At 43.1% G+C, this 72,089-nt stretch overlaps 1 protein-coding gene across 1 annotated transcript; it reads left to right on the top strand.

Moving 5' to 3' along the window:
- Nucleotides 1-33,819: 33,819 nt before the first annotated feature.
- Nucleotides 33,820-71,852, top strand: LOC120993456. Its single transcript, XM_040421959.1, has 11 exons — nucleotides 33,820-33,935; nucleotides 36,471-36,656; nucleotides 39,132-39,219; nucleotides 43,495-43,670; nucleotides 59,719-59,929; nucleotides 61,776-61,860; nucleotides 62,708-62,799; nucleotides 66,468-66,590; nucleotides 67,973-68,105; nucleotides 70,742-70,972; nucleotides 71,655-71,852. The coding sequence occupies exons 1-11, from the start codon at nucleotides 33,930-33,932 to the stop codon at nucleotides 71,710-71,712; spliced, it is 1,389 nt and encodes a 462-aa protein (XP_040277893.1). The 5' UTR covers nucleotides 33,820-33,929; the 3' UTR covers nucleotides 71,713-71,852.
- Nucleotides 71,853-72,089: the final 237 nt, after the last annotated feature.

Below are 72,089 nucleotides of genomic sequence, written 5' to 3'. Positions count from 1 at the left end.
CCAGAGAGGGCCATCAAGTATTTGGGCTTCAGGTAGAGGGGTTGTATTTTAGAACAAAAATGACTGTTACAGCAAGTAATCAAGCCTTAAAGGGTTGTACAGGATTTCAAAAACATGGCTGCTCGCTTCCAAAACAGCACTACCTTGGTCCATGGGTTGTGTCTGGTATTGCAGTTCAGTCAATGGTGCAGAGCGTCAATACTGCTTACAACATAAGCGTAGGGGCATGTAATGGGCAGTGGGTGTGGTCCCTCTATGCCAACTAACCGGTTTTGCTTTGGGCTATCCATAAGGCTACTTTCACACTAGCGTTCGGAGCGGATCCGTCTGATGTTTCATCAGACGGATCCGCTTCGATAATGCAGACGTTCGCATCCGTTCAGAACGGATCCGTCTGCATTAAAACTTCTAAATTTTCTAAGTATGAAAGTAGCCTGAGCGGATCCGTTCAGACTTTACATTGAAAGTCAATGGGGGCGGATCCGCTTGAAGATTGAGCCATATGGTGTCATCTTCAAGCGGATCCGTCCCCATTGACTTACATTGTAAGTCTGGACGGATCCGCTCGCCTCCGCACGGCCAGGCGGACACCCGAACGCTGCAAGCAGCGTTCAGGTGTCCGCTCACTGAGCTGAGCGGAGGCTGAGCGCTGGCAGGCGGATGCATTCTCAGTGGATCCGCCTCCACTGAGAATGCATTGGGGCCAGACGGATGCGTTCGGGGCCGCTCGTGAGCCCCTTCAAACGGAGCGCGCGAGCGGACACCCGAACGCTCGTGTGAAAGTAGCCTAAGGGTGTTGTCCTGGTAGTTCCCTGGTATTCACTCTTTAACCCTTGTACATGGATCTGGACTTCGCTGCAGGGAAGCATCCAGGCTGCTACCTGGAATAGTCCCTGTGTAGTTGACAAGGGTCAGAGACACCGGTGCAAAGAACTAAAGGGACAGGCAATAATGGTAATCAGGAAACAGACCAACGTCAGGGCAGGCAGAGTTTGTGCATGTATGTGAAACAGAACAGAGGTCTGGGCAGGCAGCTGAGAATCAACACAGTAAACATGCAGAGGTTCAGTACATAGGTACACATAAAAGTATGGGTCCGCGCTAAATGTCTCTTAGGTAGAGGATTGTTCACAAGCAGTTACTCTTCCAGAGGCTGTTCCTTTTTAATCCCTGGCTTCCAACTTCTTCAGTCACTGAACCAACCAGCAGCAGAAACCTTTTTTTGTCCCTTCAAAAGGAAACCGATATAGTGCAGACCTGCAAGTATAAAACTTCTCTGTATTTATTGTACTTACAAAATCATTTCTTGCAACATCGCATATACAATTAGCATCTCTGCCCGACCCAGGTTTCGCTACCCACTTCGTCTGGGGCGTCATCATTTTACCTTCATTGGGGCGGTATTTATTATCCCACCCCCTACATACATGTTCCACTTTAGTTATCCACCCCTTTCTAGCTCCGGAGTTGGACTATTGTACATTCACATTTTTTAAAATACCTTGTATATTATTCATTAATACCAACAAAATCCACATATATTTAAATCATGAATAAATATAAAACATCACAAAACATACATCCTGTTTCTCTAAAACTCATATATCAACATCACTAGTTTATTAACTATCTATCCATAAAACACCATTAAAATCTTCTACGTTATCTGGATTCAAACTTCTACACAGAACTAATTTATTCTTTTCCCTCTCCAGATTTTTATTTGCTATTTCATTAAAGGGATAGCGCTTAATCACGGAGGTTTACCGTGTTCTCCCTAATGGGGAATTACTTCGTAAAGACATACCGCATTTCCTCTAATAGGAGATCTCTTATTGGTATACAGTATATTCAGCACAAAGGAACTACGGGATACACAGAGATAATACCAGCTAAAATCAGTTCTCCCATTTACTACAGCAACTTGCGTGAAGACCTGGATACCTGAAATCTTTTTCTCCTACAGACCCCCTTCTATCTCTTGATATACCATTCTTACTGCCCTATACCACTCCAAAACCGGCCGGCTGCACTCCCTCCACCTTCCATGTCGCTCAAGAATAGATCAAATCATGCCGCTGCAGCGGTATCCAAAAGCACATCCTCTCTAGATATAATTTATTATACTATCTTTGATGTATTTCTACAGGACCAAGGTAAATCCGTTCATTTCTCATAAAATACACTCTGCAATATTCTGATATCATATCATGCAGACCGATTTAATGTCCCACTCAATATTCAAGCCAGTAGGCTGTAATGTATTCATGTTATATATCTATTTTTGGTAAAAAATTTTTCACTGGGTTCCCTCCCCTCCATTTTTTATGTTCCAGTTCTACTCCCATAAACTCCAGACCAGACTGATTTTTTTGGTGTACTTTCTTAAAATGCGCAGATACGCTATGAGTCTCTAACCCTTTTTTTATATTCCTAATATGTTCGCCTATCCTCACTTTTAGTTTTCTAAGTGTTGTACCCACGTACTGAAGTTAACATGGGCACTCTAAAACATATATCACCCCTGTGCTCTCACATGATATACTTCCTTTTACTTTTAAATCTCTTTGGTTTGATGTCACCACCACCATATTTCTGTTCCTGTTTTTTTTTTCCTCCCCAGACCTACACTCACCTAAAGAATTATAACGGATGCAGATGGTTGCATTATCAGTAACGGAAGTGTTTTTGCTGAGCCCGGATCCAGTAAATACGCTAGTGTGAAAGTAGCCTTACTCAGAATGCTGTATATTTCATAGAGGCTGAGTATTGCAGCCTTGCTCCAATAAGGCGTTCTTAGTATAAAAATCATACAAAGCATTGTGGCCGCTTCAAACAACTACACTCACCTAAACAATTATTAGGAACACCATACTAATACGGTGTTGGACCCCCTTTTGCCTTCAGAACTGCCTTAATTCTACGTGGCATTGATTCAACAAGGTTCTGATAGCATTCTTTAGAAATGTTGGCCCATATTGATAGGATAGCATCTTGCAGTTGATGGAGATTTGAGGGATGCACATCCAGGGCACAAAGCTCCCGTTCCACCACATCCCAAAGATGCTCTATTGGGTTGAGATCTGGTGACTGTGGGGGCCATTTTAGTACAGTGAACTCATTGTCATGTTCGAGAAACCAATTTGAAATGATTCGAGCTTTGTGACATGGTGCATTATCCTGCTGGAAGTAGCCATCAGAGGATGGGTACATGGTGGTCATGAAGGGATGGACATGGTCAGAAACAATGCTCAGGTAGCCCATGGCATTTAAACGATGCCCAATTGGCACTTAGGGGCCTAAAGTGTGCCCAGAAAACATCCGCCACACCCTTTACACCAGCACCACCAGCCTGCACAGTGGTAACAAGGCATGATGGATACATGTTCTCATTCTGTTTACGCCAAATTCGGACTCTACCATTTGAATGTCTCAACAGAAATCGAGACTCATCAGACCAGGCAACATTTTTCCAGTCTTCAACAGTCCAATTTTGGTGAGCTCGTGCAAATTGTAGCCTCTTTTTCCTATTTGTAGTGGAGATGAGTGGTACCCGGTGGGGTCTTCTGCTGTTGTAGCCCATCCGCCTCAAGGTTGTGCGTGTTGTGGCTTCACAAATGCTTTGCTGCATACCTCGGTTGTAACGAGTGGTTATTTCAGTCAACGTTGCTCTTCTATCAGCTTGAATCAGTCGGCCCATTCTCCTCTGACCTCTAGCATCCACAAGGCATTTTCGCCCACAGAACTGTCGCATACTGGATGTTTTTCCCTTTTCACACCATTCTTTGTAAACCCTAGAAATAGTTGTGCGTGAAAATCCTAGTAACTGAGCAGATTGTGAAATACTCAGACTGGCCCATCTGGCACCAACAACCATGCCACGCTCAAAATTGCTTAAATCACCTTTCTTTCCCATTCTGACATTCACTTTGGAGTTCAGGAGATTGTCTTGACCAGGACCACACCCCTAAATGCATTGAAGCAACTGCCATGTGATTGGTTGACTAGATAATTGCATTAATGAGAAATAGAACAGGTGTTCCTAATAATTCTTTAGGTGAGTGTATTTCTGAATCCAATACAGAAACTGCACCATGTGAATATGTGAATGAGCTCTTTCCTGTCTGGTCTCTTATTTTCTTTAAGCAGCTGTGAACAACCTTGTTTCTAACTGTGGGTGCTTTCTTAAAAATGAAGGGGGGCTTATATGGAATTAGGGAGCCTATTACGTCATCATATTTTAGTATTCTCCAATTTTTCTGAATCACATGTTTGATTTGGGGGACATACTTTAGAATATGTAGTGGAGAAAGCAAACTTGTATCTGTTTTCATCTTCCTTTGTTTTATTCTCTTCCTTCACCTTTCCCTGTCGTATTTGCTCCCTATGTGTCGACAACATCTTTACCTTATAACCCTTTTCTTTGAACCTATTCAGAACAATTTCACTTTGGGCGTCGTAATCTTTTACTTGAGAACAATTTATCTTTATTCTTTGAAATTGACCCCTTGGTATATTCTTTATCCAAGGGCTGTAGTGAGAGCTCTTTACATATATATACTTATTTCTATCTGTGGGTTTGAAAAAGGTTTTTATTTGGATTATGCCTTCTACTACTGTAATCTCCAAATGTAAAAAATTCACAGAATTTTTACTGATATTTTCCGTGAATTTGATGTTCCAGGTATTGCTGTTGATATAATGGATAAACTGCTTTAGAGAAGTCTCCTCCCCCCGCCAGATAAACAAGCAGTCGTCTATGTACCTTTTCATGACCCAATTTACCTTTTTCTCTCTCCATTCAGTAAGGGGTTAATATATGTGTGCTCCCAATAGGCCATAAATATATATTAGCAAAACCTGGTGAGAATTTCGCACCCATCGCTGTGCCAGAGATCTGGGCGTAATACCTTTCTCCATACCAAAAATAGTTATGGCCCAGACAGTAGTCTATACAGTGCATGATAAAAACACTTCTGGTTATCATCCAATAGGCCAACCCCATTCATAAAATGCTTTACTGTCTTCAGACCTATTGTTTTGGGAATGATTGTGTAGAGAGATGTAATATCTACCGTAAGTAAGTACATATCTTCCGGGAAAGTTTTTTGTTCTTTCAATATCTTTAGGACATGTCCTGTATCTTTCAAATGTGATGGTATAGTGGGCACGTATTTTTGAAGAAATATATCTACGTATTCCGAGACCCTGCTAGTAATAGATTCAATTCCAGAAACTATTGGTCTCCCTGGGGGATTATTGGGATCCTTGTGGATTTTCAGTAGATAATATATGAAAGGTGTATTGGGGTATGCATTATTTAGGTAATTGTATTCTTTTTTTTATTCAGAATCTATTGAGAATTTCCTCAAGAAGTTTTAATCCTCTGTCTAGGAGCTTTTTCAGTTCTCTCTTATACTTAGTAACTGGATTTCCTTTTAGTACTTTATATGTAGTATGATGACTCAGAATTGTTTGCATCCCCTGCTCATATTTATCCCTTTCGAATGCCACTACCCCCCCCCCCCCCCCCCCCCCCTTTATCAGCCGGTTTTGGGACTATGTTGTCTGTTTATTTCCAAGTTTCTCAGGGTCTATCTTTCTTTCTTATTCAGATTATTCTTCTTCCCATCTTTATGATCTATCTCTTCTAACCCTTTTAGCACACTCTTTTTGAACGCTTCTATGCACGCATTCTCCTTATTGGCCGGATAAAAAGTGGACTTATTCCTAAGGTTAGTATACATACGATTGCTTCCTGTCACCTGGTTCTGGATTCTGGTTCTGGTTCTTGAGTGACATGGAAGGTGGAGGGAGTGCAGCCAGCCGGTTTTGGAGTGGTATAGAATAGAAGGGGTCTGTAGGAGAAAATGATTTCAGGTATCCGGGTCTTCGCGCAAGTTGCTGTAGTAAATGGGAGAACTGATTTTAGCTGGGATTATCTCTGTGTATCCCGTAGTCCCTTTGTGCTGAATATATACAAATAAGAGATCTCCTATTAGCGGAAATGCGGTATGTCTTTACAAAGTGATTCCCCATTAGGGAGAATACGGTAAACCTCCGTGATTAAGCGCTATCCCTTTAATGAAAATAACAAATAAAAATCTGGAGAGGGAAAAGAATAAATTATTTCTGTGTAGAAGTTTGAATTCAGATAAAGTAGAAGATTTTAATGGTGTTTTATGGATAGATAGTTTATAAACTAATGATGTTGATATAGGAGTTTTAGAGAAACAGGATGTATGTTTTGTGATGTTTTATATTTATTTATGATTTAAATATATGTGGATTTTGTTGGTATTAATGAATAATATACAAGGTATTTAAAAAAAAATTGAATGTACAAAAGTCCAACTCCGGAACTAGAAATGGGTGGATAACTAAAGTGGAACATGTGTGTAGGGGGTGGGATAATAAATACCGCCCCAATGAAGGTAAAATGATAACGCCCCAGACGAAGCTGGTAGCAAAACCCGGGTCTGGCAGATATGCTAATTGTATATGTGATGTTGCAAAAAAAATTCTTGTAAGTACTTGCAGGTCTGCACTATATGTGTTTCCTTTTGAAGGGACAAAAAAAGTTTCTGCTGCTGGTTGGTTCAGTGACTGAAGAAGTTGGAAGCCAGGGATTAAAAAGGAACGGCCTCTGGAAGAGTAACTGCTTGTGAACAATCCTCTACCTAAGAGACATTTAGTGAGGACCCATACTTTTATGTGTACTGTTCAGATTTTATAGGGAGAACGGACCTACTCCCTGTTTTCGGGACTGCGTCTTTTAAAAGAAAAACGTTCAGAAACTGCACGCAAAACCCTTTTTTCTTTCAGTACATAGGTAGACAGCCTGAATAGCACACATTCACTGGATAAACTTGCTAACAAGGAACCTAAAGCTCAGACACCCTTCTACTAGGAAAGGTGCCTTATATACCCAGGGACATCCAGCCATAGGCTGGGGAAGAGTTTGGATTTGATTGCACTGGCCTCAAGGTCAAGGCAGGCAGAGTTTATGCATATATTTGAAACAGAACCGAGGTCTGGACAGGCAGCTGAGGATCAACACAGTAGACAGGCAGGTAGACAGCCTGAATAGCACACATTCACTGGGTAAACTAGCTAGCGAGGAACCTAAAGCTCAGACACCCTCCTACTAGGAAAGGTGCCTTATATGCCGAGGGACAGCCAGTCACAGGCTGGGGAATAATTTGGACGGGGGTCCTGCTGGCCCTTTAAGAGGCCTGGAGCATGCATCTCTTACGGGACAGGTTAGGAAGGAGTATGCAGGATGGGGTCTGCAACAGAGGAGCTGTTCAGCAGCAGGCACAGCAAACGCTGGGGGCTGGACCGCCGGAGCATGTTGGTCCAGATTGCTGGTAAGGCAGGATACAGGTCGGGGTAAGAGACATGGTGCCTGTGCCTGCCCAGGGAAGCAGGGCAGTGGTGGGCACAGGCTGCCATCGTAACAAGGTGGGACTGTTTTTGGATGAAAGCAGCCATGTTTTTCTCATCCTGGGCAACTTCTTTAAAGGGGTTGTCAAGGATCAGAATATTGATTGCCTCCCCTGAAGATAGGCCATTAATATCAGACCAGTGGGGCCCACCTGTCAACACCCCCACTGATTAGGTAATTAAATAGTCCTTGGCACGTTTCATCTGATGAATTCTGCAATGAAATGGTGTACCATTGAAACCACTCAAACATCAGGGAACAATTCTATTAGACTAATTTCAGGAACTGAATACAGTACCCTGAAATAATATGTGAAGTGGCACCATAGCTAAACCTCACTTTAAATATAGATTATTACCCTATATTAATTGTTCCCCAAAGTATGTAACCAAGTTTTGGACAGTTTTGCAAAATGTGTGAAAAATAAAAAGAACAAGGATGAAGATGAAATTCTAAATGATATTATATTGGAAAACTATCAGACTGGAATAATTAAAAGTTATGAGATAATTAAATAGAGAATAATGCAAAATATTAATTGAATAAATAAGGTTGGAATGAAATTCATTACATGCATTTGACTCACTGTAATTCTAATAAATATTGTAGTCAAAATAAATATTTAGTCCATAGGTAATAACCCGGAGGACAATATTTATCTATCTGCCACTGAAAAACATGGTGAAATCCTAATATGAGCTCAAAGACCGAAGTTTTGAAATGAGAAACGCTAATTTTTCCATTGACTGCCTCTGCAGTAATAATTACACATGGTCCCAAAGGTCAGGACTGCTAGCGAACAATAGTTTCTATGATTTATGCAGAGCATAGTCCTACCTTAACTCATGTTTAATCTGCCAGATTTGAGAGACATAAGCATGTCAAGACTCTTAATGCAAACCAGCTTCTTATAGCCATAACCCTGAAAATTACTAACTATATTGCTTATAAGCATTCAAAAATCTATTTTGCAATTGTGTATAAGTGTCTGGATTGCACAGTTTTAATTAAAATCCATTTATGGAAAGAGTAATTCATAGAAATTGATAATTAAACAATGACAGATGGAGTTTAATAGCAAAATGCCAACATCTTCTCTATATAAATTATGTAATGCTACACAAGACGCCATCTAATGGATTTTCTTTGGATTGATGGAAAATATAAAACCTCAAATCGTCAAAATCTATGACAGCTGTAGCACCCCGCAAGAGTAGTTTTTATAACTTGTAATTTAAAATGCTAAGACATTAATGAAATGCATTAATATCAAGGAGGAATGGGGAGCCGCAGTACACCGTATAGTTAAAAGTGGGTTATTAAACAATAGCACTTGTCTTTTGGGACAGTTATAAATGCTCCTGCCGGAATGGTGCTTCATCCTCTAATAAACCTGGTTCAATGTGCTGTTAAATATGAGGCAATCATTAGCAAATGCAAATGACACAAAAAGTCCAATGACATTTTCCTACAACGTGGTCCTAAAGTTGTGCTGTCCATGAGAGGAAATGAGAACTTTGCTTCAAGCATCAATCTAGCCTAATAGTAGAGGGGCAGCATTTCGGGAAATATACTGTCATTTCCCTTTTCAGAGCAGAGGGGCTATTCACCTTAGCCTCATTCAGCAGAAAGGCTACAATTATCCCAGATGTAAGAATTATGGGAGTCATTTACAAACAGATATACTCCGCAATCTGCAAGGGAGCTGGCGTAGATTTAGATGAGTGTAAAGTCCGCCTAAGTTATGTAGAGGCCGGCGCCTCTGCATAACTTTGGTAGATGAACCGCTAGCGCAGGAGGCACGAAGACCAGTGTCTAACTCGCCTGGCTTCATAAATGTCCCTCTATGTCCTCTAGCTTTCCCTTTGTGTTAACAAATTCTATGCCAAATGACAATGAATAACCTGTCTTCCCACAGGGATTTTTAATAAATGCGGTACAATTTAATCAAAACACTGCCCCTAGCAGTAGTCACCATCGTGTGCTTGGGAATATGGGCCCTATATCCTGTGATAGCGAATGACTCAGGATCACAGAACAGAGGTAATGTCACAGTACATGGATAATAAAGTACTATCAGAACAAGTAGCAAGGACCACAGTACATGGATAATAAAGTACTATCGCAACAAGTAGCAAGGACCACAGTACATGGATAATAAAGTACTATCACAACAAGTAGCAAGGACCACAGTACATGGATAATAAAGTACTATCACAACAAGTAGCAAGGACCACAGTACAGGGATAATAAACAATGTGAAGTCATGAAGGTTATGTCACAGTATGGGAATAATGTGCACAGTGATGTCACAGAATAGGGGTAATGTCACATAGTAGGTATAATTGACATAGTGATATCACAGCTGAAAGCTAAGGACTAGAGATGAGCGAATCGACTTCGGATGAAACACCTTTAACCTTTGTATCCCCTACAATTACACCACTGACTGTGAGACAGCAGATATAATATGAATATTGTAGTTCTGAGACATTACTTTACTTTCCGCTATTGAACGCTTGAATTATTTTTATTACAACAATAACCAAAGAAATAAATAGTGCAAAGCGTCTAAAGAGTTCACCGGATGATTACTGTCACACACCCATCTGGACGACAGTTTGGAGAGTAGCTTTGACACACATATATCATAAACACCCATACGTAACTGCTGAAGTAATGACAATGGCTTCAGTGCCTCAGGGTGTTTGCTGAGGCTTTGTGTCCTTGGCTGCCTCGTGTCCACTATCTGTAAACCTACTTTGCCGCCTCTATTCAGTTTTTTCCCTCTGTCTTTTGTGTATACTCGATGAATGTCAATAGGATTCCAGGAGGGACCTGCTCCCTGGCTCAGGTCATTTGTTTTGTACCTGTAAAGTGCCTTTCAGTTGTAAGGAGTGGGAACTAGCACATTTAACACGTCCGCTGGCACTTAAACTGAAGTCAATGCATTTATGACTGTACAATAGGAGTGACTGAATCAGAAGAAGTACCACTTCTGTAAAATCAACATCAAGTAAAATGTGGCGATGAATGGAGACATTAAAAGTTCTTCTGGTACAGAATATCTTCAGTGACTATAAAGGTAGGTTGGGTGGTTGTTATTTTCTGGTAGCACTATGCATGTTTATATAGTCTTCCATGGAAACGATTACTTTATATAATGCCGGTATTAGGGTAAATTGCTAACATGGTCACAGCTAGGAAAAACATTTGTGGATAAAGTAAAACTTCCATATTTTATTAGATATGCACTAAAAATAAGGGAAAAAAGTGTGGGACCCTAAATAGAGATACATACATATAAATGTGCTTGGTAGCTTCTGGCTGCATCCTACAAATGTCTAGCGACAAAGCACATTTATATTTTCCCTTATTTTTAGTGCATATCTAATAAATATTGAAGTTTTATTTTATCCACAACATTTCTCTTAGCTGTGACCATACTATATTTGTGAAACGTAAATTTCCATCACCTTGCAGTGTGTTTCTTAGTATCTAAATTGCTAACATACTGTTTCTTAAGATGCAATACTTATATTGAGGACTACAGCTGCAGGAGAGGGGGGGTTGTCTGTTTACACAGTTTCCCATATGGACAGGACATGTACTATATTCTTAAGGAGGTTGTCCAGGATTTATTTTTTATTTCCTCCCCACCAAGCGGGACCTGTGAAGAGAATTATATTTACCTGCTCCCTGCCCCTGTATTCTGGCTCCTGGGCTGTCTTCACTGGACTTCAGGTTCCCACCTGTCAACTTCTTGCACGGATGGGGTCATGTGCACCACTGCAGCCAATGACTTGGCTCAGTGGTGACGTGTTCCTAAGTGGGAAGTGAATCAGCAGTGACATACTGTTTGGGGACAAGTCACCTCTGAGGCTAGTCATGAGCACTTTTATTAATCTGTTCCTCTCAAGAGCTTAGCATGTAGGTTCCGCGTTTCTACCTATTTACTATGGAGCAAATACTATTTTTTATTCCTCTTACTGTTGTTTGCTTATGATTGTATGGCCACAAGTAAGATTAAGTCTCAATAGTCCTACATGCAATTTTGTGGAGGGGTTACCAAGTTTCCTCAATAGTACCAGCATCTTAGAAGATTTCCAACCTAAATGTTTTCTATTCTCACACAGGCCTAAGTAGAACTAGTAGAACTACAACATGCACATGACTTGCAGATCCATTTGTTAATAATTTAGCTTGAAAACCTTTAGAGATGCAGAGTCCTGAAAGAGGGCCCCTTTGTTCTAGATTGGACAATTCACAGTAGACTTGCATTTCTGGCTATCACCATTTTTGCTTATATACATGTAAGCTATAATAATATGGCTTTACCTAAGTGATAACTGCCAGTGATATAGTTTTGACTCTAGAACCAAGTTGTAATAAAACTATGACATCCCTGGTGCTACTAATTTACAAAGGTTTCTAGAGCTGATAACTGCTGGAGAGCCACATGTGACTCCCAAGCCACTGGTTGGTAACAACGGTCTTAATGTATTCCCTCAGATTCAAAAAGTTGACCCTTCATTTTAAATAACATAAAAAAATTCAGGACCTAAAACTACATTTAATGTTTCTCAAACAACTCAGTGTGCAATGTGGAGAAGGGGTTCAGTGCCTCCTCAGCATTCACACACTTTAATATCAAGACTTATTCAGACAATATACAAATCTGTGTATTTGATTATACTAGTATTCCCCAAATATATGAATTACCGTACTCATCTATTATATTAATGTAGCTAATGAAAATTTCCTTTACTAGAAAGGAAAACTATCAGCCTAACCCAGTGGTGGGCAACCTTTTTTTTCAACTGAGCCAAATCTCGCCAAAACCACGATTGAAATTTATTTTGAGAGCCACATTTTTAAAACCGAAAATACATAGGATGGTACACTGTTTTTAGTTTCAATAAGTTTTTATTGAGAATATTGTGCATGCAAGTATCCACATAGGTCGGGTACTGTGGGACTCTTTGCACCGGCCCTGTCACGTGGACGTGACCAGAGCCTGTGCAAGGATTTTTTGGCAACACAAGCGAAGCTACATCTCGGTGACCCCCTTCTCCCCCCGCCCCGCCCGCAGCTCACCTGGTCCTGGTTCTGTCTGCAGCAGCTGGCTTCTCCTCTGTGTGGTCCTGATATCTTCGATCTGGTTTGAGGACTGTACTTTTCGCCCTATAAGATGCACATAGGTTTTAGAGTATAATCAGAAACAATATTTTCCATTATACCTCAGGTCAGACCACCAATCAGACCCCCAATGTTAATCATACCTCAGATCAGCCCCCTATATCAGCCGTCAGCACCCCATCCATCATGCCCATGTCAGCCGTCAGCCCCCATCCATCATGCCCCCATGTCAGCCGTCAGCCCCCCATGTCAGCACCCCATCCATCATGCCCATGTCAGCCGTCAGCACCCCATACATCATGCCCATGTCAGCCGTCAGCACCCCATCCATCATGCCCATGTCAGCACCCCATCATGCCCATGTCAGCCCCCATCCATCATTACCCCCCATGTCAGCCATCAGCCCCCCATGTCAGCCATCATGCCCCCCATGTCAGCCGTCAGCACCCCATCCATCATGCCCATGTCAGCTGTCAGCCCCCATCCATCATGCCCCCCATGTCAGCCGTCATGCCCCTATGTCAGCCGTCAGCACCCCATGTCAGCCGTCAGCACCCCATGTCAGCCGTCAGCACCCCATGTCAGCCGTCAGCCATCAGCCCCCCATGTCAGCACTCCATCCATCATGTCCATGTCAGCCGTCAGCCCCCATCCATCATGCCCCCCATGTCAGCCATCATGACCTTATGTCAGCCGTCAGCCCCCCATGTCAGCACCCCATCCATCATGCCCATGTCAGCCGTCAGCACCCCATCTATCATGCCCATGTCAGCCATCAGCACCCCATCATGCCCATGTCAGCCCCCATCCATCATTACCCCCCATGTCAGCCATCAGCCCACCATGTCAGCCATCATGCCCCCCATGTCAGCCGTCAGCACCCCATCCATCATGCCCATGTCAGCTGTCAGCCCCCATCCATCATGCCCCCCATGTCAGCCGTCATGCCCCTATGTCAGCCGTCAGCACCCCATGTCAGCCGTCAGCCATCAGCCCCCCATGTCAGCACTCCATCCATCATGTCCATGTCAGCCGTCAGCCCCCATCCATCATGCCCCCCATGTCAGCCATCATGACCTTATGTCAGCCCCCCATGTCAGCACCCCATCCATCATGCCCATGTCAGCCGTCAGCACCCCATCCATCATGCCCATGTCAGCCGTCAGCACCCATCCATCATTACTCCCATGTCAGCCATCATGCCCCCCATGACAGCCGTCAGCCCCCATCCATTATGCTCCCTAATGGGGGACAATGTTGGAGTCTGCACCATCGGGGGGGTGACATGATGAGGGACAATGTTGAAGTCGGTACCTGATATATCACTGGGGTCTGGCTGGAGTGGGGTCGGTCTGGTCCTGGCTCCAATCTCAGCTGGCTCTGCCTTAAGGTGTCTTCTCCAGAGTCCAGACTAGAGTCCAGCAGGGTCGGCCAAGTTCCAACAAGTCGTGCCTCAGTGTTACTCTGTGACCGTGTTCTTCTGCTGCCAGCCTGGAGGGGCAGCTTTTACAGGTCATAGCAGACAGAGCAGCTCCGCCTCCTCGCCTCCCTCCGCCGCGGCCCCACTGACAGTCAGTGACGCCTCCTTTGGCCTGAGCGCCGCACGGCACACATGTAGGCAGGACAGCCGCAGGCTGCCGCCCCCGAGAGGAGGGAGGGGAGCGGGCGCCCGGCACACAGAACAGTGCTCCAGACTAAAAAAAAATTCCAAGTAGCCATTGGCTCCTGAACTGAAAAATTTAGGAGCCAAATCAAATTTTTAGTCGCCAAATCGAAACTGAATCAAAATTTTGGTATCGTGACAACGCTACGCCGATCAGATCGGCGTAGGGTTGTTTTGAAACCAAAATTTTGATTCGCTTTCGTCACCATAAAAAAGTATTGTGATACTCAATACCGTGCAAAAAAAAAAAAAACACCAAAAAAAGCTGCGTGCATTTCGCATTTTATGAAACATTCGGCCCATAATAGAACAGTCCTATGCTATTTTTTGGGGTGACAAGGTGACTAAAAAGGCTATGTAATATGTTTATTTATTTATTGTTTATATATTTTATATGTAAAATTGGGAAAGGGGGGATTTAAACTTAATATTTTAAAGTACTTTCACACTAGCGTTTTTCATTTCCGGCACAGAGTTCCGTCCTAGGGACTCTATACCGGAAAATAACTGATCAGTTTTATCCCCATGCATTCTGAATGGAGAGTAATCCGTTCAGGATGCATCAGGATGTCTTCAGTTCAGTCATTTTGACTGATCAGGCAAAAGATAAAACCGTAGCATGCTACGGTTTTATCTCCGGCGAAAAAAAATGAAGATTTGCCTGAATGCCGGCTCCGGCATTTTTCCCCATAGGAATGTATTAGTGCTGGATCCGGCATTCAAAATACTGGAATGCACCCGCACTAAATCCGGACCCATTCACTTCTATGGGGCTGTGCACATGAGCGGTGATTTTCACACATCACTTGTGCGTTGCGTGAAAATCGCAGCATGCTCTGTTGTGCGTTTTTCGCGCAACGCAGGCCCCATAGAAGTTAATGGGGCTGTGTGAAAATCGCAAGCAAGTGCGATTTTCACGCATGGTTCCTAGGATGAAAGTCTATTCACTGTATTATTTTCCCTTTATAACATGGTTATAAGGGAAAATAATAGCATTCTGAATACAGAATGCTTAGTACAAGGTCAATATAATAAACATTGGTGGCGCAGTGCGCCCCCCCCATCACCCCAATATAATAAACATTGGTGGTGCAGTGCGCCCCCCCTCAATATAATAAACATTGGTGGCGCAGTGCGCCCCCCCCCCCATCACCCCAATATAATAAACATTGGTGGCGCAGTGCGCCCCCCTCAATATAATAAACATTGGTGGCGCAGTGCGCCCCCCCATCACCCCAATATAATAAACATTGGTGGCGCAGTGCGCCCCCCCTCAATATAATAAACATTGGTGGCACAGTGCGCCCCCCCCCCATCACCCCAATATAATAAACATTGGTGGCGCAGTGCGCCCCCCCAACACCCCAGTATAATAAACATTGGTGGCGCAGTGCGCCCCCCCAACACCCCAGTATAATAAACATTGGTGGCGCAGTGCGCCCCCCCATCACCCCAATATAATAAACATTGGTGGCGCAGTGCGCCCCCCCTCAATATAATAAACATTGGTGGCGCAGTGGGCAGTGCCAATGAGGGTTAAAAAATAAAAAAATAATTAACTCACCTCCTCCAATTGATCGTCTCCTGTTCTTACTTCTTTCTAGTTTCTTCAGGACGCAGGACCTGTGGTGACATCACTGTGCTCATCACATGATCCATCACCATGGTAATGGGCCATGTGATGAGCTCAGTGACGTCACCACAGGTCCTGAAGAAACTAGAAAGAAGTAAGAACAGGAGACCGGCAGCTACCTGATCAACTGGAGGAGGTGAGTTAATTTTCTTTTATTATTTTTAACCCTCATTGGCACTTCCCACTGTGCCACCAACGTTTATTATACTGGGGGGGGGGGCGCACTGTGCCACCAACGTTTATTATACTGGGGGGGGCGCACTGTGCCACCAACGTTTATTATACTGGGGGGGGGGGGGTGGCGCACTGTGCCACCAACGTTTATTATACTGGGGGGGGGGCACTGTGCCACCAACGTTTATTATACTGGGGGGGGGGGGCACTGTGCCACCAACGTTTCTTATACAAATACAGGAGGCGGGTGCCGGAATCAAATAGCCGGCACCCGACCTTTGTGACAGGGAGCTGCGATCAGCGGCAGTTAACCCCTCAGGTACCGCACCTGAAGGGTTAACTCAACTGCAGCGGATCGCAGCTCCCTGTCACAGAGGTCGGGTGCCGGCTATTTGATTCCAGCACCCGCCTCCTGTATTTGTATTAACAGGTCAGTTTTCTTCATTGGTGGCGCAGTGGCCACAGCCCCTCCCCTCCCCTCCTCCTCCTGTCTCTTATTGGCAGCGGCGGGGACAGCAGCAGCACAGGGGGCAGGGAGAGACTCTTCCTGCGCTGCTGAGAACGATCATCTCCTGTGCCGCCGCTGTATTGAGCAGAGCTGCGGCGGCGGGTCTAGTCGCAAATGGCATCTGGAGCCCTGCAGAAGAGCCGCATTAAAGTGTGTAAAGAGCCGCATGTGGCTCGCGAGCCGCGGCTTGCCGACCACTGGCCTAACCTATGGCCTATACCTTTTAAGAAATACACTATATGCCATTGGAATCTTATTGTTATTCATGCCCCTATACATTATAGAAATAAAAAATAGAAGCAGCACTTATCCCAGCAGTCAGCACTAATTATGTTACAATTTCCCTGGCATTTTTTCCTGTTTCTGGCTGAAAATTTTACAACTTACGTAAAATAAATGCATTAGATTTTAAGTTAAACCTCCGCTAAATGTTAGCAATGAATACAAATTGCCAAAGCCTGCTGTTTATAGAATAACACTGAAATGTTAGCGGGCTGATATTTGCAACACGCATTTATTTGTATCTTTCTTGATATGTGGCTGCTTTTGCACAGCACGTAATCATTGCACACAATTCCTTCTCGCTTTTCTCCATCTTCTCCATCTCCAATCAAACTAAAGTGTATCTCCAGATATAGAGAAATTATAGAAGTTGTCATTGGTGGGGCTCAAGTGCTGTGACTCTCACCATTCGCTAATTCCAAAGAGCTGCAGCGCTTGGCAGACAGCTGTGAGAGAACTCCCTCTTCTTCAGGTAGGAGAAAGAAGACGGGTCATTAGAATATCTTACAGAACTACAGTACTGTGCAATAGTTTAAGACAGGTGTGGGAAAAATGCAGCAAAGTAATACTGCTTTCAAAAATAGAAGTGTTACGGTAATTGTTTATTTTGATCAAGTAACAAAATGCTAAGTAAATAAACAAAGGAAATCTAAATCAAATCAATATTTGATGTGATCACCCTTGGCCTTTAAAACAGCATCATTCTGCTAGGTACACTTGCACTTACACTTTTTGAAGGAACTTTGCAGGAAGGTTGTTCCAAACATCCAAATCCAATCTGTCTCTTCATGCTATCGCAGACAGACTCGATGATGTTGTGAAAAGGGCTCTGGGGGGGACCACATCATCACCTTTAGGACTCTTTGGTCTTCTTAACACTGAAGAAAAGTTATTATGACATTAGCTGTATGTTTGGGGTCATTGTCCTGCTCTAGATGAAATGTAACCTATTAATAGTGTTGATCGAGCACCGTAGTGCTCGGGGGCTCAGGCCAAACACAACGGATGTTCTGGTGCTCGACCACGGACCCAAGTATAATGGAAGTCAATGGGAGAACCCGAGCATTAGAGATGGCCTTGCGGTTCGCCCGGCGGTCTTTTTGCGGCGAACTTGGCTCATTCGCAATTCGCCGAACATGCGAACATATGGCGATATTCAAACTCGCCATATTTTTTTGCATAGCACCGAACTTTGACCCATGACACATCCATCAGGTGGGACAGGACAGCCAATTAAGACGTTTCAGCACATGAACACACCCCCAACCCTATAACAGAACCCGATCTGGCAGCAATTTTACATTATGTGTTTTGCCAGTGTAGGGAGAGATTGCATTTTGGAGCAGGGACAGTTAGGGACACCAAATGCTAGCTAATAGGGCCCAAAAGTCCTTTTTAAGGACTGGTATAGGTGTGCTATGGGTGGGTGTGATATACTTATAATATACTTTCTGCTGTGATACCGCAGCTAGATAGAGGGACAAACGCTATTGGAGTAACTAATTGAAACGGGTGTGATATACCTGTTGCCCCAACAAAACAGCTTGAGGACTGCGATATACCTTCTTCCACAAAATCCTGATTGAGGGGTGCTATATACCTGTTTCCACCAAATACTGATTGAGGGGTGCTATATACCTGTTTCTGCCAAATACTGATTGAGGGGTGCCAAATACCTTCTTCCACAAAATACTGATTGAGGGCTGCGATATACCTGCTTCCACAAAATACTGATTGAGGGGTGCCATGTACATGTTTCTGCCAAATACTGATTGAGGGGTACCATTTACCTTCTTCCACTAAATACTAATTAAGGGGTGCTATTGCTATATACCTTCTTCCACCAAATACTGATTGAGGGCTGCGATACACCTGCTTCCACAAAATACTGATTGGGGGGTGCCATATACCTGTTTCCACCAAATACTGATTGAGGGGTGCCATATACCTTCTTCCACTAAATACTGATTGAGGGCTGCTATTGCTATATACCTTCTTCCACCAAATACTGATTGAGGGCAGCAATACACCTGCTTCCACAAAATACTGATTGAGGGGTGCCATATAAATGTTTCCGCAAAATACTGATTGAGGGCTGTCATATACCTTCTTCCACTAAATACTGATTGAGGGGTGCTATTGCTATATACCTGTTTCCGGCAAATACTGATTGAGGGCTGCGATATACCTTCTTCCACAAATACTAATCTTCTCTATAGACTTAGGCAGAGGGTCATTTAGAAAATGACAGGCAGAGGAAGAGGCAGACCGTTCCGCCGGGATGGTAGGGGTCGGGCAGGTGCACGAGGCCGGAGCCTAAGTGGGAAGTTGGAGAAGGCGCTTTCGATAGAAGTTATCGCACCAGAGTTGGTTGAGTGGCTCACTCAGCCTTACACTTCTGCACCCTCCTCATCCTCTGTATCTGGACCCTCCACACCAACAGCACCACCACCATAGCCCCTCCACTCAAGTCAGAGGAATTATTTTCCCATCCATTCCCAGACCATACCGATGCAAAGCCATTCTTGGCATCGGATGAGAAAGAGGAGGTAGCAACTGCCGCCACCCAGCGGCCTGACGACAGTACCCAGATCAGCCCAGGGAGGGTGGTCCCCGCTGTTGCTGCCTACTCTGAGATCTCTAATGTCAGTGGTGGTGAAGGTGACGATGATGACGTGTCGATGGACGTCACGTGGGTGCCCACAAGACAGGAAGAGGACGGCAGTTCAGAGGGAGAGACTGAGCAGCTGATAGGGAGGAGAAGAAGGAGAAGTAGGCAGAACTCGCAGTGCACAGGAGGCAAAAAGCAGACTTATCTGGAGCGAGCCATCCACCATGCACGGTCACATCTTGCGCTCCTAGGACGACGGCACATGGCTTCTCAGTGTGGGCTTTTTTTTTATGTGTCAGCTGCTGATAATAGTGTTGCCATCTGCAGCCTGTGCTGTCAACGCATAAGTCGCGGTTAGCCCAACACTCACCTAGGGACGACCGCCTTAAGAAGGCACCTGGTCTCCCATCACCCCAGTGGGAGCAACGCTGTCAGAACCCACAAAGTCACACTCCTGACACTCCACGTTCTACCTCTTCTCTTCTTCCTCCTCCTCCTCTCTCCTCCCATTTGTCCTCCACTCCACCTTTCACCGTACCGTCATCGTGTTCATCTGGCACAAGGCAGGCTTCCGTGGCCCAAATGTTTGTTTGAGAGTAAAAAATTATGACGCTGGATAATCCTCTTGCACAACGGCTGACCGCTGGCTTGTCGGAACTGCTAGCCCGCCAACTACTGCCATATAAATTTGTGGCCATTGGCACACCGCAATGGAAGGTCCCTGGAAGGAAATATTTCTCCCAGAAGGGCATCCCTGAACTATATAGCCACGTTCAGCAGCAAGTGGTAATATATCTCTGGCACACAGTGTCGGTGCCAAGATACATCTGACCACAGACATGTGGTCTAGCAAACACGGGCAAGGAAGATACATAACTTTTACTGCCTACTGGGTGAACCTTCTGACGGCCATCAAGCATGCAACCTGTGGCACCCGTGTGGATTTGATGTTACCGCCACGGATTGCATGCTGGCCTGCCTCTTCTTCTCCTTATCCTACTCCATCCTCCGTCTCCTCCTCGGCTGACTCCTCCTTTTCCACTGCTACCGTCTCTTCCGCTGCACACCCCAAGCTCCCCAGAACCTATTCGACGTGCCAGGTGAAATTTTGCCATGCTGTGCTGCGGCTGTTGTGCCTGGAAGCCAAGAGCCACACTGGTCCTGCACTACTTTTAGCACTGCGGTCACAAGCCGATCAGTGGCTAACCACGCTCAATTTGACAGTTGGTAAAGTGGTGTGCGACAATAGTGCCAATCTGCTGAGCGTGCTGAAAAAGGGCAAAATGAGACACGTGCCGTGAATGGCACATATCCTGAACTTAGTCGTGCAGCGATTTGCTGCCAAATACCCCGGGGTCCAGGACGTCTTGCGGCAGGCCAGAAAAATCTCTGGCCATTTTAGAAGACCTTACACGGCCATGGCTTGCCTTGCTGATGCTCAGCGGCGACACCACTTGCCCCGTCAGACGTCTGATTTGTGACTGCCCGACATGCTGAAACTCAACCTTGTATATGCTTGATAGGCTGCTCCAGCAGAAATGTGCCGTTAACAACTACCTGTACGAACTCTGCGGCAGGACAGGTTCTGGGGAGCTTTTTTTTTTTCTTCACCACTCCAGTGGCTGCTCATGCGCGACGCATGCAGACTTCTCCCGCTATTTGATGAGATCACCAAACTGGTCTGTCGCAGCCAGGATGCCATCAGTGACACTGTACCTTATGCCTTATTTCTGGAGCGTGCATTGCGTTGTGTCATTGATCAAGCCGCCGAGGAGCAGGAGCTGGAAGATGAGGAAGTCGCGATGCTGGATGAATTCCCGGGGGTGCTACTCCATTTGAGACAAGTCAGCAGGAGTCTGAAGAGGAGTCAGAGGAGGATGGTGGCTGGGGGGAGGAGGAGCAATAAGAGCAGGCTTTAAACTTTTCGGGGATCCCTGTTGTTGTCCGTGGCTGGGGGGAGGAGACCAAGGACAACATTCTCCTGGACGATGAGCAGGAGCCAGGGCGCTCCACTGCTTTAAATTTAGTGCAAATGGGGGACTTCATGCTCCAGTGTTTTAAAGCATATAGATCAAAAAGCATAAAGGTCAAGGACCTGTACTGGGTGGCAACGTACTTGGACCCCTGGTACAAACACAAAATGGCAGACATGTTACCAGCATCACAGAGGGCTGTCAGAATGCAGCATTTCCAGGCCTTGCTGCGAGAGATGCTGCATTCTGCTGTTGCGGGCACTGGCAGAGGAATTTTCACCCACAGCGAAACAGGTGTGGGTGCCAATCCTACCACGCCTGCAAAAAGAAGGCGGTTTGAAGATGTGTTGGTCACTTCGGATATGAGATCCTTCTTGCAGCCAACCCATCGACAGCCGCCCATCCGGATCCAGCCTCAGGGAACGCTTAAACCGACAGGTGTCCAACTACATTGGGTTAACGGCCGATGTGGACTCTCTGAGAAGCGAGGAACCCCTTGACTACTGGGTGTGCAGGCTTGACCTGTGGCCAGAGCTGGCACAATTTGCCATGGAACTCTTGGCTTGCCCCTCATTGAGTGTCCTGTCCAAAAGGACGTTCAGCGCAGCAGGGGAAATCGTGACTGAAAGGCGCACTCGCCTAGCTCACAACAGTGTGGACTACCTCACATTTTTTTAAATGAATGATGCATGGATCTCGGAGGAATTCAACACCTGTGACGACCACGTGTAATTGCATTTCCTCATGCCAGCCCACACATATCTGCCACCACACAGAACAAAGAATGGTCCTTGCCTTATGTATATACAGCGGCATAAAAGGTCTTTTATCTCAGGTGAATGCCTAATTTTTGGGGCCTGTACTGGCCGACAGTTACATTTTTTATTTCTAGCCACATAATCACACCCTTGTCTCACTCCTCTGCCTCTCATTATGGTGGCATATGAACCGCATTCACCATAAGGACCTTCTAATGTCACGGGGTCATGTGACTGTGCCCCCCACCCCGTACTGTGCCCCTCACCCCGTACTGTGCCCCTTATACCCTGCATTGTGCCCTCTTACCACACCCTGTCCAGTGCCCCTAGGTATTCCCTGTACTGTGAATAAATAGTAGTGGGGCACTCTCTTAAGCAATGGGATCTTTATTGATAAAAATAGGTTTGGACAATAGATAGTTAATTAAGGGGTCAATAATGTAGTATGAATCATACTACATTATTGACCCCTGAATTAACTATCTATTGTCCAAACCTATTTTTATCAATAAAGATCCCATTGCTTAAGAGAGTGCCCCACTACTATTTATTCATTTTTATTTGCATTTTGTCAGACTGGGTGTTGTCTGTCAGTGGGAGCACCTCTGAGAGATCCCCTCCCACTCTAGTGCGACATATCTTTGCATTCATTCCCTGTACTGTGCCCTCTTATACCCTTTTATCTGGTCACGGTATGGCGGTGTTATCCGGTTAATGTATGGCGGTGGTATCCAATAACTGGATGGCCATAACTGTATACCTTTCCCTGCCCATGCCATCCTTTTTTAGACCTGGCATGAGTGGAAAAAATATGCAGATTGCGGTGCTAACTACCTTTGCGCCACAATCTGTGTCAGAAATACGCCTAACATAGACGTATTTCTATATAATAAATGACCACCTAATTGTATTATTATTTAGAGGTAGGGCTAATATCTTAATTATATAGATTCTAGTGTATTATACTGTGTCCTGTATTTCCCAGTAGAAAATGATCCTTGAGAAACACAGTCCTCATCCCTGACCACCAGGACCCGGTAGCGCTCTGTCAGTACACGGCGGCCTCCCCAGTCCGCCACGCTGCTCTGCTGTGTACTGGTTCTTATTCTGACACTAGGGCTGGGTTCACATGCTATTTTTGCCATCCATTTAATGCATACCAAAAATGTATGCGTTAACAGATGCCTCAGACTAATGCTGTACAGTGGCGTCCGTTCACCATACAGTTCCATGGCAGAAAAATTACGTTAACGCATGCATTATTTTAATGGACTCTGCAGGATACAAAAACTTGGAATGCTGCACATACGCCACTTTTAAAGACTGACAATAATACGCACAAAACCGAAGAAAAAAATAGATTTTAGAGGAAAAATTTATAGGAAACATTCTTTCCTGTATTTATTTATTTTATGCTCTTATATAGCGCTACGATATTCCGCAGCTCTTTACAGACATTAGCATCCATTAGCATCCAACTGTCCCCAATGGGGCTCACAATCTAAGGTCCCTATCAGTATGTCTTTGGAGTGTAGGAGGAAACCGGAGTACCCGGAGGAAACCCATGCAAACATGGTATATTTACTTGTATATAAAGTTCAAGTGCTGCAAAAAATTACAAGGAAGAGGCACTCCGATACAACCTGTATATCACATAAAGGAGGGCCTCATTCACATTGTGGTACAATTGTTAATGTAGTGGGACTCCTACACTCATAAAGCCTATTCACTAAGTGAAAGGGCTGGCAAAAATTACAAGGACCCGGCACTCCAATACACCCTTTGTTACACATAAAGGAGGGCATCATACACAGCCTTGAAAAATTATGATTGATGGCCTGCTGGTGGGGACGATCGCACATCCCCGTGAATGGCGACGATCCATTCGGATGTCTGCCCTATCAACTTTCGATGTTATTTTCAGCCCAAACCATGTAGACCATGGGTAACGGGGGAATCATGGTTCGATTCCAGAGAGGGAGCCTGAGAAACAGCTAAGGCTAACACATCCAAGCAAGGCAGCATGCGTGCAAATTACCTATTAGGTATAATTAGGTGATGGCCTGCAGGTGAGCTAAACCCTGTAAAAGATTTTAGGTGTGGGCCTGTTGGTGAGCTGACCCTCTAAAACATTATATGCGAGGACCTTCAGGTGAGCTGACCCTGTAAAGGATGTAAGCTGACCCTGTAAAAGATTTTATGTGCGGGCCTGCAGGTGAGCGGACACTGATACAAAGTTATATGCGAAGGGCATATATGCAAGGGCATTATATGTGATGAATAAGCATGTTGATATGATGGAAGAGGAGGATGAGAAAAGGAAGATTCAACCATATACCCTTGTTTGTGGTGGAAGGGGTGCATGGGAATACAGTGTATTCAGTACATTATAAATAACACATTTAAAGTGCGTTTATGTTCAGCCGCTTTTCTCTGGTGGAGTCGAGAAGTCATGGTCAATCCAGGCCTTGTTCATTTTTATAAGAGTAAACCGGTCAACATTTTCAGTTGACAGGCGGATGCGCTTATCTGTTATAATGCCACCAGCAGCACTAAATACCTGCTCAGACAAAACTCTGACGGCAGGGCAGGCCAGCACCTCCATGGCGTAGAGCGCCAGTTCGTGCCACGTGTCCAGCTTGGACACTTAGTAGTTGTAAGGCACTCAGGGATCATTGAGGACGCTGACACAGTCTGCTATGTACTCCTTCACCATCTTCCAAAATTTTTCTATCCTTGTGACACTATGCTGGGTGAGGGTGCTGGCGGGGTGTCATGAAACTGTCCCAGGCTTTGGAGAGTGTTGCCCTGCCTCTGTTGGAACTGCTGTGTGTTCCCCTGGTCTCCCCTCCTCGGTTGGCCAAGGAACTACGGACTCTGCCGCCAGCGTTGTCAGATGGAAATTTTTGGAGCAATTTTTCAACAAGGATCTTCTGGTATTGCACCTTTTTGCTCATCCTCACCACCAGAGGAATGAGAGATGAGAAGTTCTCTTTGGAGCGGGGGTCGAGAAGGGTGAACAACCAGTAATATGTGTTGTCTAAAATGCGTATAACGCGCGGGTCGCGGGAAAGGCAGCCTAACATTAAGTCAGCTATGCATGCCAGAGTAAGACATTGTTGTCGTCATCAGGATGACTCTCAATCTCCTCATCCTCTTCCTCCTCTTCTGTCCACCCACGCTGAATAGATGGAATTAAACTTCCATGGGTGCTACCCTCTGTAGCGGAGGCAACCGTCTCCTGCTCCTCCTCCTCTTTATCTTCCAATTCGCACTGAGAAGACGAACTGAGGGTGGTCTGGCTATCACCCTCTGTAATGTCTTCCCCCATTTCCACCTCTTCCACATGCAAAGCGGCGTCCTTAATTGTGAGCAGCAAGCATTTGAGTAGACACAGAAGTGGGATGGTTACGCGTTATTGCCGCTCACCATCTGTGTTAATTTCTCAAAGTTTCTTAAAACCTCACAGAGGTCAGATATCCATGCCCACTCCTCGCTTGTGAATAGCGGAAGCTGACTGGAAAGGCGGCGACCATGTTGCAGCTGGTATTCCAATACTGCCCTCTGCTGCTCACAAAGCCCGGCCAACATGTGGAATGTCGAGTTCCAGCGCGAGCTCACGTCGCAAAACAGCCAGTGAGCTGGCAATTTCAAGCACTGCTGCAGCGTTGACAGACCGGCTGAAGCTGTTGGTGACTTGAGGAAATGTGCACACACGCGGCGCACATTCACCAGTAGCTCAGGCAAATTGGGGTAGGTTTTGAGAAACCGCTGAACCACAAGTTTGAACACATGGGCTAGGCATGGAATGTGTCTGAGCTTGCCGAGCTCCAAAGCTGCCACCAAGTTACAGCCATTATCAGACACAACCATGCCTGGTTCGCGAGAGCCAGAGTTCAGTCTGGTCTCTTATCCCCTGCCACAGCTATGCGGCGGTGTCCTGTTTTTCCCCTAAGCATATCAGCTTCACCACGGCCTGTTGCCGCTTCCCCACTGCAGTGCTACACTGCTTCCAGCTATCAACTGATGACTGACTGGTGCTGCACGCGGATAATTCGGAGGTGGAAGTGGAGGAGGAGGAGAAGTGGCGGTTGAAGCCACTAACGTAGGTGCTGGCTGAAACCCTGATTGATGTAGGGCCTGCAATCCTTGGCGTTGATAGAACCTGTGCCATCCCAGGGTACGACTCGCTCCCAGCCTCCACAACGTTCACCCAGTGTGCCGTCAGGGAAATGTAGCGTCCCTGGCCGAATGCACTTGTCCATTTGTCCGTGGTTAAAGGGAACCTGTCACTGTGATTTTGTGTATAGGGCTGAGGAAATGGGTTACTAGATGGCCACTAGCACATCCGCAATACCCATAGCTCTGTGTGCTTTTATTGTGTAAAAAAAACTATTTGATCCATATGCAAATTAACCTGAGATGAGTCCTGTCCCTGACTCATCTCACGTACAGGACTCATCTCAGTTTAATTTGCAGATGTATCAAATCGGGTACACAATAAAAGCACACAGTGCTATGGGGACTGGGTATTGCGGGTGTGCTAGCGGCCATCTAGCAATCCATGTCCTCAGCTCTATACACAAAATCCCAGTGACAGGTTCCCTTTAAGTGGACCTTCCCAGTAACTGCGTTGGTCAGGGCAAATGTGATGTTACGGGACACATGTTGGTGTAAGGCGGGCACGGCACACCATTAAAAATAGTGGCGGCTGGGGACTGCGTAACGAGGGACGGCCGCGGACATCATGCTACGGAAGGCCTCAGTGTCCACAGGCCTAAATAGCAACATTTCCAGGGCCAGTAATTTGGAAAGTTGCGCATTTAGTGCTATGGCCTGTGTGTGGGTGGCTGGGTATTCGCGCTTGCGTTCAAATGCCTGAGGTAAGGACATTTGTACGCTGCGCTGGGACACGAAAGTGGATGTGGTCGCTGATGCTTGCAAAGGTCCAGGTGCAGGGCGGGCCTGCGCCTTCAACAGGGGATTGGCCAGCACGTAACACAGGGGAAGAGTAGGCAGTGGTGTGACCCGCAGACACAGATTGTGGACCCAGGCGTTCGTCCCACTTATTATGGTGCTTGGATGCCATATGATGGATCATGCTGGTGGTGGTGAGGTTGCTAGTGTTCACGCCCCGGCTCATTTTCGTATGGCACAGACTACTATTCTTTTGTTGTCCGCACTTTCCTCCAAAAAGCGCCATACTGCGGAACATCTACCCCTCGACAAGGGAGATTTCCGCAAGGGGTTACTCCGTGGAACAGTTGCGGGCCTGTGTGGCCCGCCTTCTCCCTTTTGCCACCCCACTGCCTCTTCCAGCCTGTTGCGGTGCTGCAGATATCCTCCCCCTCTGTACTGATGTCCTCGCTCGGCTTTCCACCTTCCCAGGTTGGGTCAGTGACCTCATCGTCCACCACCTCCTCACTCTGATCATCCTCCTGATTTGTTGACCTAACCACAACCTCAGTGATTGACAACTGTGTCTCATCCTCTTAATCAACTTCTTGAGACAGTAATTGCGGCTTACTCATTGGCAACTGTGTCTCATCATCATCCACCTCATTAAACACTAATTGCCGATCCCCACCGTCATGTTCTTATGACTGTGGATGTTCAAGAGGTTGGGAATCAGCGAGAGGGCTAAATCAAGTAATGGCGATGAAAAGAGGTCCTCGGAATATCCAAGCGTGGGATCACTTGTTTGACCAGACTGTAAATGGTGGGAGGAAGGAGGATCATGGTAAGGATTGTGTTGACCAGACTCCTGGCTACTGAGACTGGACTTGGTGGAAGACAGGGTGGTGCTTAACCGACTGGAAGCATTATCTGCTGCAATCCAACCGACCACCTTGTCGCATTGGTCTGACGTAAAGAGTGGTGTCCTGTGCCGCCCTGCAAACTGAGACATGAAGCTAGGTATCTTGGATGATTGTATTTCTTGTGCTCTGTCAGCAGGCACTGTTTCCCCGCGCCCAGGGCTACGGCCTCTGTGTGCACCATCAACATCACGACCACTTCCTCGTCTCTTACTGCTCGCCTTCTTCATTTTAAATGTGATATATGCTTTAAAGTATATCACACGTACAGTAGCGTAGGATTTGGCAGTGTATGTGCAAAAAAATTTACAAAGGTATTTGTGATGAGGAAACATTATACAGGACAGGTACCACAGGTGATGTCACAGTTCGCAGTGTCTAGGGAAAAAGTGTACTGGATGTCACTGATATTTTAGGGATGCACACACTTTAAACAGGAAATGTGGCGCGGATAATTTAAGTGTCTGCAGCGGCCTATAACACTGTATTATGCGCAGGATGCGCTAAAAATATATATTGCTGCTATCACACACAATAGTCTTTAAAAGGACTTTTGGGTCTCTGAAGTTTTTTGTATAAAAATCTTCCTATTACAATCCCTATACTGTCTGTCCCTTCCTATGCACAGCTCTCCCTAACACTGAGCAATTTAGCGCAGGTTGCGCTACAAACATATATTGCTGCTGTCGCACACAATAGTCCTTACAAGGACTTTTGGGTCTATGTAACATTTTTGTTGAAAAATGAAATTCAATTACACTCCCTACACTCTCTGTCCCTTCCTATGCTCAGCTTTCCCTGACTTAGAATGGCTACTGGCATTACAGTGAGGGCAGTACTTACCTGCACGTTTATTGGCTGCTAAGCATCCACGAAATGTGCGGGGAGGAGACTCGAGCATTGGCTTGAGCACATGCGGTACTCGGCCGAATACCGCCAAGTGCCGAGCGTAGCGATGCTCGAGCCGAACTGTTATTCGGCCAAGCATGCTCGCTCAACACTACCTATTAACAATTCTATTTTTGAACGCATTCTTACTTTACAGCATTTATCCGCTCCTGCCTCAAACCTTTGCACAGTACCAACTTGCCCAGTTGGAGTTGGCAGGGAGACAGCAAGTGGGATGTTTGCTGTTTAGCAAGTGTTCGGCTGTGTGGCTACTGTCGACCAGGCACTGCATGGCAACGCTTCACTTTACACACGTGTTAGGAGGGAGTGGGAGTGACGCTCTGCCCTGCTGCTGTTAGGGACAGGAGGATGTCCATTGAGGAGAAAGTGGATAAGTGGCTGGTGTGGTAACCAGACCGACACAAATGTGGAGGTGTCTATAGGTCCTGGCCTTGTTGCTGCAGTGCTGCCTTTCTTCAAAAAAACGCGTTGAGCAGTGGGCTGTGAAAGAGATGTACTGTCCCTGCTTATGGCATCTGCTCCAGGTGTGTTCCATGGCATGTACATTGCTGCACAGCAAAAATTGCAAGGAATGGCCCACGTTCTCTACCACTTGACAGTACAAGGAAGGAATGGCTTTTTTAGAGAAACGATGCTGGCTAGGACATTCTTGTTGCACTAGCTGTTGGCTACTTCAATATTACCACAGTAACCAGTGATGCCGTATCGTGTGCGGCGATAGAGTATGGTGCCTATGTTTGTGTTTGAATGCCCATGGCTTATTTTCATCCTGCAGATATTGCACACGGCAATGCTTTTGTCTACCAGAAGTGTGGTGAAAAACTGCCAGATGGGAGACAATCGCACAGACCTAGTGATAGCTGAACTTGGCTTAGGCCTGGCATGTTTTGGGCAGCATCATCAGTTCCTGAGCTGACTGCAATAGAAGCAGATTTAGTCCTGTCAGTTTTTTTGGGAGGTTCTGGCCATATGTTACCTCTGCTCTTTATTGTTGACACTGCCACCACCTTCCTCTGATGTTATGTTTCCTCATTCACAGCATCCTGATCAGCTCCCAGGTCCTGTCCAACACAGAATCATTATCAGAGTACCCACCCACCCCACCACTTTTATCAGACACTGTTATGTCATTGTGAGCTCCTAGTCCTTACCCCCCATTGTCGCTACCATGGTCTCTACTGTCACCGCCGTGGCTACAGCTGCTACTATTACCACCACTAACACAGCCTCCCCCTGAACTCACTCCTCATAGCAGTCCAAATACAGACTGTTCTTACACAACTCATGAACAGGAAGACTCTCTTGACTATCTCCCGTAGTGCATGGTTGGGTTTGTTGCACCCCACTAGGGGAGCAGTGATGACAGAGAGGATGCAGCTGAAAGGCTATTCTGGGGTTTCAGGGAGGTGGAGCAGGAGGAGTGCTGTGACCCATGGCTTCACAGTATGGTGTCAGACTCAGACGTGACTTCCACATCATCCTGCTGTGACTGAGGGGAGGAGTGAGCCATCCAGTCCACAATCTCATCCACTTTGTCCTCAATAATAATGTTGCGCCCTTCAGGAGCCAGGAATAACTGTGACCTCCTACTACTACTGATACTAATGGATGGATGGCTGGTGCTGATACCCACATTCTGTGTCTGGGATGACGAGGCCTGGATCTTTCATTTGCACTCTTTCAGTTTCCAGACATTATGTTATGAGGCCTATGCAAAGTCACAGGTTTATTCTGAAATTTAAAGACAGAGGTGCAATTAAATGTCCTGAACTTCTACCCTTCCACAAACACACTGTACACATTTACAATGGAAATAATAGAAGTTTTAGCAGTGTAACGTGTTTGAACTACACGCTTTGATGTAGTAATATCATCCCTTCACTCAGGTGTGACAATGCAATTTTTGGGCAATGATGATAAACGTCTATTCAACTATACTCTGTGGTGCAGTATGCTTCACTAATACAGTTGTAATTCGATTTACAGCTGTAATATGCTGCAAAATTGTTGAGCGTTTTTTTCACAGAATAACATACGTTTACTAAAACTCTTGCAATAAAGTGATGATATACTACATGTCTTTTCAACTATACACTGTGAGGCAGTATGCCTTCACTAACACAGTTGTAATTTGCGTTACAGATATGAAATGCAATAGAGTTATTAAACACTTTTTTCACAAAATAACATGCGTTCACTAAAGCACTTGCAATATTTTTGCAGTGAAAAAGTGATGGTACATGACCCATCTTGTACTAGATGTTGTGATGCAGTATGCTTTTACTAACACAGTTGTGAAAGGAATATTTTTCCCCAACTTTTTGGCAGAAATCTGTAATGTAAAACTAGTTGCGAAAAGATGAGTTGCCAGTAACCTTCCAGCAAATACACCTGAAAGTGACCGGTTCTCACTCCCTCCCCCTGATTACACCCCTTAATATACCCTAATTTACCAAATATTCTCTCCCATAATCTTTTTATACTGTCCCTAGCTAGTAGTTTTCAGTCTGCAGAGGCGGAGCCACTGCACAGCTTCCTGCCAGGTCGAAAGTACACAGCAGAATAATGTTCTGCTCATTCTGCACAGGCACGACTGCTGCCCCCCTGATTGGCTGATCTAGGCCGTGTTTCAGCCTGTGAGCCAATCAGAGCAAGCCTTCCTCTCACTTCCTCCAAGTGTCATGTGAGCATTCATCTTCTTCCTCCCTTGTGATATTTTCCTAATGATTCTCATAGCAAAATGGCACTGCATGCCATTTTATGAGATTTGTCTGAAACGAATTGCAAACGTTTCACATTCGTTTGGGGAATGAATTTTGTGAAATTCGGAACCAATCTAGTTTGTTACAAATGAATTCGTTCCTCCTTAATGCCACCAAATCCTGAGAATGAAGAGGTTGTAGTACTGATTTAGCGATCTCTTCGAGGCCAGGCAGATTCCACTTTCCCCATATAAGATATATTAGAAAATTTAAGTTTTATTTATTCACTTATTACTGATGAATAACACTGGGTTTGTTTTAAACTGACTTTTTCCCCTTGTGAGACATATCTAAATCAGCAAAAACATCACCGTGAATCTTCATCCAACCTTGATTGCTATTTAAAGCTTTAAACTCACTGGAACATTTTTTGGCTTGGCTGCGGAGTATAATGAAACTTTACACAGTTTCCTTTATTTCAGGGGAGATGGGGCATTCTTAATTATGGTTCATCAAATTTAATGCAGTTCTTAAAAGCATTCCAATATGAGAGGTGCACAGGGGGTGGAAACCCACACATTTCATTAATGGCTACCATAAAACTTCAACTTCAAGAGGTTGATTAGTCAATGTTTTTGAATGACTACAACTATGTGCCAACATCTTTCTGACACAACAGGGACAATGTCATAAGCATTTAATAGCAGCAAACTGTGATAAGATTAATAGCACAGATTAACAGTTCATGTAATTTTGACTTTTTGAAATGTAAACCAATATGTTTTGTAGGGTATGCTGCTAAAAGCACATCAGCAGAAGACAATTTCATATTAATGAAAAACTGCTAGAGGAGATCTCAAGTGACTGTAACAAGATGTTCTAAAAGAACTATATGGAATCCACATAAAATATCACAAAAAAATTCTGTCCACATGCAATGTAAGAAAGCAATGCTTTACCTACTTCCTATGTCATGTGGTAGTCAATGAATCTTTATAACTTGTCTTTGTGGGGTTTTGACATTTTGTGGTTACATGTAGTTTTGCCATATGGTTTGTGACTATATGGCACACTATGAGAATGCTTGAATACAATCCAATATATCATAAAATAGCATATTGAAGTATTAATGGCAAAAAAATTTGGACTCATTTTGCTATGCCATACTATTTAACATATGTTTTTCTCATTTTTTTCAGGAGCTTATTGTTCTATATTGTAACTGATTATGACTATGGAAACAAATGCAATTCCATGTCCTCATTTTGAGAGCACAAACAGTCTGAACGATTACGAAGTCCACTTGTTAGGAAGTTATGCAGAAAAATATATTTTAAGTAGATATAATCATATACCCGTGGGAAAGAATGTTCAAGATGGTAGCATGGACCTGAAACAAGGCAATCGGGCACAAACAGAATGGATGAAATTGGAGTCTAAGTATAGAATTGGTGGATCATGTGAAAGTATATTTTCTCAAGTCTCCATTCAAAGCCCTGAGTGGACAATACTCAAAGCAAGCAAGTCCCAAGATGTCCTAACTTCTTCTCCAAATCAAAACTGGTTAGACCTAGAAAGTGAACTTAAGAACCAAGAAATTGTTGATGATGTTGTGGGTGATGAAATACATTTTAAGTCCTCCTGCCATCAAATGGGACAGAAAAAAACAGACGGCCAACCCAATTGTCCTGAAACATCTAATTCCATCTCCCAAATGGGTGATTCAAATTCTAAAATGTCAATATCAGAATTTTTACCAGAACATCCTAAAACCAACAAGGAAAGACTCCACCACTTTCTGCAAGAAGCAAAAACTTATCAGAGGGAAAAAGGGCTAGGCCTTAACCTTTTCAATTCTGAAGGAGTGGATTCTGAGAAGTCTCAGGTAAATACATTGCCGAAAAAGAACCACTGTGTTTGGACTATTTTTTAGCAGTTCATGTCATAGATTGTTACCGATGGTTGGGACAGTAGTTTTTTACTTTTATATTTATAAGTATGTGTCAGCTCTTAGTGAAATATATTTCAAGTCATCCCTAGCAGCAAAAGTAAAGTTTCTTAGATTTTTTTTTTTTAGAGTTAGAAAAAAGATGTTACTAGAAGTACTGTGGCCCAGTCACCACTGTAGTTAAGTGACCTAGATATTCAGGGATTGCTGTTGGTAGGCCCCAGTCAATCATTTCTGAAGCAGCAGCTATCTGCACAGAGCTCTTTGTGTGAAGTCTACAAAAATCCTGCATAATCATTCCAGCCGTAAGGCTATGCTGAACAAAGACTCTGGATGCATGCTGACAGCAAGCCTTGAAACTGCACAATGCAGGTAATGTGGGGGGAATGGCTCCTTACATCCTGTTGATTATACTTGTGATGAGGCATGGGACTGAATTGTCCCGATTTAAACATATATTAGTTATTATATAATATATGTGAGAATGTTAAAATACCTTAAATTTGTATTCAAATGAACGTTACAGAGCTAAGTCGAGTAGACGTATAATACACTGAGCATTTCTGCATGAATTTAAATGATTAAAAATAAGGATCTGCTTCTCTGTCTAAAAACAACGCCTTTTTTTTTTTTAGCATGAACTGTGTCTGGATTTGTAGCTCAGCCCTTTGTCATTGGGAATAATTGATAATCACTACCTATATGGCCAGTCTAGGTTGACGCTTCTATAAAAAGGGAAAACAATTATTATTTTACAGCATTTGCTAAGTAGCATGGGGATATCACCTTCAGTTTAAAAGCAGACAGACATATCAAGTCACTAGGACAACAAGTAAAGTCTAAGACAGCATCATATTAGGATCCGTATGATAACTGCAGCCTCTGACAAGTGGTTCCTCAGCACTTAACTCAAACCAACTCAAATGGTCCTATGTGTTGTTCTTCTGTTGTGGCCAACACCCTAATATGAGGCTGTATTAAGGTGATCTGAAATGGGCCTAAACAGGGGTTGGCTAGTCATAGACCCTACAGGGAAATTTGTCTGGTGGGCCAATGCCCAGGGTGTCACCTAAAGACCATCAGGTATTTATGCACCTGGCTGGTGGCTGCAAGTGCTCTCCTTTAAGCATTAATATATGGCTTTCTAAAACATTAAGATTTTGATAAGCTTTAGCTGCAAATAAAGTATTATACAGCTGATGTATAAAAGGGTTGGACAGAGCACAGCATTATACGTTTAGTCTCAGTAGGGATCAAATGCTTTTGTAATGGTCACATACAATTAGACAATAAAATCTGACAGTGATTGGAAATTACTATACAAGAGTTTGGTCAGTGGTTACAGTGGCAAGAAGCTTCACTTGTCAGGAGTTATACCCTGTGAGCGTCCATCTCCACCCCTGCAGCCATATATAAACTCCATCAATCAATGCTGCATTTAAAAATCATTTCTATGCAATACTTCCCAATAAATCATCTTCGTATAGAAATGCTGTCTTACTAACCCTTATGGCAACTAGCAAGGACTCAGATTTACTCTTATTATTCTGTGTTTCTGAAAAGCATACCCTTTAGGGTGAAAAAACAAATATGCATTCAAATATTAGGAATCAGTGCTGCAATGGCTGTTACTGATGGATTTCTAATGAGCCAGCTACATTACTGGCTTTGTAAGAGCCATTATACAAAAACAGCACTCTTCTTCCACCTTAAAGGGAATGTGTCATCAGAAAATGACCTATTATTTAAATAATCTTTTAATGTTTAATATATTTTTAAAGAATTAAATTTTTTTTATTTTCCACGTCTTTATATATATTTAAACAAAAATCATAAAATCCTGCAGTTTTCGCACTGGCCACTATGTTTAATAATTGCCGCCACTTCTTGGTCTGTACAGATCACTTTACTGCAGTTACCTGCTTATCTAAACACGGAGGTCGTATCATTACAGGCAGGATTAGAATGACAAATAAGACAGGATCCACCATTGTTAAGAACAGCTCAGGCAAGATGGCCGCCCCCATAACCATGTTCATAAAAAAAGAATCAATAAATCAGAAATCATAAAGGATATGTGTTACTATCTGGCAGAAAACATTTTTGGTGACTCAGCACGTAGGTAGCGCTATATCTGTAGCTAAACAGTAACTAAAGAAACAGGAGTTGTAAGGAGACAAACAAAAGAGTCCTATGCTACATATTCACCAGCATTACCACTTAAACAGCCTACAAACATTAGACCTACAAACCCTTTGGTAGGTACATCTATTTTTGTGCAAGAATTATTAGAGAATTTAAGTACCAGGTTAAAATTTAGATAGAAAAGTAAACTCTAAAATGATTTGTATGAATATTTCTCCAAAAGACCGCTTCTTTGAGAAGAGTATCTTTCATCTATACCTTATTTTCTGCAACAGATATCAATCCTATACTATGCACATAGGTCATCCTCTCGGGAACACCGGTTCTGAATGGGCCGTCATCTCAAAAGATGTTATATAGGGTAGATCATTCAATTCTACTAATACATAAGTCGAGTGGAAACTAAAAGGAATGTCCCTCTCGTCTTTTTTTATTCTAACCTGGCAACTTTCTTGTTTATCTGCTACTTTATATGCAACTCAGTGGGTATAATTTCACTTTACCAACCCTAAGACTGATTTTGCAGTAAGTGATTGCACGATTTGTTATGGTTTTAGAAGATGTTATCAGTTTTTATAAAATAGATCAGCGCTGTTAAGTGTTTTCCTTAGATGATCACATTTCTAGTTCAGTAGAACAATACTTTACATTAAAACCTTGTATTAGACTCTTGTGAATTCTCTATTCTAAACTGTTAAGTGCCTGTGCTCCTTCTAAAGATAACACAACACTGATTAAAATATCAATTCTTGTTGGTTCAAGGCTGCGGACTTGGATGGATCTCAGAGGATCTCTGTATCACTCCTGAAATCAATACTCATGGAGCGGGAGTTTAAAATAAATGACCTCACAAAAGAAATTAGGAAGGTGCAAAGTGAGAATATACGCTTGCTAGAAGAAGGGCAACATCTTCTTTCTGAAAATGACAGACTTCAGCGGGAAATGGAGGTAATTTATATGTATTTGACATGCTTCTGAAGAAGGGTATAGATAGTTTTCAATGCTAATCGTTGAGATGATGTAATTTAAGATGAAGGACATAAGTAAAGCAACATATTTGAAAACGGATTGACACTGTACAGATTTTGAAAGGCAAAATCTCAAAAAAAAAAAAAAAAAGACAAATAATAGCAATGATTAAGTGATACTTTATACATTTTAGCAGTCTATATTTTTCATAAGGATTTGCTTCCAAATCTAAGTGGTAAAATTATGTTGGGCCCATATTTCCAGAACAGTGGATGCCATTTTAGCAATTACCCCTAACCTATCCGAAAGCCCTACGCATGTCACAATTGTTATTAATACATAAAACCCTGTATTTCTCTATAAGGTTGGGGTGAGAAGCGATTCTAGATGCTTCTTTATTACACATGATGTATTATTGTCATAACCTACATTTGTATTGGCCAAGGGGTGCTTGGTGTCCTTAGACAAGCTTTTCAAAGATTTTTCCCTTTGGACCCCAGAGTCTGCATTTTAGGGATTTGTAATAATCAGACGGAAGACACACTATTCACGCTTGGTATACAAAGAATGCTGTTCTAGGCTCGCAAATCAATTGCCCGCAGATGGATCCAGCCTGATCCTACCAATGTTTAGAATTCACTAATAAAAAGAATATCGCATTAAGATTGGAGAGGGGCATTTATATGAAGAGACACTGTCCTTTCAAATTTAATGCCTTATAGAGTGGGTTGGAGAGAGTCATGGCACTTCTTCCTCAACAGATACTTCATGTTGGTGTGGGATCTTAAGGCCAGATAGACTATTCTATGATGTGGGTTGTCACAGATGGAATGCTATTGCTTAATGTTTGCTAGGGGAAGGCCGAGAGGGGTAGCTCAATGTCTAGATCTTGGACAGGCTTGAATAGTACTAGAGACATGGTATAATAGAGCCCTGGGGTGTCTACATTACTTCTCACATCAGTGACTACGTTCCCACACTCAAAAGTAAAGTGGTCACTGATCTGACAGTAGATGCATATCTTGATCTTCTTTGCTGAATCAGGATGAGATTTTTCTATGCTTGTCTCCATAGCATTAATCTTTGGAGTCCTCTTTATATAGAAGAAATTTCCTAAGATATGGAAACTGGTTCTAAATTTGCATTCACAGCCTGCATTTGTTCAATATAGCGAGCAGATAGCACAGGGTATACAGTAAGTAGTCTCTGAGGGACAACTTATAAGTCTATATAAATAGCATGGAGCAAAACTGCTCCCCATGAGTCCTACTTTTAGATAATTTGCCTCTAAATGATCATATAGTAACTAAATAATTCTGCTCTGTAGGGTTTAAATAATACTATATAGTAAAATAATATATCTGCATCATATCCAAATATTATTATTTCAATGTAAATGAATAATAGGGCCATAGAGTTATCAACTGTTTTCATCATACACAGAACAAGCAAATACTGTACTGATCAGTTATAGTAAAGGTTACCATACACGTTAGATGAATGTCATCTGGACCTCCCAATTTTGGCGAGGTGTCCTGACTCTCTCCTGTTGACAGATGCCCAGGCATGTCAGGGTCACTCATGTTGGCATGTGTGCAAATTTATAAGGGAATCAAGAGGGATAGCTGTTAGCCGAATAAGTATTCAGCTAAAAAAGAAGTATATGGGCAGCCATAGGGCCCTTTTTGGCGAGCGCTCATCAGGTGATCCAATCTTTCATGTGGGACCTAAAAACATCATTTTGTTGGCAGCACACATCCCTGTGTAGAGAGCAATGTGAATGAATCTGCATGGAAATTAAAGATCCAAGTAGCACAGCACAGAGAATGAGCGGCAATGATTGGGAATAAACAGTCTGGTCCTGATCACTGCCCTGAGCATCAGCTCATGTATATGGGCCCTTAGAGACATAATTAACATCCTTTAAATCCAGTGTCTCAAAGGTGACATCTTCTCCGATTTTAGTCATTCATTTTTCCTGTCTTTTTATCTGGCCATCATGAATGCTTCTACTAGCCAACTCCCCTGTGCAGAGTTTGCTGTCTAGGTATCTTTGGATCCTCCCCTTTGGTACACAAACACTCATTGCAGTAATAGATAACCTCCATGACAGCTATCACCACACATTCCCACCATGTTATAGTGCCCTCCCAAGAGTTGTAGAAATACATTTGTCAGGTGTCCAGGTTAAGATGCCCCATTTCAGCCACAATAACCCTAGGTGATCCTATCACAAGTGCCCTACATAAGAGACACTGTATGCCCCCAGGAGTTACAACTACAAATGTTGGTCAGAGCTCTGGTTTATAGGGGGCTTCTTATGTGCATATGCTCAAACAGATCTTCAAGAAGCAACAACGTTTTAATAACTGCAGAAAAGAGATTGCTTACGAAACACCATCTGAAGGTAAACACATATGACTCGTATCATACTTGTTCTGGTTTTATTTCCAGGCTATGACATTTGAGAAAGAAAGAAAGGAACAAGGTTTATTCTTTTCATTGGACCGATGTTCGCCACTGATTTTTCAGAAAGAAATCTGTAAGTAATTGAGCTCTCCTTTTTAAGTTATAGGGTCGATTATTGGTTTCATGTACAGTCGTGGCCAAAAGTTTTGAGAATGACACAAATATTAGTTTTCACAAAGTTTGCTGCTAAACTGCTTTTAGATCTTTGTTTCAGTTGTTTCTGTGATGTAGTGAAATATAATTACACGCACTTCATACGTTTCAAAGGCTTTTATCGACAATTACATGACATTTATGCAAAGAGTCAGTATTTGCAGTGTTGGCCCTTCTTTTTCAGGACCTCTACAATTCGACTGGGCATGCTCTCAATCAACTTCTGGGCCAATTCCTGACTGATAGCAACCCATTCTTTCATAATCACTTCTTGGAGTTTGTCAGAATTAGTGGGTTTTTGTTTGTCCACCCGCCTCTTGAGGATTGACCACAAGTTCTGAATGGGATTAAGATCTGGGGAGTTTCCAGGCCATGGACCCAAAATGTCAACGTTTTGGTCCCCGAGCCACTTAGTTATCACTTTTGCCTTATGGCACGGTGCTCCATCGTGCTGGAAAATGCATTGTTCTTCACTAAACTGTTGTTGGATTGTTGGAAGAAGTTGCTGTTGGATGGTGTTTTGGTACCATTCTTTATTCATGGCTGTGTTTTTGGGCAAAATTGTGAGTGAGCCCACTCCCTTGGATGAGAAGCAACCCCACACATGAATGGTCTCAGGATGCTTTACTGTTGGCATGACACAGGACTGATGGTAGCGCTCACCTTTTCTTCTCCGGACAAGCCTTTTTCCAGATGCCCCAAACAATCGGAAAGAGGCTTCATCGGAGAATATGACTTTGCCCCAGTCCTCAGCAGTCCATTCACCATACTTTCTGCAGAAGATCAATCTGTCCCTGATGTTTTTTTTGGAGAGAAGTGGCTTCTTTGCTGGCCTTCTGGACACCAGGCCATCTTCCAAAAGTCTTCGCCTCACTGTGCGTGCAGATGCGCTCACACCTGCCTGCTGCCATTTCTGAGCAAGCTCTGCACTGGTGGCACTCCGATCCCGCAGCTGAATCCTCTTTAGGAGACGATCCTGGCGCTTGCTGGACTTTCTTGGACGCCCTGAAGCCTTCTTAACAAGAATTGAACCTCTTTTCTTGAAGTTCTTGATGATCCTATAAATTGTTGATTGAGGTGCAATCTTAGTAGCCACAATATCCTTGCCTGTGAAGCCATTTTTATGCAACGCAATGATGGCTGCACGTGTTTCTTTGCAGGTCACCATGGTTAACAATGGAAGAACAATGATTTCAAGCATCACCCTTCTTTTAACATGTCAAGTCTGCCATTTTAACCCAATCAGCCTGACATAATGATCTCCAGCCTTGTGCTCGTCAACATTCTCACCTGAGTTAACAAGACGATTACTGAAATGATCTCAGCAGGTCCTTTAATGACAGCAATGAAATGCAGTGGAAAGTTTTTTTTGGGATTAAGTTAATTTTCATGGCAAAGAAGGACTATGCAATTCATCTGATCACTCTTCATAACATTCTGGAGTATATGCAAATTGCTATTATAAAAATTTAAGCAGCAACTTTTCCAATTTCCAATATTTATGTAATTCTCAAAACTTTTGGCCACGACTGTATATTGAAATACCATGCCACAAAAATGGAGTCCATGGCATGTTTTTGAAGCTTTTTCAAAAGTACCTAGAAAAAGGGTTGTGACCATTAGAAGCTTGGTCCATTTTGGGGGTTTAATATTAGTGCCTATGTAGACCAGACGTGAAATGGAGCAAAGAAAAGAAAAGTGTCTAGGTGTCATTCATCTCACTTACATATAATGTGAAATACCTGGGACTGGATTCAATATCCTTAACAATATAAACTCCATCACTTATAACTAAAGTAACAGTTTGTTTCTAAAACAATTTGCTGTTCCTAATAGTAAGTGAGCTGCGACAGAACAAAGTGCATCCGTTCCTTAATAAAACCAAAGATTGCTTTATTTTGCAATTAGTTATGCTATTAGGAGGCCAGACGAGGTTAAATCTGAAAGGAACAATTTATCAGCCAGAACATTTGAGTTTTTTCAAATGATGTGTTATAGAGCACTAATATATTTTGAATGTGCATCTGCATTCATCAAACTGTCAGCGGCAATATATAAGTCTGTAAGTAACATAACGAAGATAACTTGTATATGCATGCTTTAATAATTAAACTCAGTTTAAAGTGGAAGTACCTGTACAGTCTAGCCCAGGGATCAGCAACCTTCGGCACTCCAGCTGTTGTGAAACTACAATTCCCAGCATGCTCCATTCATTTCTATGTGAGTTTTTAGAAGAGCAGAGCAAGTATGCATGATGGGAGTTGTAGTTTCACAACAGCTGGAGTGCCAGAGGTTGCCTACCCCTGGTCTAGCCCCTTATGCTGTAGAGGAGGGTAATCTGTATTGCTGGGGAAGTTCTTTATTTATGCATGTACCTATTCATCTTTTACAATGAGCAGAGGATGTGTCCTTCCTGTTTACTGTACTGGTTCCCAGCAAGCATAGGCTCATTGCAAACACAGAGAACACCTGACCACTGTGAGATACACTGTGGACTCCTTAAGGCCCACATGTACACTGACTGCAAAACTAAAGAGGGGGATAGTCTGCATCTGCTCGTTTGCACCAAACAATCCACTGGCGTGTCTCCCAGGGTGGTGCTCATCTATAAACCTCCATAGAAAATAGAAAAAAGCAGCGGCACTTACCAAATGTAGAAATTCACAGTCCGTTATTGTAACTTACAATGTCCACATAGGTCTATAATGCGTGTAACATACCACAGAAATGACCATTGCAGTAATAATTTACCCCCATTCTAGACCCATGTGGACATTTAAATTACAATAGAACTGCAAATTTCTACATTTGGTGAGTGCTGTTGCTTTTTTTTTTTTTGGAAGGACCTCATTTACATTAGTCAATTGTCAGCTGAAACCCCCATTTTTGGTGGGATCAGCCAACAGTCTAATGTGTGTGTGTGTATGTGTTACTCTCCCCTAACAGATGGGGCATATTTAACTTTAACGTCTGATCTTTTTGTTCCTCCTGAAGATAAACTGCTGTCAGAGGTGTAGCTTAAAGGGAATCTGTCACCAGCGACCTCCCTATCAAACTGTTTGCATAGCCACATAACTGTGATTAACCTGATTAAAACGCTGTTTTTGTTTTGTCGATCCGAGGCTCCATTCCCAAGTTATGACACTATTATTTTATTGTACAAGTTAGGCCTTTGGTGCATTGGGGGCATCACTTTTGCTCTTGTTGCACCCAACTCCTTTCTGTGGCTAGCCCCTCCCTCACTGCTTTGCCACTGTCTGGCCCTGTAAATCAAAGCTGAGAGGGAGGTGCTGCTCACAGAAATAAATGGAACTTAGTGGCTACAACAGCAATAGTTACACCCTCATTGCACCAAATGCCTAATTTACATATTAAGAAAAAGTATCATGGGAACGGAGCCTCAGATCTACAAAAAACGAAACAAAAAAACAGCACTTTAATCTGGTAAACCACAGCTATGTGTCTATGCAAACAGTTGGACAGGGGGGTTTCTGATGAAATATTCTCTTTAAGGACACCTCTCGGCACTTTAACATCTAGTTATGAGGTCCTTGGTATTATTAAGGAGTGCATGGAGGGTCTTTTTGGGACACAGAATCCCACACATGAAAGCAATGAATAGAGTTTGCATTAGCCTTGGCTTTTACTTCAGGATATGTTGAATTTAACTTATTTTCTATTGATTCTGCAGAAACCAGTGGGTCACCAGCATTGTACCATTCCTTTATTTTTCCTACTAGAAGTTATGAATGAATTTCTAGCCATTTGCAATGAAGATCCATCTGGATGTTACCAGTTTGGGGGGAGTGTCCCAGCATAGTCGGACACTGGCAGTACTGATTGGATTAGGTCAACCTGGGCACGGACACCTCCCCAACTAGTAACACTCATCTATACCTTCATTACAAACTGCAGGAACGATAAAGGAATCACACATCATAGAGTCAATGCTCCAGAATTGTAATTATATGGGGAATGCAAATAGCTGGTGAAACTGACATGTCAGGAAGGGTATAGGTCCACTTTAAACATGCTTCACATCAGTAAGGTTAAAGCATGTCTTTCAAATGACAATACAAACATTGTAAAAAATGTCACAAAGGAAGCAAAAATATGGTGTTACTGTATGTCCGCACTACTTTAGAATGTGTATATTACAATGGGTTAAACCACTGTGCCTTATATTTTCTCACAGCGAACCTTAAAAATCAAATTAATGACCTCCAGGAGGCCAATGAAAGTGCTGTTTTTGAGCTAGAAAAAGCTGAGGAGGAGATTTCACAGCAAAGAAAGGACTTTTCAAAACTAAAAGCAGAATATGTTCAAAAGCTTGAGGATTCACAAGAAGAAATAAAGATGCTTACAGAGAAGGTAATATGTGGCATACATGCAATAACTTATAGCCTCCACTTCATCTACTCCAACCTTCCCACACTTGATCTCTTCCTCTTACTGCCTGATAACCTATAATATCATAGGTGCTCAATGTCGTACAAAAGTCAACCTGATGTTGCAGTATAATTTTTATATTACCCTGATGTTTGACAAATAATAATCCGGGTTTTTCTTTTTCCCAGACATGTACAAAATGTTGTGTACCCAGGTAACCTAGTCTTGTCAATCCGCTTCAATGTGTGGCTTGCTATAGCTCTAAAGGGTTAGATTTGTGAAGATGGTGCTTTCTGCTCAGGTCTTAATATCCCCATACTTACCAACATTTGAGTTAGTAAAATCAGAGCATATAAGCCCCACCTTGGGAATGTCTAAAACAGCCACTTGTGGGCCGGGTTTGTGTTAGCCCTGCTTATTTTCGGCCCAGCTATGTATCCCTGTGCTGTTAGAGGATGCACCTAATTTATGACAAGGTGCAGGCCTCGTCATAAATAAGACACATCCTCTGGCAGTTCATGCACCCAAGCAGAAGTTTACAGCTGCTGTAGATTTCTGGCTTCATTTGCGCTCACGGGAGCTCAAATGCCTGCTCAAACAGCTGATTGATGGGGTCCCGGTTGTCGGACCCCCACTGATCGGATACTGATGACCAATCCTGAGGACAGGTCCTCAGTATCAAAATGTCAGAAACCCCTTTAAACTAGACATATTGCCTGGTATGTTTGCACTGAGGGGCGAGGTCTGTCTCTAAGGTGCATCTCAGCTCCCAGTTTTCGTGGCTGGCCACATCCCTTGGTGCGTTGAAGCCAGTATTTACATAAAGAATAAAAGTCTTTTTTTCTTGCTAACCGCAACTGATGTGTCATTTTAATCAGCAGGATCATCTCTACTAGGCAGTATGTCTGGTTTAATAGGCTTGATTCTGCAGACAAGTTCTCTTTAAGGCCTCATGCACACGACCGTTGTTGTGTTCCGTGTCCGTTGTTCCGTTTTCTGTGATTTTCTGCGGACCCATTGACTTTCAATGGGTCCGTTGAAAACTCGGATAATGCACCGTTTGTCATCCGCGTCCGTGATCCGTGTTTCCAGTCCGTCAAAAAAATATGACCTGTCCTATTTTTTTCACGGTCAATGGTTCGCGGACCCATTCAAGTCAATGGGTCCGTGAAAAAACACGGAGGCACACAAGATTGTCATCCGCGCCCGCCTCCGTTTTTTTCCTATCATTTGCAAGGCAAACTTGACTTAGATTTTTTTTCACTTTCCTTCATGTCTGGTGATCCTCCAAAAATCAAGGAAGACACACGGAAACAAAAACGGAAACAGATCACAGAACAACGGAACCCCGTTTTGCGGACCGTGATAAAAATACTGTTGTGTGCATGAGGCCTAAGGGTGGTTATACAAATTAAATGAGTGTGCATGTTTGTTTTATTGGGCAGAGAGGAAAAACCTGCTTCTAGACTCCTATGGCAAAGGTTTATCTCACATGCTAATATGTTTATTTCAAGACAATAGAAAGCCTGATATATGTACAGTGCCTTGAAAAAGTATTCATACCCCTTGAACTTTTCCAATTTTTTTTCATGTTACACCCACAAACTTAAATGTATTTTATTGGGATTTTATATAATAGACCAACACAAAGTAGTATCTGTGAAGTGAAAAGAAAATGATACGTTTTTCAAAATTTTAATAAATAAAATTCTGAAAAGTGTGACGTATACCCTGTACTCTGATATTCGTTAATAAAATACAGTGTGACCAATTGCTTTCAGAAGTCACCTTTTAGTAAATAGTGTCCATCTGTGTGTAATTTATACTCAGTATAACTACAGCGGTTCTGTGAAGGCCTCTGTGAGGAATATGAATTATCATTTACTGGCAGCCCTGATCACAAATCCCCACGTCCGTGTTTCGGCCTAGTTATAAGCTACCGCGGGTTGGTTTCTCACCCTATATAATTCCGTTAGCGGACCGGGCTTACAGGTGAAACTCGAAAAATTTGAATATTGTGCAAAGTTCATTTATTTCAGTAATGCAACTTAAAAGGTGAAACTAATATATGAGATAGACTCATTACATGCAAAGCGAGATATTTCAAGCCTTTATTTGTTATAATTTGGATGATTATGGCTTATAGCTTATGAAACTCCAAAGTCACAATTTTGAGGTACCCTTTGCTCAGGGGGTATGGATTAATTAGCTGACTAGAGTGTGACACTTTGAGCCTAGAATATTGAACCTTTTCCAAAAATTCTAATTTTAAGCTGCATTAATGCAATTCCTTTTAATTTGCATTACTGAAATGAATTGACTTTTGCACGATATTATAATTTTTTGAGTTTCACCTGTCTATCAAACGAGAAGCTGGCAGTTTTCCTGGGCTGAGAAGGCGCTGTTTCACGGCGGCAGTGAAAAGGCTCTCTCAGCTTGCTGCCTCTCTGTGCCCGCGTGGACAGGAGGTGTCTGTGTAAACTGTACCAAGCTGACCTTACCTGCTCCTCCGGAAGGCATAATGTCATGCTTTGGTAACCAGTGACCATACTTCGTCTCGTGAGCTCGACGTAGGTGACATCAAGCGTGCACGAGGTGTGGTATCCGTCACATATTGGTGGCAGCAAAGTGGGATCGAGATACTAGTGTTTGTGAGTGTTGAGACCCATATTCCCAGACACTAAAGACGACCAGCAGTAGCTTTTGCCGCTGGAGTCTTAAGATCAGCTCAACACTAGACAGTCTAAATGCAAATACAATAAGGTGTGTGTGCATCAGGTGGCAGTCTGTGTCAGTGACCATCCGTGGCAATGATGGCCAGTTACACACGAAGCAAGGCTAAGGAAATGGCCGAGGCTATGAATGATGGTGGGGAGGACGCAGTCCAGATAGGGGGCCGAGAGGATGTAGAAGGCAACTTTATTCAAGCCGAGGGGGAGCACAGCCAAAGCTCCCCAAGGAGCCAGTTGCCGGAGGTGAGGTCCACGGTGGGCCTCACTCCACCTGCCCATCCCCCCCAGCCTAGCAGGCTCGGCTGCTCTCCTACAAGCTGCCCTGGACCGTCTCCAGGCCAGAGACCAGGCAGCCTCTGAGCTACTCCTGGCGGCTGCAGAGCATCGCGAGCAAGCAAAAGCTGCAGAATGACGCAAGCAGGCCGAGCGTGAGCATCAGCTGCGAGTGCTCCAGCTTCAACTCCAGCAGCCCTCTCCAGCCCGATGTGAGTCTCCAGAGGTCCGGATTCCCAAACTGCGGGCAGAGGACTTTTCCCTACTGGACAAATATGGGGACCTGGAGACCTTTTGTTGGCATTTGAGACAGGCTGCCATCCGTACCAGCTGCCGGAGGACCAGTGGGTCAGATTCCTCACGCCACGTCTCGGGGAAAAGCCCTTGAAATCTTCGGGTACCTGCCCAGCGAGATCATCCTGAGCTATGAGGACATCAAGCAGGCGCTGGTAAAGCAGTACAACCTGACCCCTGAAACATACCGGAAAAAAATCTGTAGTTTGCAGAGGGATTCTACCCAGAGCTGGGCCGATCACATGCGGGCCCTGCTGAGAGCAGTCGACCAATTGACCACAGGATTGGAACTTACCACCGTCCAAGCAGCTGAAGGAGCTCATTGCCACAAAGCAGTCCTTGTGGAATTGCCCGGAGGACCTACAGCAGTACCTCCGCAACTGGAAGCCAAAGGGGGCCTCCGCAACAGCAAATATCCCTGCCAGTGTTTTGCTGGGGACGGACCTGAGGCGGCTTATGTCTAAGTACGTGGCCGCCGACACCCCAAGGTCCGATCCCCCAGAATGTGATGTCATGTCCACCCCTGTTGATACTGTTATTGTTCATAACATGCCTGTTGATGGGGATGTGGGATGTAATGTATGCCTCTCCCCTCAAGGGGGAGGGGGTTATTCACACCAGCTGTGCTGAGGCCCCAGGGTGTGGCCAGCAAGCATGCTGGGGACCTGTTGTTCTCAGGTGTGGCTACTGAGGGGACAAGCAGGGGGCAGGAGGATGAAAATGAGGTTGGGGCTGTCCCAGGAGAAGTAGGGCTGCCAGGTGAAGCCTCAGGTGCAGGGTTCCTCCGCCACTGGGATGTCAGAGGGCCAGTCTTAGTCCGCCTGGACTGGTGACGCCGAGGGGAAGCAGGCACTACCAGCGCAGTGGGAGTGCTGGGGCCCTAGGGGCCCCTCAGGGCTCTGATGACTTTCCCCCTTCTGACCAAGTGGCTGCCGAATCAGATAGAGGCCAGGAGACAGACCTGACAGGGGACCTGGGAGTCTCGTCTATTCTGGCCTCGTCCAGTCAGGAGTTTCAGGCAGCGTTAGTGGCTGACGCCAGCCTGAACGCTCTCAAGGAGCAAGCGGAACAGCCCCCCTCAGACTCAGACCTCGAGCGGATGGTCTTGGACCAAGGATGGCTGTACCGGGTCATGGTCCAGCAGGGCTCACCGGAGGCGTGGCCTAGGGACCGCCAGCTAGTGGTACCCTATCAATTCAGGACGGAGTTGTTGCGGGTTGCGCATGAGATTCCGATGGATGGACACCTAGGGGTCGCTAAGACAAAGGCCAGATTAGCCCAGCATTTCTACTGGCCAAAGATGGGGGCCGATGTGGGTGCCTACTGCCGTTCATGTGACACCTGCTAGTGAATGGGGAAGGCGGGGCGGCGCCCCAAAGCCCCACTGGTAACACTTCCTATAATTGAAAAGCCTTTCAGGAGGGTGGTTGTGGATCTGATTGGACCGCTGTCCATTCCCAGCAGCTTCGGGAAATGCTTCATATTGACGGTAGTAGACTACGCCACCCAGTACCCGGAGGCGGTAGCCATGTCATCCATTCGGGCTGACAAGGTGGCCACCGCCTTGCTGGAGATTTTCTCCAGAGTGGGCTTTCCCCAGGAAATGCTTACTGACCGAGGGACCCTGTTCATGTCGCAATTGATAAAGTCTCTCTGCAGGCAAACACAGGTGCAACATCTGGTGACCAGCCTGTGCCACCCACAGACCAACGGCCTGTGCAAATGGTTTAATGGCACCTTAAAGCAGATGCTTAAGATGTTGGTCGACTCCCACGGGCGTGACTGGGAGCGGTACCTCCCACATCTGCTGTTTGCCTACCGAGAGATCCCACAGGCCTCCACGGGGTTCTCCCCAGTGGCGTAACTACCAGGGAAGCAGGGGAAGCAGCTGCTTCGGGGCCCGGGCTGACAAGGGGCCCGGAGCAGTAGTAAACAGTCAGACTGGCCACACCCCCTCTACACTCACTTCACTGCTGCTTTAGAACGTCCTCGGAGCAGAGCAGGGAGCTAAGCCCCGCCCATCAGCACGGACCATTAATAGAGGAGCCTGGCTGCTTAATAGTGCAGCCAGTGCTCAGTACAGTGTGCTACAGGGAGATCCTGTCTCCCCTCCCTCTCCTAACTATTAGTACAGCCCAGCTTCTGCTACAGAGACTGCTCTGTAGTCGGCAGTAACAGGAGGGAGAGGGGAGACAGGAAGTGCTGCAGAAAGAAGAGCCTGTGCCTGCCACTATCAGGAGCCCATACATTCCAGGCTTATGCCTGCCAACCCTAGCTGTCCTGTATCTCATGTAGCCCCCCCCCCCCCAGCTGCATTCATCTGCTGTCCTTTGCCCCCCCAGCTGCATTCATCTGCTGTCCTTTGCCCCCCCCCAGCTGCATTCATCTGCTGTCCTTTGCCCCCCCCCCAGCTGCATTCATCTGCTGTCCTTTGCCCCCCCCCAGCTGCATTCATCTGCTGTCCTTTGCCCCCCCAGCTGCATTCATCTGCTGTCCTTTGCCCCCCCAGCTGCATTCATCTGCTGTCCTTTGCCCCCCCAGCTGCATTCATCTGCTGTCCTTTCAGAAGCTCCCCCCCCCCAGTCCTGGGCCCCCTACTTATCTGATGCCCTGCCCTCTAGGCCCCCTATCCATCTGATGCCACACTCCTCTGGGCGCCCATGTGCAGCTTGGGGACACCAGTATGAGGCCAGAATGGGCACTGGAAGATCACGGAGCGGCGGGGAGCAGGCGAGTATAGTACAACTGTAGAATGCACCGCTAGTTCACATCACATTCTTGTCCCACATTTAAGGCTGGGTTCACATCACGTTTTTCCCATCCGTTTAATATATACAAAAAAACGTATTCGGATGCCTCATACTGATGCCATGACAGTGACATCCGTTCACCATAGAGTTTCATTGCAAAAAATACCGGATTGTGCAGGATGCAAGAACGTGGAGTACTGCATTTTTGTATCGTGTACATCATAGTCCAGTAAAAACACATGTATGTTAAAGAATCAAATGCCACTGTCTAAAAATTTGCTGTGGGGCCCAGTCATTTCTAGCTACTCCACTGGTTACCAGGGGCTCAGACCATGGGGACAGACTACAGTCGGTGTCAGCCCTGCAGCAATACATAGAATGGGCGCCTATCCTACAGCAGGGGTCATCCTGTGCTGTACATACAGTGTCGTGTGATATCATCTTCACCTCTCTGGGTATATTACCCAGGAAAGCGTATTGGAACCCCATGGAAGCACTGCGTAGTGCTTACGTAGTGTTCCGTTCCGTGATTCCGTTTCGCACCCTTCCGCATCTCCGGATTTGCGGACCCATTGAAGTGAATGGGTCCACATCCGTGATGCGGAATGCACACGGAAGGGTGCCCATTTATTGCTGATCCGCATATGCAGTCCGCAATACGGGAATGGCTGGCCCCTTTCACACGAACGATATGGGTTGGCTCCAGATGCGTTCAGGGTGCATTCAGTAAAACTCGCACCTTTTTTCAAGCAAGTTCAGTCAGTTTTGTCTACGATTGCGTTCAGTTTTTTCTGCGCAGGTGCAATGCGTTTTGATGCGTTTTTCATGCACGTGATAAAAAACTCAAAGTTTACAAACAATATCTCCTAGCACCCTGGTGGGGAGCACGGTGGCGTCGGCGCAGGTCCTGCTGAATGAAGATAGAAGATTTCTCAGACGTCACCACGCTCACTACGTTGTGAGCGCGGTGACGTCATCAAAGGTACTTTTCCTGCCAGGTCCTGAAAGAAGACGAGCCGGGCTGCGCGATCAAGTGGATGAGGTGAATAATTAAATATTTTATTATTTTTTAACCCCTCAAGCCACATGTTACTTAGCATTCTGTATTAAGAATGCTATTATTTTCCCTTATAACCATGTTATAAGGGAAAATAATAAAGTTCGGGTCCCTATCATCTCCTAGCAACCATCCGTGAAAATCGCATTGCATCCGCAATGCTTGCAGATGCAATGCGATTTTCAAGCAGCCCCATTCACTTCTGTGTGGCCAGCGCTATGTGAAAAACGCAGAATATAGAGCATGCTGCGATTTTTACGCAACGCAGAACTGATGTGTGAAAATCACTGATCATGTACACAGCCCCATTGAAGTGAATGTGTCCGGATTCAGTGCGGATGCAATACGTTCACATCACGCATTGCACCCGTGCGGAAAAGTCGCCCGTGTCAAAGGGGCCTAAGACTTTGACACGGCCCCCACAACAGTATGATAGAATGACACTAGATGACAGATAGAGTGTGTGTGTATATAATATATATATATAGTAGGAAAAGGATGGCGTGGCAGCCTGGTCTGGTCTAGATCGTGCCAAAGGAGCGGGGTTTACACGGGGGGGGGGGCCTATACAAAAATTTGCTGTGGGGCCCAGTCACATCTAGTTACGCCCCTGGTTCTCCCCTTTTGAGCTCCTGTACGGGCGACTTGTGCAGGGGCCCCTGGCTCTGGTAAAAGATGCATGGGAGGGAGATGTAGCCACCCCTGGAGTGTCGGTCATCGAGTATGTCATGCGCTTCCGAAACAAGATGCAGGCCTTGTCGCAGCTGGTGCACGGTAATATAGAGCGGGCCCAGGCCGACCAGAAGCGATGGAACGACCAGAACGCTTGTGAGAGGACCTACCAGGTGGGTCAAAAGGTATGGGTACTGGTCCCTGTACCTCAGGACAAGCTTCAGGCGGCCTGGGAAGGCCCGTACCTCGCGCATCAGCGCCTCAACGCCGTGACGTACCTGGTCACCCTGGATCACACCCGGGGAAAGAGGAAGGCCTTCCACATGAACATGATGAAGGCACATCAGGAGACGGAGGCATGTGCCCTCCCTGTCTGCAAACTTCCAGAAGAGGGGGAGGAGGAAACCCTCCTGGACATGCTCGCCCAGGTGAAGGCGGGTGGTTCCATCAAGGATGTGGAGGTGGGCCAACAGCTCTTGAAGGACCAACGGTCCCAGCTATGGGTCGTCCTGCACGTGGACACTAGGGATCACCCTCCAATCCGGCATTCAGCATATCGGGTTTCCTTGGAGGTGCAGCAGCACATGCGCCAGGAGATTGACAAGATTCTGAAGCTGGGGGTCATCCAGGCATTCAACAGCGCTTGGGCCTCACCTGTGGTGCTCGTCCCAAAGAAGGACCGGACCACCCGGTTCTGCATGGACTACAGGGGACTCAACGCTGTTTCAGTCACCGATGCGTACCCAATGCCACGCATCGATGACCTGCTCGATCAGTTGGCCAGGGCCCAGTACCTGACCATCATGGATCTGAGCCGGGGGTATTGGAAAATTCCCCTGACCTGTGAGGCGCAGGAACGCTCCGCCTTTATCACCCCCTTCGGATTGTATGAATCCACGGTGATGCCGTTCGGCATGAAGAATGCCCCTGCCACTTTTTGGCGGATGGTCAACACGCTGCTTAAAGGACTTGAAAAGTACGCGGCCGCGTACCTAGATGACATTGCCATCTTCAGTCCCACATGGGAGGATCACCTAGAGCACCTGACGCAGGTTCTGGGGCGGAGCCACCAGGCAGGCTTGACCATCAAGTCGGAAAAGTTCCAGCTGGGCATGAGCGAGGTCCACTACTTGGGACACTGGGTAGGCGGGGGGACCCTGAAGCCAGAGCCCGGGAAAGTGGATGCTATCGCATCCTGGCCCACCCCCATGACCAAAAAACTGGTGATGTCCTTCCTGGGCACCGCCGGGTACTATAGGAGGTTCGTCCCCCACTATAGTAGCCTGGTGAAGCCCTTGACGGACCTCACCAAGAAGAAGCTGCCCTCCACAGTCGATTGGACAAAGAAGAGAAGCTGGTCAGAGTTGATGGGAAGATGGCTGAAACCAAATATAGGGCAATCCTGGAGGAAAACATGGTAGAGGCTGCAAAAGACTTGAAACTGGGATGGACATTCACCTTACAGCAGGACAACGACCCTAAACATACAAACAGAGCTACAATGGAATGGTTTAGATCAAAGCATATTCATGTCGTAGTTTTATTCCGGCCGCCTCTCGGCATGTTTGCCGTGCTGCCGCCAGACCGACTGCCTACCCCCGTTATAGTCAATGGTGCTGGGGCTGGAGCGGACCTCCGGCGGCACGCGTGCATTAGCGGCAGCACGGATCCGGCAGGCTATTCACCCGCCGGAACAGCCTGCCGGAGAAGGCTGCTGCTAATGTGAAAGTAGCCTTAATCAGTCATTTCTGAATAGGGAGGTGACTGCCTAGCCCTTTCACACAAAGACACAATTCTATCAACAGCAAAAGTGAAAGCACCAGAAAAACAGAAATGGCATTGTAGTTGTATTATGTTGTAATGACAGTGTAGCCAACGTTAATTGAAGGCGAAGCCTAAGTTTACCATCTGCAGTGGAACAATGGTTTTAACATTAGCTACTCATTTTTTTGACCTAGATTATTATTAATAGCATTAGAAATACTTTTACATTTTGAAAAAAAAATCCATCATTTATATTTGCCAACCATACTATTATTATTTCTTTAAAATTCCATTTATAAGAATAATAGCAGAGCTGATAAATTCTGAAGGTGCAGTGGTCATAATGGTTTAAATTGTAAAACCTTTTATTAGACATTTTTATATTGTGCTAAAATGATTTTGCAATATACTAGATTTCAGACCAAACAATGCCAGTAGCCAGCTGTAGACTCCAGTCTTTTCCTATCGATTAACACTAGATTTGCTCCTCATGAAGCAATATATCTAGAGCAGTTATTTTAGTTAATGGGTAGGAGGTTAGAAACCCCTCTTAGGGTAAGTGACTCAATAATTCTAAAAGCTGTATATCCTATTTATAAACTTTCATAATCATCAAATGACATTTCAGAAGACTGGAGAACAGCCATCATATAGCATATTCAGTAATGAAGGTGCCTTTAGTTATTACCTAGTCAAAAGAAAAGTTGAAAAAGGAATAAAACAGAAGATGGAGTTAATATAGTCGGATATACTATACTCAGAATATTCAGCAAACCAGTTATATTAACTTCAGAAATATGAAACACGCTAGTCTACCAAATTAGACGGTTTGCCAGTGACCCCTCCGCCACTAACTGGTAATGAGAAAACATTATTTCCTTGTGTTATAATGGTCATTAACACATGAAAACATAGGCTTGCCTTTAAGTAAAGTTTCCATACACATGAAATAACTTCTGAGTGGACGTTATGGGTCGAATTTATCATAAGGGGAATATTTTGGGGTAAGATTCGTGTAGTCAGCGCACGCGATCCACACCCCACACAGGCTCTCTAGATGCCCCTAATATTCATTAATTTACTTATTTATGCAAGCTGCACTCCATGGCGGCTATTTGTGCTGGTGGAACGCATATTGCGTTCCACTTTCGCTTCCTACTTCCGGTCATGTGATCCCCCCCATATCCGGTCTTTGCCTTGTTGCTCGTTTTATGATATGCTGCTGCACCTCCACACCTCCATCGCACAGGTGAATTGTATCATGCTTTATTGATTGTTTTCATTTCCTGTATATATGTGACACACTGACATTGGGCTCATTACCCTTGAGGAAGCCGGACTGCGCCGGCGATATGCGTTGGACGTTACTCATCTACTCAGGTCCACTGCACCAGCTGCTCATACAGGTTTTGGCTCTTGCCACTTGACCTTATTGTGGTCTGCTTTCATTCATTAGTGGCCTTACCTTATCTGACATTATCTCTATGTTGTTTATAGGTGTACATTTTGTATAGCTGGGTTATATTGCATGTCCCTATTCAGTGGACTCTGCATGTGTCGGTGATATCCATTTTTACACCGACACGCTGTTCATATTGTACACAATTTTTAAATGTGTGTTTGTTGGTGTGTTCAATAAACTTTATATATATTTTATTACTTGGCTATTTTTGGATGTGCATGTATAGGGTGGTTCTTGTGACTCTCCCTTGGGTCAGGTGTATTTTTTACTAACTGGTAATGAGAAAACATGATTTCCTTGTGTTATAATGGTCATTAACACATGAAAACATAGGCTTGCCTTTAAGTAAAGTTGCCATACACATGAAATAACTTCTGAGTGGACGTTATGGGTCGAATTTATCATAAGGGGAATATTTGAATTCAATTTTGCTTGAGTCTGTGTTGGAGGACTTTATTTCACATTTATCAAATGTCACAGCTTGTTGGATAAAATTGTCTTATCCTTAAACCTAACACATTTGTCTAAAGAAGCTCCTCCAGTTTTCTCACTACACCATCCTTCTGGAGTGAGATTGTGACTTTTTTTAAAAAGACTCAATGATAAATCTGGAGTGGCGCTCATTAATATAGCTAACCACACCCACTTTTCCACCCACATTACAAAACTGAAGTGAGTGGTGTAAAAATGCAAAAAGGCAGGTGAAAAAAGTCACAAAAGCCCTATTTTATGACTTTTTGACGCCACAATTTTGGAATGAAGGAATGACAAAGCAGAGCCTATGTCTCCTGATCCTCCCATGCACATGGATGCTTAGCTCAGCCAAGTTTGCATATGCAGTAAACAGGAGAGAGGAAAACACAGCTGTTAAACTCCTCTTCTTTCCCTTAACAAAAAGATAGGCAGTTCCAACATGCTTGATCCTTATTAGTGTTGGGCGCCAATATTCGAATAGAGAATATTAATCGTGAATATTTCGAATATAGTAATAAATATTTCTAATTTTGAATATTCTAGTTTTTTTCATCAGTAACCTCCATTCTTGCTTGTGGGCCAATGAGAAGGCTGCAATGTCTTTGTCTGAGCTTAGCCACATCCCTAGCAACCAATAGGAAAGTTGCCTACTCCTTACTATATAAGAACCTCCCCAGCATTTTGCAGATCTGACAGAGACAGCAGTGTTATTGCTGTGCTCTCTGCTTTCCTGTGTCATTACATTAGATAGTTAGTTAGTTAGTTAGCATATATATTTTTATTTTTTATTACAGATAGATAGTGGGAGATAGTTAGTGTAGGCTAGATAGTGATATAGTGTAGTTGATAGGTTCTGCTGTCCATACATACATGCTACATACATAGTGCTGTATGTATGTATGTATGTATGCTACATACATACAGTACAGACCAAAAGTTTGGACACACCTTCTCATTCAAAGAGTTTTCTTTATTTTCATGACTATGAAGGCATCAAAACTATGAATTAACACATGTGGAATTATATACATAACAAACAAGTGTGAAACAACTGAAAATATGTCATATTCTAGGTTCTTCAAAGTAGGCACCTTTTGCTTTGATTACTGCTTTGCACACTCTTGGCATTCTCTTGATGAGCTTCAAGAGGTAGTCACCTGAAATGGTCTTCCAACAGTCTTGAAGGAGTTCCCAGAGATGCTTAGCACTTGTTGGCCCTTTTGCCTTCACTCTGCGGTCCAGCTCACCCCAAACCATCTCGATTGGGTTCAGGTCCGGTGACTGTGGAGGCCAGGTCATCTGGCGCAGCACCCCATCACTCTCCTTCATGGTCAAATAGCCCTTACTTTCAAAGTTTTCCCAATTTTTCGGCTGACTGACTGACCTTCATTTCTTAAAGTAATGATGGCCACTCGTTTTTCTTTACTTAGAATTTGTATTATGGCAAGAAAAAAAGCAGCTAACAGTCTATTCAGTAGGACTATCAACTGTGTATCCACCTGACTTCTCCTCAACGCAACTGATGGTCCCAACCCCATTTATAAGGCAAGAAATCCCACTTATTAAACCTGACAGGACACACCTGTGAAGTGAAAACCATTTCAGGGGACCACCTCTTGAAGCTCATCAAGAAATGCCAAGAGTGTGCAAAGCAGTAATCAAAGCAAAAGGTGGCTACTTTGAAGAACCTAGAATATGACATATTTTCAGTTGTTTCACACTTGTTTGTTATGTATGTGAAGTTCCACGTATTGCGCATCATTAGTGCCGATTTCGCAATCATGAATATATTGGAGCACTCTATCTGCATATAAAGCTATTTTAATGTTCTGCCGTGCCAACCATTTTCTCCAGGCTCAGGAAACTTCTAGCAGCTTGAAAAATTTAGCTATAGTGCTCGTCCTAACTTGCAGGTACTTAACGCACTAGGACGAGCATTCTCGCCCTAGGGTTAATGCCCTGCCCCACAAACGCTGCCACGATCAGCAGCAGAGGCCCGCTATGGCAGCCCCGATGCCTTAAACAGGCATTGGGACTGCCAGCTATGGAATCCCAGGATATCCAGCCACAGGGCTGGGTCTCCTAGGCAACTGTTAGCGTCTTACAGTGTAAGACACTTACAAGTTCAATACAGCACAATGCAGATGTATTGTGCTGTATTAAAACAGGGATCAGACCCTGTCCCATAGTGGGACAAAAAATAAAGTGAAAAAAGAAGTTAAAAAAAGAAACGTAATTTTCCCCAAATAAATTTAAAAAAAAAAAAAAAAAAAGGGAAGAAAAAAAGGAAAAATGTGGTATTGCTGCGTCCGTATCGACCGGCTCTATAAACATATCACATGACCTAACCCCTCAGATGAACACCGTAAAAATAAAAAAATAAAAATAGTTTATTTAGCTATTTTTTTGTCACCTTACATAACTAAAAGTACAATACCAAACAATCAAAAAGAATAGTACCAATCTAACCATCAGCTCATCCCACAAAAAATGAGCTCCTACCTAAGACAATTGCCCAAAAAATAAAAAAAAACTATGGCTCAGAATATGGAGACACTAAAACATCATTTTTTTTTGTTCTAAAAATGCTGTTATAATGTAAAACTTAAGTAAATAAAGTATACATACTAGATATCGCCGCGTCCGTAATAACCTGTTCTATAAAAATATCAAAAAAGCAATTTTTTGTCACCATACATCACAAAAAGTGTAATAGCAAGCTATCAAAAAGTCATATGCACCCCAAAATAGTGCCAAACAGTCATCTCATCCTGCAAAAATCATACCCTACCTAAGATAATCGCCCAAAAAACTGAAAAAACTTTGGCTCTCAAACTATGGAGACACTGAAACATTATTTTTTTTTGTTTAAAAAATCTAATCATTGTGTAAAACTCACATAAATAAATAAAAAGTAGTCATATTTGGTATTGTCGTGTCCGTGACAACCTGCTCTATAAAAATACCACATGATCTAACCTGTCAGATGAATGTTGTAAATAACAAAAAATTAAAACGGTGCCAAAACAGCTATTTCTTGTTACCTTGCCTCACAAAAAGTGTAATATAGAGCAACCAAAAATCATATGTACCCTAAAATAGTACAAACAAAACTGCCACCTTATCCCATAGTTTCCAAAATGGGGTCACTTTTTTGGAGTTTCCACTGTAGGGGTGCATCAGGGGGGCTTCAAATGGGAGATGGTGTCAAAAAAACAGTCCAGAAAAATCTGCCTTCCAAAAACCGTATGGCATTCCTTTCCTTCTGCGCCCTGCCGTGTGCCAGTACAGAAGTTTACGACCACATCTGGAGTGTTTCTGTAAACTACAGAATCAGGGCATTAAATATTGAGCTTTGTTTGGCTGTTAACCCTTACTTTGTTAGCGAAAAAAAATGATTGATATGGAAAATCTGCCAAAAAAGTGAAATTTTGAAATTTTATCTCTATTTTCCATTAATTCTTGTGGAACACCTAAAGGGTTAACAAAGTTTGTAAAATCAGTTTTCAATACCTTGAGGGGTGTAGTTTGTAGAATGGGGTCATTTTTGGGTGGTTTCTATTATGTAAGGCTCACAAAGTGGGTTTTAGAAATAAATTTTCTGTAAAGTTTTCAGGTTTTAGAAAAATTTTCTTCTAAATTTCTAAGCCTTCTAACGTCCCTAAAAAATAAAATGACATTCACAAAATGATCCAAACATGAAGTAGACATATGGGGAATGTAAAGTAATAACTATTTTTGGAGGTATTACTATCTATTATAAAAGTAGAGAAATAGAATTTTGTAAATTTGGAATTTTTTTATAAATAAAAATAAATTTTTTCGACTCAATTTTACCACCGTCATGAAGTACAATATATGTGACAAGAAAACAATCTCAGAATGGCCTGGATAAGTAAAAGCGTTTTAAAGTTATCACCACATAAAATTACATGTCAGATTTGCTAAAAATGGCCTGGTCCTTAAGGTGAAAAATGGCAGGGTCCTTAAGGGCTTAAAGTCAGTGGGTACGTGTGCTGCCTGTGGAGGACACAGACAGCACACATCCATGATTCACTTATCTGTGTGAGGCCTTACTGTGCTTAACTGTCACACCACTGTGTATATTACCCCTGTGCCATATTATACCATATATTATTTCACTGTGACATCAATGTCTATATTGCCCCGACATTACCCATGTACTGTGAATATCACTCTTTTTATTTTTTTTGTTGCTTATTACACCCCGACCTTACTGAAATTAAATCACCATGCACATTATGCCCGTGACATCACTTTGGGCATTTTATGAGACACAAGTATTTAGGGTGCAGAGGCTCCGGTTGCACCTAGGGTGTCTGACATAAGAGGATAGCAGTACTATACACCGCATATCAAGGGGCCCTGTTACAGTTTTTGCACTGGGACCCAGCAACTTCAAGTTACACCTTTAGAAACAAATAATTTAACTACTTACTAACAGTTTATCAAATCAGTGTCCGAGTTTACAAAGGAGGCAATAATTTAATCAGGTGTCTCCCTTCTGACTAATTTTTGCATCGGTATACAGATTAGTGACACATCATCCAGATTACTTCACCCTGAAAATTACCAAGAAGGCCTCCAAAAGGAAATTGCCCAACTTAGAAGTGAGTGTAGAAGAGTAAGGACCCAAAGTCACCAGTTGAGAGAGGAAAACTACCGCCTTAAAGAAGATCTATGGGATCTTAAAATGCAGCATGGATGTTTGCTTGAAAGACAACATGGTTTGTCTCTTGAGGGTAAGTGGACAATAAATAATTTGGCAAAACTGTCATGCTATTGCAATGCATTCAGCTAACATTAAACTGTAATTCTGAATGGAGGTTCCTGTACTAATAAAATAGGGAATAACATTATTTCTCTAAATCTGCATAATTCCTTAATCTAGAGCATGTAAGCCAAACCCCCATCAACAGAATACAGAGGGGGTGTACAACAACTTTAAACTCAAACTGTACAGGCGATGAGCGATCATAAGTACGATTGTTCATCCCCAATACAGTTTGAATATGATCGGCAGCATAACCATTTACACAAGGAGGGAAGATTCAGTGTGAGAAATCCTCATTTTTAAATTAACATCAAAGATCCTATCAACCTGGCATTTGTTTGTTGTCCGCTGATCAGTGGGATGCTAGCTGGGCCCATGATCGGGAATGAGCATTCTGATGAATGCTTGTTCGGCTGATTACTGGTCCTTGTAGATCGACCATTAGGAAAACTATAGACATTAAAAAGAGATCAATACAATGTCTTATTGCTTGGGATTATAGCCTAAAAACATATCTTCCCCCATTTGCAAATATACCGTACTTGTGTTACACAATTGCAATTTACATGAACCGATGATACCAATCAGTGGGAAATGTTTGAGAAACGAGGGGGTTTTCATTGTGATTATTCATTTAAGAGTTGTTTAGACCTTAATATACAAAAATGTCTGTCAGCAGTTTTGACCCCTCAAAACTGTTGACAGAACTATACAGGTGATGAGGATTCTTGGGGTAATGGTCATACAGGTTGCATGTCCAAAAAAATCAAATTTGTAATCCTCCTAGTACACAAGTATCACAAATATATAGACAGCACTCCTAAGACAATGATGTAAGACACAATACAAAGTATGATTTAGGACAAAACACAAGGTTGGTATCATAATCTCACTCCTACCCTGTAGAAGAGGAGGCATCTGATAGCAGAACCAGCACCTCCACAATCACTGGCCAAGGTAGCTTCACAAAATATGTCACCATGTGGAGGACTCTGCCCAATGGGCATGCAAAGAAAGAGGGATCACAGTATCCAGATGCACAATGCACAGAGACCATCCAGACCAATTGGGGTGTTGGAAAGAAACAGTATACTTAACTTACTTCATAGAAGGGGGTAGTGTGTAAAATAACATTTAACCACCTCCAAGTATGCATGTCAGAATTAGGAAGATAAACCAGAACTGGAGGTCCTGGTGGGATAATAATCAAAAGCAAAGAAATTGCCCTCACTTTGAATTATCATCATATCATCCCCACATCACTCAGTATCGGCAGATCCATGTGTCTAATAAATTACAACAGCAGAAGCCGCAAACATCATCAGCCATGGTTCTAGCTGTCTTCTGATTGGATGCTACAGCCATCACTGAGGGCAGAGGGGAGGGATTGGGGAAGTGATCAGTACAGAGAACCAAGGGCAATGCATACAAAAGGGACTGCTGCAATGACACTTGCAATCAAAGGCACCAAGTGGATTAAAAGTTGGATTTCTTGGTCATGTAACATGAAAGACCATCATCCTAGGTATCCTTACAATACCCACCTCATCACCTATATAGTGGGGCCAAAACTGTTGAAAGACATCCTTTAAATTGCTTATGCAGGCAACGTACTTGCTAGGCTTTTGATCCTTAGTTTAGATTGATGCCTGCAACAGGTGCTACTAGGGGGTGACACCAAACCATCTAAATCAATCAGTGTAGAGCTAGTTTTGATCCCTGTGAAAAGGCCTCCATAGATAAAAATAACAGCATCTTGTGATAATTCATAAATGCATACATACATTACTGTTTATACATACATTTTATCTCAGGAGATGACTGGGTTGAAAAAGATAATGTAACTGTTCCCTCAAACCGAAAACACCTCTCACATGGATGGCATTCTGAAGACCAGAGGTAAATTCAATATTCCAAGCCAAATTTCTTCTGGCACCTTGTCCATAATATAACATTTGAACCAGTGTACGTTTCATCTTGTACCCATAGGGTAAGGTTGAGGATTGATATTCCGCAGTGTCGTGATCGTAGTGTGGTAATAGTTGTAGGACTCAACTCCAGTGTGTTCTTTTAATGGGCCTTTCTGATGCCTACAGGTGGACTTATCTTTTGTGAAAAAAAACTGATTGGGCGGTTTGATATCTAACATGCCGATCCTATTTTCCCCTGACTTTTGCTGTCAAGGTAGACTCAAGAGGCCCACATACACATTACATCTTCAGCTGATCACATTAAAATAAAGTCACATCTTCCATACTGCAGCATTTCTCTTCCACTTGGTGACATGAGGACAGCCACTCACAGGTCACTTCATGTGGTGTAGCTGATCGCTATCAGCAGAGATTATTATTGCTAGAGAAGCGTTTTCATCAGTACACAATTTCCCGGCTGTTAGGGTCATTTTTCTCTCTTCTCACTGTTTCTTTTTTGGGGACACTCCTAGACAATCAGGGGAAAGGGGACAATTATTTTGTAAGCTTATTAGCTTGGAAATTCCAAGTAAAAAAAATAGCTACTAAACTATAACTCATATGTTTTTATCTATCATCTCTTGGCTATTTTTGTCTTTTGAATTCATTTCCATTCTAACGTTTAGGGCTTCTTAAAGTGACCATAGTTTTATCACGTTCAAAAGCTTATGAGAACTGATTAAAATGTAAATGTGCTTTATAGTGACCACAAAAATACATCTCTACTGTGCCTTGATAACAAAGTGCCACTTTGACTTCCACATCTCAACTTTTAGTCTTTACAGGAATAATGCTTTTAAAGTTGATGGAACCTTTTCAAAATGCAAAGCAGCCCTGAGTTCTGTGAACATAAAAGAACCCTGGGAAAGTAAGTACTAAGAGTAATTTTCTTTTACATGCAACAATGATTAAAGATGGGACCGGGTCTCAGACTGCTGCCTGTTCTAATTATTTCTACTCTACCTGTGCTGAGTAAACTCATTACTGAGTTGACCTAAGAAATGTTAACCTTTGCATACAATATAATCCATGTATAAAATAGATTATTTAAGCTTGGTAATTCAGGGAACTTTACAGTAAATTATTAACATGTTTCCTCTTTGGAACTTGCTATGCATCATTTTTTTTTCTTCACCGACTGTCTCAGCGAGTTGTCCTGAACCATTAAAATCTTGTTGCAGTTCTATAAAATACAGATGTAAATATCTCAGATAACCACTTTCTTATGGACAATTGCTAACCCTTAAAAGTGTTGTGCAGCCAGTACATATTGATGACCTACCCTCCGGATAGGTCATCAATATATGATTGGTGGTGGTCCGACTCCCGTCACCCCCACTGATCAGCTGCTTGAAGAAGAGGCGAGCACTGCTTCCTCTTCAAGATTACACTGCGCAACTGCCCAGTGTAATTACAAGTGCTTGTCCTATTCAAGTGAATGGAACAAGCACTTGTAATTACACTGCGCTTCTGATACCTCCAAGACGACAGGAAGTGTAATCTTGAAGAGGAAGTAGTGCCAACTTTGATATTTTTCACAGGACACATTTCTTTTGTGCAGACAGCAGAAATAATATATAAGGAATAAAGACACCGCAGCACATCCGTTGGTGAAAAAGTGTGAACCTTTATTCACCCTTGCGACGTTTCAGTCCACTTGCTGGGACTATTCTCAAGTGCTGCGGTGTCTTTATTCGGATGTGCTGCGGTGTCTTTATTCCTTTTGTATTATACACCTTGGTAAGGTGTTTTCATCGCTGGCACCCATTCATCTACTACTAGGTGTGCTGCCCTCAACTTTCGTTGTATGTATGTATATATATATATATATATATATATATATATTGAAACAAAAACTGACAATTATGAAAACAATTTATAGATTTCAAGACAAAACATTTCTAAAAGCATTACTGTATATTTGTACAGTTAAAATAGATGATATTTGTGCAATTTACCTACTGCCTGGGCTCACAGCAAGACCTGAAATGAGTGGAAAGCATTACAGTTTTTGGCAGTCTATTTTTCTATTGCTGGTTCTATGGCATTGCAATGCCAGTACAGATATTCCACAGTGTCAAAACATTAGATCAGGCATCCTCAAACTGCGACCCTCCAGCTGTTGCAAAACTACAACTCCCAGCATGCCCGAACAGCCTACAGGTATCAGCCTACAGCAGGGCATTGTGGGAGTTGTAGTTTTACAACAGCTGGGGGGCCGCAGTTTGAGGATGCCTGCATTAGACACTGCTTCAAAGTGACTATTTGTTGTAATGTTGACCTCTCAAAGTGACATTTTTTTTGTAATGAAAAAAAGAAAAGACATGTGTGCACAAAAAAGAGATGTATATGCAGCTTTAAAAAAAAAATTTTTATGAAAGAATATGTGAATTAACCCCATCTTGTCACACAGGGTTAATTAAATTAATTTCTACTCTAATGGCTAAAAAAATACCATAAAAGGTTTATCCAGGGAGTAAAAATGAAAAACAAGAAATAGTAATATCACTGAGGTGGGCGGTGACAACTATACAACACCCACATCAGTTTTGGGATGTGATTACTGTGTCTGGCATCCAGCAGAAATTTACATTTGTGAGGAGTATTTTGAGTCATGTGGGTCAGAGGTCACAGTCCATGACCACCATCAGCAAACTGTTAGGCCTCTTTCACACGGGTGTTGTGGGTGACATGCGGGAAAAGATGCGGGTGCATTGCGGGAAAATGCGTGATTTTTCCCCGCGAGTGCAAAGCGTTTTGCATGCACGTGAGAAAAATCGGCATGTTTGGTACCCAGACGTTGTGTAGATTTTATTATTTTCCCTTATAACATGGTTATAAGGGAAAATAATAGCATTCTTAATACAGAATGCATAGTAAATTAGGGCTGGAGGGGTTAATGACCTGGGAGGAAAAGGACCTTTGGCGACGTCAGTGCGCTCATCACATGGTCCATCACCATTTTACTAAGCATTCTGTATTAAGAATGCTATTATTTTCCCTCATAACCATGTTATAAGGAAAAATAATAAAGATCGGGTCCCCATCCCGATCGTCACCTAGCAACCATGCATGAAAATCGCACCGCATCCGTACTTGCTTGCGGATGCTTGCGATTTTCACGCAGCCCCATTCACTTCTATTTGGGCCTGCGTTGCGTGAAAAACGCACAATATAGAGAATGCTGCGATTTTCACGCAACGCACAAGTGATGTGCAAAAATAACCGGTCATGTGCACAGCCCCATAGAAATGAAGGGATCCGGATTCAGTGTGGTTGCAATGCGTTCACCTCACGCAATGCACCCGCGCGGAAAACTCGCAGATGCCAATGTTAAAGATAGTTCATCAATATCAGATCATCCAGTTGTGTTGTATTCTCTGTTAACCTGCTCGCCGTTGACATTGCAGCGGCAAGCAGGTGTAATAACAGCTCAACCATCCCATTCACTTTAATGGGATGGCTCCCTCCTATTCACTTGAATAGGGAGCCATCTTATTAAAGAAAATCGTATGTCCGAGCTGTAATTACACCTGCTTGCCGCTGCAATGTTGACACAAGCAGGTAAACAGATTTGCATAAACTCTGTCTGCCCTGACCTCTGCCTGTTTCCTTGCTACAAGAATTAGCAGGCTTAGTACCAGTGTCTCTGACCCCAGTGGGTCAGCTGCCTACCACACTATTTCCAAGAGGCAGCAGCCTGGTGGCTTCTCTGTAGCAAAGTTCAGATCCCTGCATGTGGGTTAAAGGGTGAATACCAGGGGGACTGCCAGGATAACACCCTTTGGTCTAGCCCAAAGTAAAAAATCAATTGGCTGACGCAGTGGTTCCACACCTACTTCCCAGAACACTTTATCGTTTTAATGTGTTCATATTTGTAATAAAAAAAATAAAAATTCTGTACATGTTCATAATTTGTATGTTTAATAATTTTATACCTGGGGGAAATACTGTATATCAATGTCAATGAACATGGAAAATATCTTGATTTGTGCAAGAATTTGTGTTGCATGCTTGCTCCACCAATAATATTAAGTCTATACACCACAATTTCCACCATCTGTTTGTCTAGTCCTATCTTCTACCTTCCTGTGTCAGTCTTTGACAGATGTTGGCACATCTTGTGGTCACAATCTATACCAGCTCTAATGTGGTGTAAAATTCTGTTAGTATGAAGCCCTGTGGCACATGGTGTCCCAAGTAGGGAAAAATCAGACAAAATCACAGATTTAGACACATTTAAAAGGGTTGTGCAGGGGTTTTATATTAATGACCTATCCTAGTCTATGATCTCCAAAAGGCAAATTCTCTTTGTATTTAAAGCAAAAACTCCTTTTTTATTTTCATCTTTTAAGGTTGCCAAGGGCGTACACTTCATGCCTTTTGGAGATCATTTCATCTTCAACTTGCTTAACTGTTCACAGTAACAGTAATTTTCAACAGGGGTGCCCAAACATTTGCATGTCACTGTATATGATTTATTCCCGGTGTCTAGTGATTTCCTTGCCGATATAATTTAGTCTGCAATCATTCCAGGTAAACACGAGGAGCGTTTTACACATAATACTTCACCATTTTCAATGGACAGTGAAAGCACTGAGGTTTTGATCATGGCTTCTGAAGATACCTTTCGTAAACCCGCTCAAACACACATCCTTGGTAAGTTTAGTCCATAACATATGAGGTAGTATATGTGTTTGCACAATGGTGGCACACTGTCAGGATAGGTCATATATATGTGAAATGGCTTTGTTTCATAACTTAACGACTAACAGAATAACAAGCAAATGACCATTCACCATGCCCTTTGCCCTAATAATACGCAGAATAGGTGGCAGCACTTTATTGGGGCTTGTCCAAAGAATTTCTGCACTTCATTAAGTGCATTAGTTTGCCATTACTAGTGAGCTATTTCTGCTGAGATGCTGCGTACAGCAAGTTCAGCTGTTCATTGCTCCGACATGGTCATTCATAGCTCACAGTCCTCATTGATGTCTCCAGGCTTTACCTTACCTTAAGACAATTTTATGAGGAGCTTGGATACGGTTCTCGGAAGCTGACAGTGACAGACTGTTTTATATACACCCAGCACTCACTTATATAACGTTCAGGTCTGCTTTTCACAACAATAAAGCAAAAGCATCTTTAAAAATGAGAAAATGTCCTTGATGTCCAATTGTAACTTTAAGAATATATTTTTGATCATATCATATTTTTTTTTTACTTTTTGTTCCATGCATTCGTATGAAGTTTTGTTTTTTTGGGAGGCTAGTGGCAATTCTGTTGCAGTTTTTATCACTGATCATCATATTGTTATAAACGTATCATACAGGTTATTACGGGCATGACAAAATCACTTTTTTTTTTTTACATTTCTTCAATGGACCCTGGACTGTCTGCTCATACAAGGTATCGGTCTTCCTCAACTCTCCCATTGTATATAACAAACAGCTTTAACTCTGACAGACAAATGATTAAATGGAGATCGGAGGCTTCTGAGATCTCCAATATTAGAGTTGCTGTGATTGTTTTTGCATTTGTTGCTCTTGATTGCACAGCACCCTTGCGATCAGCATAATGCAAGTAGGCTTGATACTCGTGATGAGTATACTCTTAATTAGTCAGTAAGCTGCTAGGGAAAAATACCAAAAGTAATATATACAAGACATGAAAATAGAACAAGCATATGAAAAAAACTCTGAATATTTTATTATTTGCTGCGTTATTGCCACTTGCTAGCCTAATGCCTACAAATTATTTTATTAAGGTGTGCCCTGACAACACTGCTGGTATGTGTTCGACCATTCACATCAATGTTTACATGATAAATATCATTGAAGCTAGCAAGGATTGGGACATTGTTGTTAATAAACCAGAAAAGCTATTAAAAAGGGAAAGACAAAAGCACTACAAGCAATATATCATTGAAATTCTGAGTGTTGAAAGAATATATCAAACTAAATTAAATTCTGATATTCTAACATATGACTAGACTACACTCCTTAGTGCAAAACATCTGAAAAAATTAATGTTTCTTGCAGGTCAAGAAATACATGAGTTGAGTGATGAAGACTTATGTTCTGTAAAGGAAAACAGGAATATTGTTCTTCCGGCCTCTCCACAGACTACAAAAACATTTGGTACACCCACTATCAAAATAACTACTAGCAAAAGGTAAATGTTGGAAATTTAACCGATTCCTGCTATTCAACATTGACTGCCAGCAGATAAAATAACCCAAGTTACCCAGAACGGCCATAATAGTCAACTTGCTGACCAAGCAAGTACACTTCCAATCATAATTAATTTGTAGGTGAGCAAGAGCTAGAAAATAGATGTAAGGGAATATGACTCCATAATCAGATATCAGACTGCACAGGGTTTATTTGTAGTCTGTAACCATGGAGACACATGGGTCTGCATAGGAGCTTAGAAACTAAAACAGTAGAGGTTGACCAATTTGTTTGTGAGATGATTATGTGGCACTTAGTTAAAATGTCTTTGTGGAAAATCTGCGCCATTTTCTATATTTCATAAGGTATGCCCCTTGTTTACAAAGTATTTTGTGCTGTCCACGCAAAGGTCCTGTCCATAAAATGGCTGCTGATGAAGGGTCATGTGACCAGGCAAATCACCTCCATGTGATGTAATTTATTTTAGTGCAACACTATTGGATTATTACAATTCAAAGATATCACATTTATTTCACTAATTTACAAACCACTAGCCTTATACAGTATTTACAACAAAAAAAAAGAAGTTGTGTAAAAACTATTTAAAGAGAAAGCTGCGTTGATCACAGAAGAAACAATGCAAAATCATATCAGTACTCCAAAAAAATGTTTTTTTTTTTAAAGCCATTAAACTAGCATGTGATAGAACTTCTAAAATGTTTCTGACCCCGAAGGGTCAAAATACCCCAATCTTGAACCAGTTATGATATACAATATATTACAAGATCATGGATGGGAAAGTGTCAAAGGTGTTTGTCTCCTGGGACTTTTCTCCTGTGTGTTCTATGCTCCAGGAAATATCTGTTGCACTTGGTGGATATCTGCATTTTCCAGAAATAGATTTACTAAAAGATGGAACGGCACTGGATAAGGAATGAACGAGTTCTCCAATCCACTATCCATCTGCTTGCACCACTTGGAAACATGGGGTTTACATAGTACAGTAGAGTGGCTATGAGTGTATAGGGATGGGGACATATGGTGTAATGAGCCATACAATTCTTAGATATTAGGAAACACTAATTCAGTAATTTTAATTGACAATCCCCATAGAATTGGTTTTAAAGAGAACGTATTGTCAGAAAAATACCTATTTTTTAAATCAAGTTTTATGTCAAACATCGTTTTTAAAATCCTGAAATATCGCATTTTTCACACTGTTCATCATATCTCACAATAATGACATTTCCTGTTCCGTAAAGATCACTTCTCAGTAGTCTTCTCATTATTATCATACAAAGGATTACAATGAAAATTAACACCCCTATTATATAGCTAGGGCAGATAACATAGGATCCACCATTGATTATAGGTGAAGTTCACACTTCACATATCCCTCCTCCTCCCTGTAACCTCCTTAACCACTGCACACTGTAGAAAAGACAATGAGTCATTTACAAACTACATGATCCTTTGTCCATGTTGCTGCTGTAAGGCAAATCTGTTCACAGAGCAGCAGCTCAGGCAAGATAGCTGTCAGTCACTCTCCGTGTAAGTGTGTATACAGAGATAGCTGTCAGTCATTGATAGCTGTACACAGGGGAGGCATTATCAGTGATTGATAGCATTCTCTGTGAAAGTGTGTATACAGAGAGAGCTGTCAGTCACTGATTGCTGTACACAGGGGAGGCATTATCAGGGATTGATAGCATTCTCTATGTAAGTGTGTATACATAGATAGCTGTCAGTCACTGGTAGCTGTATATGGGGGTAGACTTAAATTCAGAAAGAGCAGAGGTTCAGCTGTATAAATTACAAGTTTTGCTGAATCTTTTCCCCCAAACACATATTCATCTACTAAGCTCCTTCTGCTATATAACATGCTGCCTGCAAATTGCACTGCATTTTGTGGTGATATGTTCTCTTTAAAGAGCATCTCTCAGCAGATTTGTACCTATGAAACTGGCTGACATGTTCATATATGCCCACATTGATGATGTTTTAATATATGTAAATGAGCCTCTGGGCTCACTGTCAATGCAATGGCAAACAGCCTGTTGCTCCTAGAGGATTATTTACATATATTAAAACAGGCATCCTCAAACTGCGGCCCTCCAGCTGTTGCAAAACTACAACTCCCAGCATGCCCGAACAGCCTACAGCTATCAGCCTACAACAGGGCATTGTGGGAGTTGTAGTTTTAGAACAGCTGAAAGGGCCGCAGTTTGAGGATGCCTGTATTAAAACATAATTTTTCTCAGCAATGTAGGCTCATATGAACATGTCAGCCAGTTTCATATGAACATGGGACCAACACAGATGCCTTCAGCTGCCAAGCTCACATGCGACAGGTCAGCCAGTTTCATAGGTACAAATCTGCTGACAGATGCCCTTTAAATATGACCTGTAAAAGATAACTTGAGACAAAGATAATAAAGAAAAAGCATCATATGTTGATAATTGATGACTGATAAGAAAATAATTCAAGTAACTTACCATTGCATTAACTTCCATTATCCACTACTATATTTTACATAAGATGTAATAGGCTGGGGGTCTTTCTTGGAGAAATTTAGATTTTAGATTTAGTAATGTTGGAAAAACACAGCATTCTGTATATTTTGTTCTTTGCTATAGACCATATCTACCTGTGTTACCACGTCGCCCATTTGCTCCAAAAAGTGTTGCCGACCTAAATCTTGGAGATCTGGTAAAATTTTCACGTCCAGGTGGCAAAATAAGCAAAGGCACAATCCAATACAAGGGTCACCTTCCTGGAAGAGAGGAGGTGTATCTAGGAGTTGAGCTGGAAGGAGACGAGCTTGCGAAACATGATGGCATTTTCCAGGGAACTCGATATTTCCTTTGGTAAGCGAATTTCAAATGGTCAGAAATTCAAATCCTTACAATTCTGTCTTTGTAATTCTATTTTCACAAAGTCTTGATCCCCTTTTACATTTTAGAGCAGACACAGGCTATTTGCAAAAGAAATCCTTAAATTTAAGGAAAGCGCAACCACTACACTAGATTTATATCACTTTTTTTTTACCTATGTATTGTAGTTCTTTATTTTTTACATCTAATGAAATTCTTGGATATGTGTATTCTAGGAGTACCTATTCATTGTCAGACATGGGTTCCTTGGGTCCACTACAGTATTATTATCCAGGAGGTTCACAATCCATCTATACACACTCTGCACATGTCCACAAAAATGCTATCATTGTAGACAATGACTATGTCATCAATATGGCCCAACAGGCTATTTGAGAATCAAAGTATAAGACATATATCCTAGTGGCAAGGGAATAGCACCAAAATCCACTCCAAGTCTTCTGCTGGAGCCTTAGGGTCTATTATTGAGCCAGGACTTTGGCCTACTAGAAGACCCTATGGTAGGCTAGACATACAGTTGGCAGGAAGATTAGTCTTAGCTGAGCAAGAGGAGCCATTTCTGCCTATGTAAAGCATGTTTGTATATTTTCATACAAATTATCATTGTCCCTCATAATCTTATTCATTTAACAGCAGCAATTTTTTTTTCCAACAGCAAACCAAATAAGGGAGTATTTGTCAATTTCAGCAAGGTTATCATGGCCTGGAATTAAATGGCGGAAGACTGTGCAAAATAACCAGATTCAGAAAGATGTACAAATTCGGTGTGGTTATTGTTTATTCTGACCTATACAAATGTTCTGTATTTGTAGTAAATCTGTTTGTTAAATCCACGTCTACATTTTGCTAATGTATATTATTTAGAGTGTTGATTGTTCATTGTTTTTTTTTTTTTTTAAACGTTGATTTTTAAATGTTTTAATATTTTACATACAACACAGATACATGGCATCCACTAATCTCAAATCAAATGATATAAGAACTAAGACAAAAAATGTACTCAAGCGTTTCTGTAGCACTAAGCATGTAAATTGTAAAATTTGCTGCTGGCATACGATATGGAGAAGAAACTTGTACTTTTCTGAAATGT

The sequence above is a fragment of the Bufo bufo genome, chromosome 3 (assembly GCF_905171765.1).
Source record: "Bufo bufo chromosome 3, aBufBuf1.1, whole genome shotgun sequence".
NCBI lineage: Eukaryota > Metazoa > Chordata > Amphibia > Anura > Bufonidae > Bufo > Bufo bufo.
This window is presented reverse-complemented; position numbering and strand designations above follow the sequence as displayed.

Bases quoted from the DNA above. Each gene is read 5' to 3' on its own strand.
- LOC120993456 (XM_040421959.1), top strand. The intron at 61,861-62,707 runs GTAAATTCAATA...CTCAACTTTTAG, and splicing joins TGGCATTCTGAAGACCAGAG to TCTTTACAGGAATAATGCTT. The intron at 62,800-66,467 runs GTAAGTACTAAG...CAATCATTCCAG, and splicing joins CATAAAAGAACCCTGGGAAA to GTAAACACGAGGAGCGTTTT.